The 72,089-nt window shown below is 37.5% G+C and overlaps 1 protein-coding gene and 1 long non-coding RNA gene across 2 annotated transcripts; one reads left to right on the top strand and one right to left on the bottom strand.

The window, feature by feature from the left end:
- Positions 1-13,963: 13,963 nt before the first annotated feature.
- Positions 13,964-37,973, top strand: LOC141279853 (C-type lectin domain family 10 member A-like). The gene is made up of 4 exons (XM_073811384.1): positions 13,964-14,000; positions 29,074-29,415; positions 35,076-35,161; positions 37,445-37,973. The coding sequence occupies exons 1-4, from the start codon at positions 13,964-13,966 to the stop codon at positions 37,580-37,582; spliced, it is 603 nt and encodes a 200-aa protein (XP_073667485.1). The 3' UTR covers positions 37,583-37,973.
- Positions 37,974-58,385: 20,412 nt separating this feature from the next.
- On the bottom strand, positions 58,386-59,611 carry LOC135779331 (uncharacterized). Its single transcript, XR_010544760.2, has 3 exons — positions 59,190-59,611; positions 58,917-59,076; positions 58,386-58,522 (listed from the first exon to the last, which is right to left on the bottom strand). It is a non-coding gene; the product is annotated as an uncharacterized lncRNA (long non-coding RNA).
- Between the last annotated feature and the right edge of the window lie 12,478 nt (positions 59,612-72,089).

The following is a 72,089-nucleotide window of genomic DNA, read 5'->3' on the forward strand; positions in this document are numbered from 1 at the left end:
AATGGTAGTGCTGCTAGCCTGGAGAATGTAGTGCACAGTGTGATTTTATAAAAGCTTAGCTTAAATGCGTGAAATCAATAAACTACTTTGTTGTAAATGTCTGTTTAGATTTCACTCAAAATAAGTTTTTTACATTTTCTAGGTTGATAGAAGCACGGGGGACCCAATTATAGCACTTATACATGGAAAAAGTCAGATTTTCATGATATGTCCCCTTTAAGATTTTAATATTGATCAAATCTTTTGCCTACTCAACACAAGCTGTGAACTGTGACTTTAAAAATAGAGTGCATGCATCTCACCTTCACAAAGGTATTCATAAAAAGAACCAATCTTCTGAAGGTAGTCCTGGGCATAGGCGATAATCTCTCACACTTAATATTTTGCTTCTTGGTCTCCTTTTTACGAAGAAGAACTGGCTTGTATCCAGTAGCATGGAGTTTTTCAAGCTGCAATGACAACATTGTGTATTTACTGAATGGAATATTGGTTAATGTCATTCAGGATATTTTTTACTTCATGGTGAGTTTAGCTTTTGCATAACCAAGTATGTGAAAACAGGAAAGAGTCATACATTAAAAGAAAACAGCAAAAACATAAATGACATCATAAGGTTATAATAGAACTTTCTGTAACATTAGTAGGTTTGGCTGGTACTATGGTAACTATTGTGCAATTGGACAGTGACAATCTACTGTATAGATTTATTCAAAATAAAGGCCAAACGTTAATCATTAAAGGCTCTCTAAGCGAATCGCTGTGTTGATTTTTGAAATGTGTTTTCAAACAAACTGAGCGTAGTTAACTCCTCCCCCTTCCCCTCCCTTCTGTGCTTTCATGAACGCGCCCAAACTCAACCCCCAAATCCTTCTTGGTGTTTATTGGCTGGAACACTTTTTGTTTTGTGGTGCAGGTTTGGCCACTGTGCTTACATTGAAGTTTGTAGAGGGGCTGTCTACAGAGATCGCTTTTTTACAGTTTGATCAGCGGACAGGCAGCAAGCAGATAGTGAGGAGATGTTTGCTATATGTAACAAAAAATGTTTTATGGTCTAAAACGCGTGAATTCGCTTAGAGAGCCTTTAAATGGGTTGCTTTGGATGAACTACAGAATCTACAATAGTAGTATGAATGCAGTCTATTTGTTAATTGTCATTCACAGAATTCCCGAGTGTCACTTATATTTTGTTGTGGTAGATAATTTAGGACTGTGATGTGTTAAAGTGAAAATGTGGTTACTGAAGAGAATTGCCACTAAAAAAAAAACAATATATTAAAAGAGATATATAAGAATATGTAAGAAATTCTACTTACTAGGGCTGCACGATAAATCACATGTGATTTTCATGCGCATCTCGTCAGTAAAGCCGGTTCTTTGATTAGTAGTACACCAACATCACCTGCTTTCAGATGGATCAGCATTTACTACACAAAGCCAAAGTTCACTGACAACCAGGGCAATTTCGCATTAATTATCGCCTGCGATATGGCCCAGCTTGTCAGTGAACTATGGCTTTGTGTAGTAAGTAAATGATAGCTCTTAAAAGTGCCTTTGGGTTTATAAAATAAGCAACGTTAAATCTAAGTTGTAACAGGTGATTCGAATGACAGGATCTGCAGGGAGAACAGAAAATGTTTATTATGTAGTGTAAATTAGCTCTAATATAAGGCTTAAATAGTGTACCCCAATAGTGGGGTACAAATATTATAAGACAAATATTTAAACTTTAGACTATATTAAGCTCACACAATAAAGCAATGATCACTTTAAGTTACCCTAAAGGTTGATAACTTAAACTAGGTTAACGTTAGCCTATTAATGGGACTTTAATTAGACTTCCCTTGCAAAAATTAACCATTGTTTTACTACAGTTAAGAAAGAACCATGAATTTGAAAAAAAAAAGTTAAACCATGTTTGGTTTACTAAAACCATTTTGCAAATAATCGATACACAAACCGTAGTTACTACACTTTTACCACGAAAACATGGTTCATTTTCGTACGGGTATGGCAATGTCAGCCTAATGCCAAAAGAAAGGCGTGAATTATAACATTTAAACAAATAGTGAACTTTAAACGAAAGCATCGTGACTCACCTGGCAGTGATTTTCGCGTAATGAGAGAATCCCTGTCACGAGTACCGAAGAAGAAATCACCCAATAGCAAAGAGGACTGGCTCAGATTCCATAGCAACGGAGGCAGAGAGGATTCTGGGAAATGCAGGCGTCCGAAACTGACTTATTTTTTTTTACAATCAAAGTAGAAACAATCAAAATTGATGGCCATAACATCGTATTGTTGAATTATCAAGCACACGTTAGTGTTCATGTGTTGAGAAAATATTGTGATCTGCAGCGGGCCCACATGTAGTTTTAGCTGGTGCCTTCACCATAGTAGATGTCGATAAGGCTCATGGGTACTGTAGTATTTACTCTTGTATTTGACACACGAAACCGATCGAAAAATCAATATTTCTCAGAAAAAACGGCAACATTTGTAAACGATGGCAGTAGAAAAACTCTGCATTCTCGTAAATTAACAATTTTGTACCGCTGACGATGGTTTACAATGGTTTACAACAATCATGCAGAATATTAAACAAATAAAAAAGGATAAACATCTCCTGATTAAATGTTGAGTAAAGTAGCGCTTAAAGTGTAATCAATTAATGACAAATAAAGTAAAACAACACAGCTCCCTGGTATATACTATTGCAATACATTAGATTAAATTCGTGCTTATAAACACGAAAAAAATAATAGGAAAAAAAACGTGATGCAGGCACGAAAAATACTTCCTATTGAAATACATTAGATTGAAAGTCGTTCTGACTGGCACGAAAAAAGGGGAAAATCGTGTCCATGGACACGAATCAATAGATTAAATTACACGAACTGCCTTGAGACTGGGTCCTATCTTAATTAAACATACAGCAAATATACAGTCATTTTAATGTAGAGCATATAACTTAAAGAGAGAGAAAGTCGTGATACCGCTTTAGACAAGGGATTCTGCCCCACGAAAATGTAGTCACCGCACCAATGAATGTAACAGCCGCACGCTACTGCAAAACACACATTTGAACCATAAAATCAATCGCCTAAAACATACTTTGCAGCGCAGGCATGAATACCCCCATTTCGCCAAAATCCAAAGATGAGGGATTTGGATTCAAATATCGCGGACGACCCTTCTACGTTGTCATGCGACGAATTGGGGGGTACCCTCAACGTCAGCTTATGGACGTGAGGGGGAATGACCAACTGTGCGTGATCGAAAATAATAAAATATCCTACGTTAATTAAGGCATGTTTTAAACACACAGCAAATACAGCCCTGTAAATATGTCATTTTATTGTATACCAAATATATCTATATAAAAAAGAGAGAGAGAAAAGTCGTGATACACCGATTCAGACAAGGGTTTCCGCTCCACGAAAATGTTTGGTCACCGCATCAATAGTAACCGTTTATGCGCCGCACGCTTGTGCAAAATGCACATTTGCAGCATAAAATCAATCGTCTAAAACCATATTGCGCAGGCAAACCGATAAACCCATTTCGTCAAAATTCAAAGATGAGGGGTTTGCATTCAAATCTATAGGACGACCCTCTACGTTTTCAAGCGACGAATAGGGGGTACCCTCAACGTCGGCTATGAACGTGAGGGGGTCATGACCAAACGGCAGTATGTGACGAATAGGGTGTGAGACTGTGTTGCTGTGTACGCATGCTTGACTGTAGTTGAGTCAGAAACCCTCATCATGACTATGTCTGTGAATGAAAATAAATAACTAGTTGTAATGCTTTTTCTATATTTGCTTTTTTATTATATTGTGTTCCTGTAGCTTAATTGTTAGAGCATTTGCCTTTAGAAAACAGATGATTTTATTATCGTAAAACCATGGTTCGTTTTCTTAAGGGATACTTGTGACATTCAAGAGAACATAAAAATATAACAGCATATAAAACTAAACTAAACAACCGTCTCTTATTTATTTATGAATTAAACATTTTGTTTTTATGAATATGTATTAGGGGTCAATCAATCCCCAGAGGGATCATGAAGCCTACAAAACTGTAGGAAAGTTATTTTGCACACAGATAGTGGACAGCCTGAAATATTATTATACTAAATTGGAATTTCACACTTAAACTTTTTTTGCACAATGACCAATTTAAATGTTTACTCTTGTTAGTGCTCAAAATTTTGATGTTTTTTATGATTTTCCCTCTGAATCCTTGGCTCATCATGAGCAGTATTGAATGTACTATATGATGTCATTTTCTTGTCATGAAACTTTATCTGCCATTTTTAAATCTGTCAAACAACAATTTCCGAACTACTACTACTACTACAGCGTTTGTCGATTTGCAAAAAAAAAAAAAAATGGTATGTAGCATCTAAAGATCAAGCTTTTCAACAAATCCGTTCTCTTATACTACATCAATTAATTTGGCATCAAATTGGATGACCTAAGGATAAATGAACGGCTTCATAATAAATTATCCCTAGAATATCAAAAGTGTCTAAAGGTGGTAGATCCTTTTCCTACTTAGCCCCTAAGCTCTGGAATGATTTACCAAATAATGTTCAAACCTAAACTTAAGACAACATTTTTAAGTCACTGATATAAGTCCACAAAATTTTTTCCAAAGACTTTTTAAAACAGGATCTAGTAGTCTAGAGTTTTTTTCTTCAAAATGATGTGAAAATCATTCGGCCTACTCATTCAAATAAAACAATATATTGATTTACAATTTCTGAGTCACTTTTTCCTGGGAAAGGCTGTATGCGAAGAGGCGTGAAAGCTTCTGAATAATCTGTGATTGACAGCTGAGGAAACAAAAGACTTGCATAATGAGCCACATAATGAGCCTTGTAGGAATGAAACAGGAATGTAACTTTCTCTGTAGTAAAACCATGATGAACAATTCTTAAAATGTTCGGTTTCAGTGCCTTGATACTGAGTTTTCATGTGGACGAACGGCCGAAACATGTAAAAAAGGTTAAAAAATAACCCGTGTCTGTGTGGACAAGGCCTTAGTTTCTAGTTTAGTTTTCAAAAATTCTGTAAAATTGCACTTTGTCATTAAAAACAACAACTGCTTGTCATATTTATTTATTATGTTTATTTATTAGATTTAATAAATATATGTATTATATTTTAATAAAAGGTATCATAATTGTTTTTGTTTGTTTAATTTTAAAAAGTAGGAAATAACTGAGAACAATAACTAACAAAAATGTATATACATTAATTTGTGGTGTTTACTGTTAGTAGCTGACTCCAGTTACACATTCGTCTCCCATTGTATTATGGGAAATAGTGAGTAAGCGACTGTATCAAATGTACCCTCAAAGACAGAGTGCATTGTGGGTAAAACATAGTGAACAAATGTAAGGAATGAAGTTGTTCACTCAAGTTTCAGACACCACTACAAAATGGCGAACGGCAAATATAGTGCACTTTATAGGATATAGGAAGTGGTTTCGGACAAAGCAAAAGTGAAGGTGTGTTCCTATTGGAATTAAGAGAGAGTGCCATCCAAAAGACTGCATATCAAAGTGTTATCATTAATATGAGATTATCTTTAACAAAACTACACATTCGACTTGTTTGGACTTTAATTCTTGGCTTAAAACCCATAGGAAACATGATTTCTTCACAGAAGGTCTGCATTTGTTATAAATGAGCTAGGACCTAAACTATAACAAATCTGAAATTGTAGAAGAACATGTTGACTTAGATCAACACGTTTGAAAAGAAGAATTTGTATGAATAATGACAGAAGAACATACTGGTTTACCTGCATCAACAGTCAGGACTGAAGCTCACAAGATCAAAGTCTACATTTTGGTTTTAATTTCCTACACAAATCATGATGAATAAGCTTTTATGTAAAATCTGTCACTTCATGTTGGAGATGCCATTCAAATCAGATCAACAAGCTTCAGCTAGTTCAAAACGCTTCTGCAAGGGTACTTACTCGATCTAAGAAGTATGACCACATAAGCCCAATTCTGGCATCTTTACACTGGCTACCAGTTAAATATCGCATCCAATTTAAAATATCACTAATCACCTACAAAGCTTTAAATGGCTTAGCACCCTCATATCTTAGAGAATTACTATCAGAATACAATCCATCACGCACACTACGGTCGCAAAATTCTGGCCTCTTGATTATCCCTAGACTATCAAAAGTGTCTAAAAGTGGAAGATCCTTTTCCTACTTAGCCCCTAAGCTCTGGAATGATTTACCAACCGATGTCCGAGAATCAGACACAGTCGATCATTTTAAATCTAGACTTAAAACTTTTCTCTTCAACAAAGCATTCGCATAATTTGTCTAGTAAAGGTTCTTAACTCGCAATAGTTATTTTCACGGAACAAAGCACTCACGGTCATAACACAGACCAACCAAATAAATAAATAAAAACCTTTTCTGCATGAACACTTAAAATGAATTGCATTAAATAGTTTGCCACCGTTTGCCACTGAACCTGCATTAACGACGACAGTGGGGCTTCCGGCCTTAGTCAAACGGTTTGGCACGTATGGTCGGGTTGCGATTTTGGTGCTTTCGTGTGTCTTGTGAATAGTATGCCATACAGACCCGTTTGCCACTGAACCTGCATTAACGACGACAGTGGGGCCTCCAGCCTTAGTCAAACGGGTTGGCACGTATGGTCGGGTTGCGATTTTGGCGCTATCGTAAGTCTTATGAATAGTATGCCATACAGACCCGTTTGCCACTGAACCTGCATTAACGACGACAGTGGGGCCTCCAGCCTTAGTCAAACGGGTTGGTATGTATGGTCGGGTTGCGTTTTTTTTCGCGCTTTCGTGTGTCTTGTGAATAGTATGCCATACAGACCCGTTTGCCACTGAACCTGCATTAACGACGACAGTGGGGCCTCTCAGCCTTAGTCAAACGGGTTGGCACGTATGGTCGGGTTGCGATTTTGGCGCTATCGTAAGTCTTATGAATAGTATGCCATACAGACCCATTTGCCACTGAACCTGCATTAACGACGACAGTGGGGCTTCCGGCCTTAGTCAAACGGGTTAACACGTATGGTCGGGTTGCGATGTTTTTGGCGTTTTCTCCTGGTCCTGTAAATGGTATACAATATAGACCCGTTTGCCACTGAACCTGTATTAACGACGACAGTGGGGCTTTAGGCCTTAGTCAAACGGGTCGTCAGGATTCATTTTCTCTTAAAGATCGGAAGGTGACCCTTATTTACCATATATACCCTCGCATTGGGCCCCCAATTTGCTAAATCCTCAACTGTGGATAACATAATTATGCCGCAATATTTAGTCTGTCTGGAACTAAGCTGAGTTAAACCACATCACTGTGTGACACTTCAATACATATGAACGGCCGCTACGCTAATACGATTTTGTTTTTCTCTCCCTGTCTCGTCCTCGACCCGAGGACGAGACAAACAGACCCAGTCCCGGTAGATGTGAAAGTCGGCACACCTCTGATCTACTGGCTGTCCTTCAACGTTATGCCCAGCTGATACCTGACCAACGATCACCGGCAGAACCGCTTAATCTCCGCTAAATCTCCATTTTCGTTCTCCCAAGGGTTTTTCCCTCCTAGGACTTATTTTTCCTCGGATAAAAGCACAGGTTTTTTTTTTCTCCTAGGGGGTTTTTCACCCCGGGGAGGCAGCCTTTTTGGGCTTTACCTAGCTTCCTCTTCTATACGTTGCTTTAGTAATACGTGCAATTATAATATTGAGTCATAGCCGCAGCAAATTTAACTGCTCATGCTTTCATGTATTTTGTTGTGCTATCTGTCGTTTTCTGTGCTTTTCACTGCTTCTATTTATGTAAAGCTGCTTTGAAACAATTGACTTTTGTGAAAAGCGCTATATAAATAAAATTGAATTGAATTGAATTGAATTGATACTGGGACTGATTTCCATTTAGATTTTGTTTACAACCTGAGCCGTCTTTTTTCCCTAGAAAACACACAAACAATTCCATCTCAAATGTACATGATAGTAAGTAACTATACATGACTTCCTATCTTTAGCTAAACACAAAGATTTTTCAAAAAAAAAAAATGCCATCACTATATGACCATATGATGTTGAAGCTCTTAAAACCATATACTGGACATACATTTTTAGTGAACAGCGTACAACAAAAGCATTCCAGACCCCTCCCCAACTGCAACATTGGGACTGGATTTTTGGTGGGTTAACACAAACAGATGTCCAGTTCGATCAGATACTGTAAGGCAACAGACTGACATCTTTTATGGCAGACTTCAGTGTCAAAGCTGAGAGAAAGAGGATGTCTTGATTGGTCCACAGCATTTCTCTTTATCATCTGTTCGAACCCCTTCACCCCATCCAATGCCGGGGTGATTGTAAATATTCCTCAAGGAAACAGCTTGGCTTCGCAAAGTATTGGCTTACCAAAGAACAAATCTTTACATTCTTCCATTAACAAAATTAACATCAAATCATCACATACAGACTCGTTTAGAGACTCTAGCATTCTGAATTACATCTTTGTGTTATGAAACTGTTCAATTGCTGTTCAATTTAGTTTTTACATTCAGGATAATCTCAGTGGTAATTTGGAAGTGGTTTGGTAAGTGGAAAATGCATAGGTGAAATTCTAAAGACAAAGTTAAACTCTATACATTACGCTATGCAAATTAATTCCTCACAGAGAAAAAGTGGGCAACATAGAGACAGAGCACAACGCATCATAACCTGAAAACCACGCCCGCCAGGGGGAACAATCCATCCGTCTCCATTGACTTTGAATTGCAAGAGGCTGCCTCCTTGTAATTTCTGGCTTATAACAAAAAACTGAAAAATGCCTAAAAGCTGCTGTGTGACACGGTGTACAGCTAACAAGCCAAAAAAAACAGGAATACGTTTTTATAAGCTGTCAACCCAAAAAAGGAGCGTTTAAAGACACAAAAGTGGAAACTGGAAACCTTTCATAGTAGAACTGCGCTCACTAGAGGGAAAAGGAATCGACGATCCATTTTTTTTCTTCTAAAAAGCTGGGTTTTATGGCTCGACAGCTTATAAAAACGTATTCCTGGGTATATATATATATATATATATATATATATATATATATCCACCAACTTTTCTCCACTCACTCTGGGGTGCGTTACCAAAAGCATCCTTAGCCAACTACTGTCGTAAGTTAGGTCGTTACTGACGAAGGTCAAGGATTTGGTGTTTTCCGAAACCATAGTTCAAACAAACATTCGCAAAGCTGCATTGCAAACTTGTGTGGTTTGAACAACAGCTCTTCACCTGTCGTTAGAAACACTGTTCCTTGTTTTTATAATATGTAGACTTAACGTTGATCATGCTTTTGAACAAAATAAGCAAAAAACATGTAGTACTGTCTATATCCATCATTCCAATTATATAAAAAATTAATTTGACATCTTTAAGTTTGTAAACAGAATTTAAGCACTGCATTTGAAAACTGTGCATGTGCGCAGTCCTACAAGCATTAAGACCCTGGGGAATCCCTGGGAGGAGTGACGTAAGAGGGAACTTGTGCATGAATTAAAAATCTTGAAAATAAACAACAGATAACTAAATCACGGTAACAAAATCAGTCTTTCATTGCAATATATGTTATTTACAGCAGTAATCTGACCATGGGCGTCGGAACCATTATACGTGGGTGGGACAGGACCCACCCACTTTTTAAGACCAATGATAATGGACCCACCCACTTTTTCTCTAATTTAGCGCATTTGTCTGTTCACTTATCAAAGCGCTGTTAGTCCAAATCCATTCCACTAGAGCAGGGATCACCTAACCTTTGCTTTTTTACACCGCGGACCCGTTTCAGCTTTTAAACATAATTCGCGGGGGTGAGTGGACGCTGAGTTGCTGTTCGAACAAAGTGCTGAGAAACCTCCTTTGCCAAATGTTTTAAACAGAAGTAAATGTCAAACAACCATGCATTAGGAAAATTAATAACTGCTTTATTTATAGTATATTTTCTATAGACGTGTAAAACCATATTATAGCGGATTATTTTACTTTCATTGTTTCACGAGTTTGCCTGCCCATTGTCTTAATAATTAACGGTAAACGAACTTAGCTTGGTGTTCTTAAAGGCAGCTCGAACCTTAGGTCGGACTCGAGCCCCAAGTTCAAGACACAGAAGAAAAAAAGAGGAGATGATGAGGAGAGATGCTAGAATTGCGTCTGTCGCGGAGGCACAGAGATCCCGTTTTGCTTTTAATGATAATTAACACAGCACTAAATGTGGTTCCTTTCAAACGTTAAAAGTGTAGGCTACTTGTTAAAATATTATTACTGCTGTAAAATAGTTTATTTTGATTATGGTCCCACGATCGCTGGATAATTTTCAAGTTTTTTTTACAGGGTTGTGTGGGGACCCACCCACTTTTCATTTGCTTCCGACGCCCATGAATCTGACATTAAATCGATTTGCACAGATTAATTAGTACTTCACCTCCCACATGACATCATCAACTATGTTGTTAAACCAACATGGTTCAAACGACGAATGTGCAACAAAGTTACTATGCTTTCGGGAAACAGTGGTGACAAGGTAGGTAGTTTCTCCAACTATGCATCGCACTGTGTTGGTTTAGCAGCGAGTTGCGTTGTTGTTCGGGAAACACACTTCTGGCGACTTTGTAAACAAGTAAATTCAGTGATTCTAGCCTCTCTCTTTATAGGGCCAGACTCCTCCCCTAAATTGGGAGCTTAAAAAACTATTTTTAAAAACACTGCACATACATGTTATAAATAAATAAATAAATACATAACAAATGTTTTAAATGGATCATAATAGTGATTTAGATTTATTTCATGTTTCATTTTTTATTTTCAATTTCAATAAAATGGGTAGAAGTTTAAACATGCCTTATAAATGCCATCTAGTCTTACATCTAACATACCGCATTCATTTCTTAAAAAATAAAATAATGGCATCATATTTTATATGTATCATATGTTTATCCAGAATTTGAACCAGATAACCGCAAATGCATCAGCAAAATTGGGTACACCAATTCTACAGAGGCAGCAGGCCAAGCTTAAACCACAGCTTTATCGAAGCTTGACTTTGCCCACTGAAATACACAATAGTAGGAAATCAAACCTAATCCAAAGAAATTGAACTTAAATTAAAAAATATACACATTTGATTACAATTTTCAGCATTTTTATCTTTTGTCCAAAACATAAAGAATACTCAAGTGTTACAATAACTACTAAAAATAAAATATATAACAATATATTCCTGACTTAAAGGTATAGTTCACTTTAAAATGAAAATTCTTTCATAATTTACTCGTCCTCATGTTGTTCTAAACCTGTATGAATTTCTTTTTTCTGATGAACACAAAAGAAGATATTTTGATAAATGATGGTAAACACACAGCATGTAAGAAAAAAACAAACCCCCAGACTATGCTCCAAAGGGAGTACAGTTTGGGAACAGGTAAAAAACACCTCAGCAACTTAGTACATAGTCAGTACACCTTACAACATGAACAACATATGACTTGCACACATTAGGGGGGAGTGGAGGTTGGAGATAGCCCAGCGCAGGCAAGAAGCCACCCGGTCCTGCAGCCATGTCGGCACTGGTCACAGACCTACCTGTCAGGCTGGGGGGTACAAAGTGCCGAAGGCGAGGGATGTGGGTGCTGATTACATAATGTGTGTGTGTGTGTGTGCGCACGTGTGTCTGTGTGTGTGTGTAGGCCTGGAGAGAGTCCCTTCGCCTGGCACCCAAATTTCGGTGCCTCAGTCCGCATGATGTCAAAGTGTTAACACAGCAAGTTGCCATGGAGACAACCTTGATTAGGTCCAAACAGAGTTAACAATCAGCAGGTGTCTGTGGGAGATGGGTAGTGTGAACGCCCAAGAGCTTCACGGAAAGACCCGCCAGACACACCACCTGCCACTTCTCCCACGCGTCCATCTGTTAGGGCAGACGGGTTCCCCCAAACCTGAGCTTCTCGTCGAGAAGATGGTGTCAATTGCATTGAGAGACTAGTTGATCAAATCCATGATTTTTTAGTTTCGAGAGAAGTGCGGAGAGAGTCTCTCAACAGTTAAGACACAAGACTAGACGACGAAGAGGAGCAAAGCAGGGAAGGTAAATGGGAAGAGAGAAAAATGCGACCGCCTTCGCTGAGAGCCAAACGAGATTGTGAAATTCAGATAATTCCAAAAAGGGCTCACCAATCTTTTATAATTTTCATAAGCACAATAGTTAACCAGAATACCTGTTACCACCATTGAGAGGGAGATGGTCCACACTGCAAAACACAACATCCAGGAGTTCGAGGTTGGACCCAGATCCAAACTTCTTCATACTTTACATATTTGCTTCACTAGATGAACCAGCAAATTTGTGATGTTACATCCTGCAATTACAAGTTGCATCCTGTGGTGTATACATTTGATCAAAAACATAGTCAATTAATCATCACAGTTAAGTAAGGGATAATGTACAGTCTGCTGACCCTAAAGCGATTTTTTTTTTGCGACAACAACACGTCTGGGTCTACATTATCCCACATAATTACATGACCAGTGGCTATACGAGTAAATATTAGGGATGCACCGAATATTCGGCCGGCCAAAATTAAAGACTTTATCACCGAAACAATATGGACGAAATGTTATGATGACGCAAACCGGACGTATTTCAGTAGGCTATCCCTGTGTCTCAATTCATTCCCTAGCTCCCGAGGTCATGAATCAGTACGCGATCACACATCGGCTTGCATGCAATTCGCGGATTAACTTTTTCCTCGCCATTGACGAGATATCTCGTCAATTAAGAGAAAACGCTTCCCCGCCAATGACGAGATTTTCCGTCTTTCCGCAATACCGCTATTATCCACCAGGTGGCCCTTCCGCAACTTTTTAAACCCGGAAGTATTGCCCTATGGCAAGCTGCATGTCCCTGTCTGTTTTAAAGATCGCTCTGAATGCGATCTCTATGAAAACTCAGTCACAAAAATGGAATTATTTCTGCTTTTTGCTCAAAATATGGTGTTTTTGCAAAAACCTACCCATATTCAAAAGCTGTTTACAAAAGAACCACTAAAGGTAGGATGAAACGTTTTTTTTTTTGTTTGAAAGCAGAGGGTCTGTTCTTTCATTTGGTATATTGTATGTTTATATATTTAAAGAAGAACATTTTCTGGAAGGCATTAAACTTTGGTGAAAATCATGAAAAACGCTGGCGCTGGCTGGCAACTTTTTTTTAAAACGCTGGCGGTGAAAGAGTTAATACGCAAATTTAAGTAGGGGAAGTTTTTCATTTGCACATGTTTCAAAGGCTTGCAAATGTTAACATTCAAGTGATTTTAAACAATTTAAGCAGCTTTCTGTACACAGAACCACATGCTGCTGAATGTGTCAGGTCCAGCTTCAGTCAGATGTGATCATGCCCTTCAAAGATCAGGGCTGCGTTCCCCGAAACCTTCTTAGCTCTACGTCGATCTTAAGTTGTACCTTAAAGGGAAATTCCGCCTTGAAATGATCCTAGGGTTAATAACAAACGTGTACCGAGTTCGACCGTTCACTGGAGTTTGTTTTCATGTTAGTCTAACGTGACCAGTGTTATTGCTAAACGCAAATTAGCATGTTATGGTAGCCTTCGGGGCATCAGTGCATTAAAAACGAAATCGCTATGTCTATACTACTAATAATGCTCAAAATAACCCCACACTTACACTGTAGCACAATGAGGGTCTCTATATGTAAACCGAAGCATTGAGAACTTTGCAAGTGTACAGGCAGTTTATTAAAAATAAACACTTACCGTTCACGTCTGGATCACATATCCATGCGGGCGCCATCTTGGGAAAACTAAACTCTCGCGTGAAACGTTGTTGCCCGTTGTTGTGGAACAGGTGTTGTGCTTTCACGCGAGAGTTCAGTTTTCCCAAGATGGCGCCCGCATGGATATGTGATCCAGACGTGAACGGTAAGTGTTTGTTTTTAATAAACTGCCTGTACACTTGCAAAGTTCTCAATGCTTCGGTTTACATATAGAGACCCTCATTGTGCTTAGCAATAACACTGGTCACGTTAGACTAACATGAAAACAAACTCCAGTGAACGGTCGAACTCGGTACACGTTTGTTATTAACCCTAGGATCATTTCAAGGCGGAATTTCCCTTTAAGCTGTACCTTATTGTTAATACGTGTTCCCCGAAACGTTCTTAGTTACGTATCCCTTCTGTAAGTCATTCGTTCGGAAGGTTGGTCTGGAGCACTCTTAGCTATACCTTATCCCACTTGACTCCACTAGGGGCCATGACTGTGATAAAAGTTTGTGTAGATTGCAGTCTATATAACTAAATATCTGTAAAAAAAAGTTGAAGTACACTCCGTGTTAAATTATTTTTAAATTTAAAGAATAAAACATTCACATAATAAGACATCATTAAACTGATGGTTGCTAGATTTTTAATTATTTTTTTCCAACTAAACATCAGCTGCGAACTATTATTACAGGCTTAAGAAACTATATATATAAAAAAAAGAATTTGGGTGGAGGAGTTGGTGAAACTATGGCAGGCAGCCACGGGAGCACATTCATCAAGAAATCATAATTGTTGATTTTCCATAATATTATTATTTTTTTAATGTTTTCTAACTTTGAGGCAACTGCATGCCATATTCTTTATAAGAAACTGCTCCACTTGATTAGCTACTGCTTGTATAAGGTCAACAAATTTTCCACATTAAAACTAATCAAAGCTAAAATCTAAAGCAATCATAATATATATTTATATATCTTATAATATATATTTTTGTGTTATATTTAAGGTAAACAGACAGGCGCAGCTCCAGAAATGCGTCCATTAAGCTTTATCCGCATTGTAAACGTGCTGCTTGCACATCCAGTGTCCAAGCACATTAAATGCGTAAACTAATGAACAACAGTTTGTTTTTATATATTTTAAGTGTAATGCACAAACCCAGGTGACTTGCACGACCCACCTTTGCCCTGTGCAACGCATTTATTGGGAACCCCTAATATAAATTATCCTTTAAAGTAAAGGAAAAATGGATGCATTGGAGCAGTTTATGCATGATACTTTTGGACATGAAGTTGCGGGTTTTGCACGCGTTTGATATAAAATATACAAGGTTTATATTTAGTTGTTTGCAGTTTGAAATATTTTTGCAAGATATTCCTAATAAATGTAACTATTTCTGAAATGTTTCTTTAATAAAGAACACCGCTATCTCATAACGCAGCGAAGTCCCTATTACATAAAGTGAATAATTGATTGTCGAGCAATCGATATCAACCTATTCAGCACCATCGCCATGGACAGCACCTGGTAACGTCGTACATAAGAAAGAATCCCGCTAAGGTACAGTTCGGGAAACACGCCTAGAAAAGGTATACCTGTAGTTAAGGTTTAACTTAAGAGTCTTCGTAGCGCGCTAAGAGACAACGTTATCGGGAAACGCAGCCCAGAACTCTTGATGTGTAAACTTTAGAGCGATTGCGCTATTGTGTCTCATACTGTGTCCATTAACATACATTTGGCGAATAGAGCAATGAAAAACAATGTAATGTTTTTATGTGGAGCAACTGTTTGCTGCGCTGTTTGGAATTCGCCATGTGTGTAAAGTATACTTATACCACTAGTGCATGAATATAACACACACATACAAAATTACAAATTAGACACGAAACTGAGAGAAACAGCCAATATAACAGTGTTTCCATTTATAATAGATTTACAACTTGAAATAAAAGATCTAAAAAAAAAAAAAAAAAAAAAAATCTTGAATATTGACACAAATGCTCAAAACAAAGTGAATGCGCTTGCAAGTACAATGAAAAACATAATAAGAAATATATAAAATAATAAGAAGCACTTCAGTTTACCTTTAACGGCAAAAACAACGAGGAGTGAAGATGAAAGAATCTACACCCTACAAAATCTCTACATTCTGGTTTCATTTCCTACACAAATTTTCATGCAAAATCCATAGTTTAGTCTGGATGTGCAGAGAGTGATTTACATTAAAATAATTAAAGCTCAGCAGACCATGGAAATATTCAGCCTATAGGAAACAGGTTTGCATTTCAGATGTCTCGGTTAAAAGGTGCTGATCTTCAAAACACTTTAAGCAAAATATCCAAATTACCCCATGATTTATTCACCCTCAAGCCATCCGAGATACATATGTGTATCATCTTTCAGACAAACACATTTGGGGGCGGTTTCCCGAACAGGGCTAATCCTAGTCCCAGACTAAAATGCATGTTTGAGCTTCCTTAATTTGCACGGACATATCTTGACATATATTAATGAAATTGGTTTGTCTCAATATGCACACCAGTAATGTTTTTTTTGTAAGGTATGTTTGTATAAACTACTTAAATGTCGTAATATAACTGAGGCCTAGTCCTGGATTAATCTAAACCCTGTCTGGGAAACCGCCATTTGGAGTTATTTTAGTAAATGTATTTGCCCTTCCAAGCTTCATAACTACAGAAAACAGGGATAAGGGAACAACTATGGAATAAATTTCCCGCCTAATGTATTGAGGTCACGGATTAAAAAATAATATGCATGAATAAAATAATAATAAGCGCAAATCAGAACTTTAAACAGATTTAAAGTTATATTGCACAAAACTGAAAAACGAATGCAAAGTTATCCAAATTGCATACAAAATGACGTTTTCTTTGATTATATTTTTCATTTTTTTCTTCTCTCTAATATTTTCTGCTCATATTATTTTTTTTTTGTATGCTTGTGCTGTTTTTCCCTTGCTCTTATTTCCACACTCTGCGCTTGCATTTCCAAAAGTTGCAGTTAGAGTTTCATGCAAATCAGGGCAGACTTTAAGTGTCGCCATTGGTCCGCTAGTTTTAGATTGACAGCTCCTCCTCTAGCCAATCAGTCGAAGAGAGGGTGTTGACGTCACTTCGGTGCGACTCAAAGCAGGCGATCATGCAGGTGAAGCTGGATAACCGTCAGATGGGCTTTGATAATTTCAGATAACTTTTTGTATATTCACAGGTAGTACAGTATGCATGTACAGTTTCTTTAAATATAATTATTGGCATTTATAGAGTCCGTTTTGAGAGAAAATTGAATTTTTCTACTGTTATTGAGCTTATTTACACTTAGCGGTTAGCGCTTAGCGTATTTACCTCAAAATTTACTTCAGTAATATTACATTTATTTAAGTAATAATAGTACAGTTTGCATATCAATCCTGCTTCTTTATGTTTATTCATGAATTTATGCTGTTATGTGAAGTCATGAGAGCTATATTTATTGTAATACGAGACATTAAATGACATTATATGAATACTTTTGCTTTTAATGTGCTCATTATACACTCACAGTGGCATTTTTGTGCTGGATTTAAATGCATGTTTATATATTTGTTTTTACGTTTATATTGCAAACTTTTTTTGTTTTTTTTGGCACAATATTACGTGGTCTTATTGCAACAGGTCCTATAAAACTGTACACTGTACACGTGCCTTCCCGTGTACAGTTTGAAACACATGTAGCCTTTCTACAACCCTGTCTGGCGCCTTAATAATCTTAATATATGTGGAGATAAATAAACCTTTGCACTAAATCTGGCTACTTTCATCCATTTCTGTGTTCTGGCTCTGACACACCAAGAGACATGCTGGAGATTTTAAACATCTTTAAACCAATCTCCTTATGTACAATATTTATATATGTCCAATATTTAAAGTATATTATGTGTATCTATTTATTCACACACGTCATATGCAAGAAAGTAATGCAGTGTTTTTAAACTTATTTTCTTTGTATGCTGTCAGAATATGAATATTGGCTCAATAAAGGACTATTAATGGAAATTCACAATTCAGAGATTGTATATATTTAGTTTTATTTTGTGCAGCTTGCTGGATTGGAGCTTAAAGCATCAGTTTATAATTTATGTAAATTTAGCATACATTTATTTTAATTTGTGTCATTTAACTCGGTTATGCAGTTCCTAGCACAGATAATAAACAAAGCCTTTTCTGTATTGTTGAGTTGTATTATTTATTATTTATTTGTATTAATACAAATAATGTAATGCCCGAGTAAACACAATGGGTCTGAAAATAAAACAAAAGCAATTGGTTTGAAAATGCTTTATTTCTTATCAATATTGGGAAATCCCTTACAGTAGTGTTAAACACAAAGCTTCCTTTTATAACATGTTATAACTACTGTACATTTATTCAAAATAAAAACCTGAAGCACCACACTGATATTCAGGCCGTTTGCTATTATGTTTTTTTTTAGTTAAGATCGTTCAGATGTACAACTTGGCTGAAATGGTAATTTCATAAATATATTTGTCCTAAAAAGCAGACAGCCATCTATGAAAGGTCTGAATGCTTATGATATCGTAATATTTTTTGTTTTATACTGTATACGTTTGCACATAACTTAACTATTATCACTTTATCATTATAGTGTACTGAGCATAGAATGTGTAAAGCCAATGTATGTAATTTATTTTAGCCTTAAACTGCAAAGACTCACTCCACTGCCTAAACCTAAACTAGCTAAAAGGATTCGTGTTAACGGACTTTCATTTACTTGGATGACACATTATCTTAAAGAACTGACAAAGAGTACTCACAACAGACATAAGTGTATTTCTGTCAAACACTAACAATATTTTGTTTAATGATATTTAATTGTCTAATATTTGCCAGCTGACGGTTATCCATCCTCTCCTGCACGACTATGTAGCCGGGAGTCGCACTGTCAATCTACAACTAGCGGACCAATCGTGACGCTTTAGTCCGCCCTGATTTGCATGAAACTCTAACGGCAAATTTTGGAAAAGCAAGCGCAGAGTGTGGAAATAAGAGCGAGAATAAAAACAGCACAAGCATACAAAACACATAAATATGAGCAGAAAATATTAGAGAGAAGAAATAAAGGAGTAATATAAACAAAGAAAATGTCATTTTGTATGCAATTTGGATAACTTTGCATTCGTTTTTCAGTTTTGTGCAATTTAATTTTAATTCTGTTTAAAGATCAAATTTGCACTTATTATTTTTTCATTCACGCATATTATTTTTTGAACCGTGACCTCAATACATTAGGCGGGAAATTTATTCCATAAACAACCTCTGACTTTAAAGCCCCCAAAATTGCATTTATCCTTCAGAGGGAGCCATCACCGGAGTTCTGACATGGTGCCGCCCCCTGCTTCTCTCATCATTTCCTGTTTGCTCCTTTCGGTCTCGTGGCCTTAAAGGCGCTCTAAGCGAATCTGTGTGATGTTACTTTTTGTTGATGTTTAAACTGTTTTCAAACAAACGGAGCGTAGCTAATTCCTCCCCCTCCCTTCTGTGCATGAACGCGCCTAACCCCCACCCCCAAATCCTTCTTGTCGTTTATTGTCTGGGACACTTTGTTATCGTTTCTGGTGGTAGGTTTGGCTACTTTGTATTTATTGCAGTTTGTGGAGCCTAGGCTGTCTCCAGAGATTGCGTTTTTTTTACAGTTTGATCAGTGGACAGGCAGCAAGCAGATAGTGAGGAGATGTTTGCTGTATGTAACAAAAAATGTTTTATGGTCTAAAACATCTGGATTCGCTTAGAGCACCTTTAAATTGCGCGTGATCACTTAGTCTACAAGTCTGTAGGGTATCCCATCTGTCATTTTTACGGTTCAAAGTGTGCTCATCAGCTTCCCCTTGCCCCCTTGATGGGGTTTTCGGCGAAGCCCGCACTGCAGCAGGCTTCACGCACTTCACCAACCCAGAAGTCCTTGCGAACAAGCAATCAGACCAATCAGACGATTTAAGGGAGGAGTTCACACTGACGGGCAACTTCTCTTCTTATTTCCGGTGTGACGCTCGAGTCTGTCCCAAAATACGACTCTGATGCACCCACGTGGACTCGCATCAAGGGTCCCTAAAGTCTGAACTACATGATATCATCAAAGTGTGGACAATGAGGAGGAGCACAGGTCCGGAGTGTGCTATTTGGTACAGGGCGTTAATCTTACCTCTGCCGTAGCTTAGACGCGAAGTATTGCCAGAGTGTATTGTCTGCCCAGAATTTTTTTATTTGTTAATCTTTATCACATAACTACTTAAATATTTGTTAATAAAATGTCATATAGGTTCAAGCTCTTATATTATTGATGTTGTTTTGTTGTAAATTATAATTTTGTGAAGTCACCGTTCAGGTGATCAGTGTTTCTTTACATGAACCCTGTTTGGAACATTATATTGTATTTCTCTCCACAGTGCTGACAATGCATTTCAAAACACAATTTGTGTGCATTTCTGTTCAGAATCAAGATTATTCAATGACTGACTTATAGTCAGTCATGAATTTTGTGTTATAATGCCATTTATAACACAAAAATAACTAAGTCCATAGAACTATGTTAAAGAAAAAAAACAAACAGTAAATATGATTTATTTAATATTTTTAGGACAGCAATGCTTCAATAAAATTTACCTAAACGATTAAAATAAATCTAACTTCTAAAAAAAATAATGAAGTAACATTTACTTAATTATTTAACATATGTTTTTCATGCATTATTAAGTAGATTTTATTTGAATTAGTAGGTAAGTTGTACTTAAAAAAGCAGTAAATTTTACTTAAAAAAAGTTTGTGCAAATTGTTATGAGGATTTGTTAGTAAATGTTACAAGTTGTTTTTTTTCAATGTGTTGTGAATATAGATTTTATTTAACATTTAATTTTTTACAAAGAATGGCCAAAGCATCCAAAGCCAAGCTCATTAAATGTCCTTGCATGTTTGCTTTGATTCCTCGATGTGCCGTACGTAACATTGCAAAGTAGTTTTCCGTTTTCTAAAAACAAGACTGGGAACAAATGAAAAGTGTATACAAATGTTTCCAGTAACGAATGAGAGCGACTCCTGCTGATCCGGTAGAAACTGTATCCTTGCGCCTGGGCGGAAATTCTTGTAGTTTTAATGTTTATTAAAGCCCGGTATACACTGTGTGATTTTAAATAGTCCTTTAGGATTATTGCTTGCCACACTGTGTGATCAAAATCGTACAGTCTTTACATGTCACACTGGCTTTTAAAAATTGGACACATGCAAACAAACGCGTCTGTTGTTTTACGCCATTGATCGTGGCAGCTGGGCGAACACACGCTGAAGCAAGGCTAGCAAACCGAAACAACATCTAGCATTCATTTTAATCATGAGTACCTGGCATTTGTATTTCCAGTGCATACTGTAAATACAAATGGTTTTTGGTTTGTTGTTGTCACACTAATTGTGTTATCGGGTTCTATGCTTCTATTGGTTCTTGATCTGCAGGTTGTCATAGGGAGATGTCACACACCAGGATTGCTGTAAGAATTTTGTGGGAGGATAATTTTGATCGCAACGGTCATTAATCGGCTGTCTGTGAAACTAGCGATCAAAAGTTCTATTCGGACAGGATTCGTTTTACAGGGGTAGATGGCGTAAAGTAATTTTACCACAGGACGTCTGTAATATTAATGGTCAATTTGGATGGGATTAGAAATCTCAGTAAAACATTCTCAGCTGTGCAAATTGAATTAAAATGAATATTTGATACATTTATAGGCAGGTGAACATTATATTTAAATTTTAATTAATAAATATAATGTATCAAAATTAAATGTCACAATAAAAAATAATGCATTTTTTAAGTGTTATACTGATCAAATCCTATCTGTGATATTACTTGCTCTTTGCATGTTTTTTTGCCCACATAGGTCATATAAGGGTCCCATATTATCATCCCACCTGGGCATACCTATATGTGACCCACATAATGAAACCCACATATATTGCCCATATTAAGCCCATGCCCACATGGAACTCATGCTGCCTACATAGGACCCACATGGGGCCCACATATCAATGTTGGCTGGGCCGTAAGACCTTTGTTCATTTTCAGAACACAAATGAAAATCTAAGAGCTTTCTGAGACCTCATAGACAGCAATGCAACTCACAACTTTCAAGGAAAGGCATCATTAAAATAGTCAAGGTGACTACAGTGGTTCTACGGAGCCCCTAAGGGGACATGGAGAAAAAATTAAATAAAGTTTAGTTTCATGTGCAACTGCGAAACTGTGAACCCAAACTGTAAAACTGTGAACCCAAACTGACAACATTTAAATTCATAAGCAGATTTCCTGCACCTGCCTTCAACGTCCACAAACCTCCAAAAATCAATGAAAAGCCCTATTAGGACGGGATTAGTTTTACAGGGGAACCTCTGAGAAAATCGTGCTTCTCAGAGGTCCTCTGTGTTTTTAATCCCGTCCGAATCGGCCATGTCTGTGTTTTTCTCTGACGACCTCCGTAAGAATTCCAGAGCAATTTACCTACTGTTTTACGCCGAACTCAGAGGTCCTCTGAGAAATTTAATCCCATCCGGATGCAAATATCTGTGTTTGCCCGCCATATCTTGCGGTTCATTTGGTGTTTTGGCCAACGTGATCTGCCGTAAGGTCTTACTAATGCGCGTATATTGTATTTCCTGTGTCCCATTCATTCAGATATGGATGTTTTTTCGCTTTCGACAAAATAAAATAATTCAATCAAGACGAGCTGAATATCAAACACTGTTAAGACTGGCCACTGTAATATCAGTAACGTTATAATAAACTCCGTTCAATGTTGTTCAACTCCGGAATGGTAATGTGAATTAATAAATATAATAAATTGTTATTAATCATTATTTCTTAATTTCTTTGCGTTTATTATAAGCAGACAGTTATATAAAACACGTAGGCTAACGTTACTTTAGTAGGATTTGTATATTTTATTTTGATTTGTTAAAATTAAATTAATAAATTACATGTTCTCTCATAATTTTACATTTAAAGCAAAATATTAAACATTACAAACACGCGTATCCAGAGCATGTGCTCTTCTGCAACGCCCAAACGCATGAAACAGACACTCCCATCTCTGGATAGCCTGCATCATTTTAATCCCGTCTGTACATAAAATCACAGACGTCCTGGGGGACACGTTGAAACTCTGTTTGGAAAACTAATCCTGTCTGAATAGTGTTTTACATAACTTTAACACACTTCAAAATAACATCAAACATAAATGCTTTCCAGGACAGGGTGTTTCGGAAATTTCTTTGTGCCTCCGGGCTCATGCTTTGTGTTGTCGTTTGAATCAAGAGCCTTATATTGCAGGCAAAATCAGTTTTTCAAAACCAACAAAAACAGATTTCCAACAAATGTTAATGCAAAAATATTTGTGAGTAAAATGTGAGTAAATATACAGTACATCAAAGAACCCAGCAGACACAAACAAAGTCAAAACCTGCCTGTTCCTTTCTATTGCTGCATGTAAATTGTGATGTTTCAACATTGCATTTCAAAAGTTTTTTTTGTATAGACCCTTTTACTGTTTATACCCAATGATGACGTGGCAACGTATGTGCGCACATTTTGGCAACAGAAGTATGGCAAGAATTCTTTATTAACTTTTTTAACACAGCTACCAGATCCGTGTACTATAGTGGAGTGGATTGAAGATGGTCAAATATAAAGTGGCCAGATACATATACTTGTATATTAGGATATTATATTAGTGTATATACCAAACGCAACTACTAGACATTTTGATGCTAGGAAACTTATTGTACTTTTGCAGTTTGTTCACTTCTTTATTAAGTGTTTGCAATTATTGAAGACACAAAGTGTTCAAAAGTAAATACAGATGTTAAAAACATGGTTACCTCTCGGGCTACTAGATTTTATACTCCTACTACAACTTTAGAAACAGCGTGTGTTATGGACGCTTTCATAATTTTCACCGTGCACACAGTGTTTTGATTGGAACACACTGAAATACATCACTTCTAGTCGGCGTGTAACATGCAGTGTAGTCGCACATTTTTTTTTTTTTTTTGAATTCATCCAAAGCTCAAATTGGATCCAATAGTTATGAAGTTTTTGCAGCCCCTTTATGACTCTCCTTCCGGTTTATCGGCAATCATTTGTTGTGTACAGTGGAAAAGCTGCTTTAAAGTAACCATCCTGATTTTAAATCAGACAAAGATAACCGGCGGGTCGGGTAAAGATGATTGGAGGGCCGCATTTGGCCCGCGGGCCCCGAGTTGACTAGCCCTGATCTACAGTCACACAGATGTTATTTACATGTACACAAAAAGCATTTGTTTGTCCAAATAGATAAGGATTAACATGAGTATTTCTAAACAGGACTCTGTCTCTTCACCCATAGCATTTTATGTCAGTATGGGTTTGTTCTGATCCAGCAGAAGATGACCTGGGATGAAGCACAAGCTTACAATCACATTGATCTAGCCATTGTTCAAAGCAATAATGAATATACAAGGAACAGTTCAACCTGCATTGATTTCAGTAGCCTGGATTGGATTGGACTGTACAATGATATTAATAGCTGGCGGTGGTCTTTATCAAAATGAGAACATTACATTAAACTTCTGGTTGGCTGGAGAACCGAACAACTATAATGCAAAGAGGCATGTGCTTTAATGTATGGTGGCAAATAGCAAGATTACCTCTGCACTGATTAGTTTTCTTTCATTTGTTATGATGGTAAGAAACAGGAACAACACCTTGGATCGCACCCTAGCTAGCGCAGTTTATGTTTAAGTTTGGTATCCCAAATACGGCAATAACTTTAACTCAAAGCCGTGGTAAACGTCTTAATTCATACTTGCAGCCCCTCAAAAGAGGCAGAAGGTATGGTAAATAAGTTAATATATGACCATTATGTGTGCGTTTTGCACAAATGTAAGACGGCAGATTGTGTCCCACTGTCCCACGTTTATTCATTTCATCATGTATGTTGGATAACATCAAGATGATTTTGATCAACCTAGGTAGGTGCAAAGCATTCCAAACACAGATTTGTCTCTCAAAAAGGATTTCCAGTATGCATTCACTGATCTTTGCCCTGGAGGCTTTTATTCAATGTGTTCAGAGAAGTAGTCAAATCATCTAAAGAAGCAAAGTCATGGCCACTGAGTTCAAGTGTCAGATGTTTTTCATCTGTATTATAAATTAAAAAAAATCTCAAAAGATCCCTACACATTATTGTACTCTTAATGCCCCTCATGTCAAGGTGTTTTTCTGACATGCAACACAATAAATGACTGTAAACACTACAAATTAACAACATTGCCTGTGGGATTAGCATCAGCGTCTCACATCGCACGCAACTGAATAAAATCATGGGTATACTTGTTCTCTTAGTTTTGCAGAAAAGTCTTTAATTCCCCATATGATTGCGTTTCTGAAAAGATCACTTGCAGCGATGGTAAATTCTATCATATATTGTTTTTATTATGGCATAGTGACGAACAAGGAAAAATCCCTTTTTTAGATTTCTATTTCCTGACGTTTTATTTTGCTCTCTGTGTTCGTTACTATGCCTCATACACTAGAAATGCACATTTCCGTGATCATGCATCAGTCATTCAGAAGATTCAGAAGTTATTTTAGTTTGTAAAGTTTTAAATATTGATATTTTTATCTTACAAAATCACATTGATTACCCTCAGAAGGCATTTATTAACCCCCTTAAACCGTGTGGATTACTTCTGTGAATGATGGATGGACTTTTTTGGGGCTTCAAATCAAAAGCATCATTTACTATTATTATAAACCAGGGTTTTTTCCAATATAACTCTGATTGTGTGCATCTGAAAAAAGATAATCATATACATAAAGGACGGCTTGTCAGTATGGGATAATTTTTATTTTTGGTGAACTATTGTCACTTACATTTAGTCATTATTATTATAGAGTAAATAATTCACTTATTTGTTTATTTATTTTAAAATAAATTGAATAGTTAAAGAGTCAACATGAGCCTGTTTTGTATGAATCAAGGATGTAGCATACAGTATAAGAAAAAAAAATGCAGTCCATGTTTGTATTGCTTAAATCAAAGTACATATAAAGTGTCAAGTGTAATATATTTATTATGTTAATATTACATCAATATCTTATGTTATTAGTCATGGGTATTTGGTGAGGTGCTGTTGTGAGGGGCCACCCCTCAGTTCTGTGACCGGGGCCCAACATTTTGTGCTACGCCCACCAACAACAATTTGTTGTTTTAAGCTGCAGATGACTGGTGGAGAGATGAAAGCAAAAGGGTTTCTGTTTAGTTAGTTGTTAGTCATGTTAATGTAGATGAGTATGTCACATGTTGTTTACGAATGTGGTCATTTAAACTCAGAAGAAAATCACCGTTCTCTCTCTGAGACACTTTAAAATCATGATGCAGTTTTTTATCAGACCTGCGTGCGCTTCCTTAAGATATTTTTTTCATGTTCTCTGATATTACTTGAATCAAGAGCGTTGTATTGAGAAATCAGTTTTTGCATAAATGGTAATGTAAAAAGATTTGCGTAAGAGATAAAAGAATGGACAGTACAATAAAAACCCAGACAAGACAAGTTATCTATTGTTGTAGTACGTGTCAAATGTTTTATTGTTGTAAGTGAATAATTTTTTGTACTTGTCTATCCGTTTGTTTATTTAATTGCGTGTGTGCGATTATTCAAGATATTATTCTGTTTCCACATGCATGAAGATTACATCAATAATGGAGAAGACATTTTATTTGTTTTTCTTCTCAGGTCAGTGTATCTTTTGTGTGTGTGTGTGTGTGTAATATATAATACAGTTTTGGGGCATGTGGAACACAGAATTTAGGATATGTCATTTTATATATATATAAAAAACATTCAATAGGTATATTCTCCATTTTTTACATTGGAATTCGTGTACAGGAATCACTTCATTGTTCATTGTTCTCCAACAAAGTAGGCATGCATCACTGTGCTACTGTGGTAAAACTGTGTAAAATCTTATCCAAGTTTTACAGTGTGTGTGAAATGTGTATAAAAATGTGTAAACATTATTTTTGTGGCACTACAGTTTGCAGGTATTCATGAATGTCAATAAAAGATGAAAAAAGTTTATTGTTTGGGGCAGATTGATGTCTAAATGGTTTCTGTATTGCCCATACAGTTACACTAATGCATGACTGTAAAGGTCTCCCATCAGTCTTCAGCATGAATGATTTTTATTATCATTTCACACTGACTTTGTAATAGCAATTGTTGTTTGTTTTTTCATTCCTAAAATGTTATGGCAGCGACTGCACTGACATGAAAATCATAATGAACATGATGAACATATGTACACATGACGCACTAAACACATATTTTGACATGAAGAGCCACACATCATATCATATTATATATTTGGAATTCTTTTAACTAGTGTACTGGTGGTAATGTTATTTAGCACAAAAATAATGTATTAAAAGTATTTTACTTGCATTTGCCACTTGGGAGAGATTATAAAATTAACAATAATAATAATATGATATTATCAACACGTTATCCAACACATTATCCAACAGATTACCGAAACAAATAAATAAAACTTCAGAAAAATGAATTTGAAAGTTTATTAGAACTATTAAGATTTTCGGGCAGCTAAGATGACATACAGGGTGGCTGAAGCCCCCCTAAAACCCCCCCCTGGGTACCACTTGATCCTGCCACATGAACTATGAATTAGCACTAATGATTTCATACTGTACTGATTTCATAAGCATTTACATTAAGCTTGTAGGCTTTAATGTAATAACGTGTCTGTCTGTACACTTTCACCTTTACAGGACTCTGTCTCTTCACCCAGAGCATCTCATGTCAGTCTATTCTCATCCAGCAGATGAAGACCTGGAAAGAGGCACAAGCTTACTGCAGACAAAATCACTTTGACCTGTTAATCGCTCAGAGCCCTGAAGATTGGACGTACATACAAGGAGTCGTTCGACCTTTATTGACTTCAGTGGCCTGGATTGGACTCTACAATGACATTTATAGCTGGCGGTGGTCTTATCGAAATGAGAGCGTTATATTTCAGCTTTGGGAAAATTTTGAGCCAAGCAACAAAAATGGAAACGAGGCATGTTGTTTAATGACCCGTGACACATGGAATGATTACACCTGCACTAATCAGTATCCCTATATTTGTTACAATGGTAAGAAATAACATCAAGGTTTTATGTAGGATGATTTCTCTAACAACCCTACACACATCACATTATGTTTTCATCATCTAACAGGTTATAACGTTTATTGTAGTTACAGTATGTAGATACTCAGTTTTTACATAATACAAAAGATGCATGTGATATGGATATAAGAGCAGATAAAACAAGAAGTTATGTTAGCCTGATCTCACAAAATATGTGAAATAGTCACGCATTATTTTGCTCAGTTTTGCGTGACATTGTCACGTATATCCACCATTTTACGTGCCCCTGCCATGACTTTCTTTTCAGTGACAGTTTTACGTATTGGTTACTCAACTGTTTTTTCCTATTTTCTTACAATTGTCGCTTTGGTTTGGGGTTAGAACAACTTTCTGTTACATAAAATGACATCCTTACCCAAACCCAACTCTAACCCTAACTTCAGGCGACAATGGTTTAAAAAACATACGAAAAATAGTATACCAATACTTTAAGTGACAATGTAACGCAAAAAGCAAATCTAACCCCAAACCGAAGCGACATTTGTTTAAAAAAGGAAAAACCAAGTTGAGTAACCAATACGTGAAACTGTCACGAAAAAGTAAGTCATGGCAGGGGCACGTAAAATGGTGGAAATACGTGACAATGTCACACAAAACTGAGCAAAATAATGCATGACTATTTCACGGTAATTTGTGAGATCAGGTTGAGTTATGTGCAAGAACAGATCTATGAGAAAGTATACTAGCACAGATACAAATGACTGAGATGGGGTGGTAATGCGACAATTATTTTCAAATAATTCAAAGGCCCGGAGTTAATTATTTATCTTATACCACGGTTACCACAAACATTGACATTTGATAGGTCAGGTGTGTGTTTATCAAGAAATAATGCATACCTGTTAAACATTTCTCAACCAATCAGAATAAAGCATTTAACAGCACTGTATTATGTTCTAAATGAATCAACTTTCTTATTACAGAGAATGCAACAAACAAGTTAGTTTACATCTCTTCATGGGTTTCATGGTATGATGCTCAGAGATACTGCAGACAACATTACACAGATCTGGCCAGCATTCAAAGTCAAAATGAGGCTGACCAGGTGAAGCTGATCAGAGGTTATTCTTATACGTGGATTGGTGCCTTCAGGGACACGTGGAAGTGGTCAGATGGGACAAATGCAAATACTTCATTAATTCCTTGGATGAGTGGACAACCTGATATAAGTGGGAAAGGGAATCAACCTTGTGGATCTATAGGTCCTGATGGTATGATAGTGGATCAACTCTGCTCAGACGCCCTTCCTTTCATCTGTCGGTCCTGTAAGTTTTATTTTAGCTATCCAGTACATTTTCCTCTTGGTGACTTGCTATAATCTTACAATATTTTCTACAGAGCGTGAAAACTGACAAAGAGAACATATTTACATCGTAAAAAGTTGGATCAACTTAAAAAATCACTTTAGGTGAAAAATGTGAATCAAATTGTCTATATCATGGACATTATTTGACAATATCGACTAATGGTATTGCAGTCTGGCAAGTGTAATATTGTAACAGTTATGTCACGAGTCACATTAATAAATGAAGAGGAATTAATCACCACTTAGTACAACACTTTATTTCCCTTGTTGTGAAAATATACAGTTTTACAGAGCAGCACACATGTCTTGAAAATAGTACAATAAAGCAGAATTATTAACCTTTTCACCATTGAAAGCAAGTAGGGGTGCATAGAGCTAAAATACTAACGCGGGGTTTGTTGTAACACAGGTGGTTTACATTGTTGCACAGGGTTGAGCGATTTGTTTTTCTAGTATTGTTTGTACGCTGCCAAAAGACGGTCTCCCGCAAATTTATGGAAAGGTATCATGTTTTTCTATACAGTTATTGATGACAGAATGTTTTGGTGGCATGTAAGTACATTTTTTTTTGCTTTCTGAGTTGGGTGTGTAAGATAGCAAAACCAATGTTATGTTGGTTCAATAAAACAGTGTCTTGTTAAATAAAACATAGCATCGTTTTGAAATATGTCGGCAGATCTTAGCAACTTTTTTGGTACACTTGAAAATATTTTCACTGAGCGGGAGTAATTGTAATGCTGTGTTACAACTAACCCCTTAGCACTAAACATATGAAAACAGCTAATCTTAGCGTAAATCTTGCCGTTGTTTAAAATAACGCCAGCCTATACACTGATGATGGCTGGCTGCCAACAAAAATAAATGTATATATATATATATATATATACATAATTGAAATATTTGCCTGCAAACTTATTTTTTAGCAAATGTTATAACTGTGATATAAACAGGTTACTGTTATATACGAAATGTGTATTTTGTCCACTAGATGGCAATAGAGTTTGGAGTATGTGGGCATGTGTCAGTACTGAAGAAGAGTTGTTGTTGGCTTATGCAAGCCTGAGCTGTGAAAGTAGGCACTGGATGTTCCTGTACGTTTCATAATATAAGATGTTAATAAAGTAGAAAGATTAAGACACTTTTGGAGCTTTATTAAAACATTACATGGTGTCAGAAGTGGAGCGCTATTGACGCGATGGCAAAGTTTCAACCCCCGGATAATTTTGACTTCAGCCACCCCGAAAGATTGTCAGAATGGAGTCAAAGGTTTCACTGCTACAGGATAGCCACTAAACTGGATAAGGAAGAGGCTGAAGTACAGGTCTGTACGTTGCTTTTTTCGATGGGAAAAGAAGTGGAACAAGTGTATCAGACATTTACGTTCGGAGAGGGTGGGAGAGAAAGAGAGAATTATGATTACGTGATCAGGAAGCTTGATGACTACTTTGTGCCAAAAGTTAATGTTATTCATGAGTGTGCACAATTTCATATGAGAGTTCAGAGGCCAGGGGAAATGGCCGAAGAATATATTCGCAGCCTGCATGAGCTAGCCGGTACATGTCACTTTGGGGCAGCAAAGAATTAAAAAATTCGCAATCGGCTTGTGATTGGGATTTTAGACAGAAAACTGTCGGAAAGCTTCAATTAATGCCTGATTTGACGCTCAAACACGCCATAGAGCTCATGAGACAGTCTGAACAGGTACGAGGACACGTAAATGAGCAAGCTGCATGTGTTACTCAAATCAGCAAAGTGACTGGTGCCTGAGGAAAACCACATTACAATGAAAGAGGTATACAACAAATTGGCTCAAAACGAAATCAGACAGAGCAGGCAACAGAACGGAGATGTAAAAGATGTGGAAGAAATCATGGAAAAGGGGACATATGCCCAGCAAGAAGTGCTGAATATCGCAAATGCAGAAAAAAGGGTCACTTTGCTGCAGTTTGTAGATCCCGAGCAGTCCATGAAGTCACCAAACCACCAGAGGGCAGCAACGTCACACACTTCCTTGGTGAGTTGACACAAGTTAATGATGTAAATGGAGCATGGATGGTCACACTTCCAATTCAAGGCACAGACATAGACTTTAAAATCGACACAGGTGCAGACATAAGTGTAATTTCTGAGAAAACATTCTCTGTCCTACAGTACAATCTACAACTCAAGAAAGCAAAAGTGAAACTTGAGAGCCCTGGGGGTACTTGCACTGCAAAGGACAGTTTAAAGCCGTCACAGCCTACAAAGATAAGCAGTAAAGTTTTGATGCATTTGTCGTGGCTGGCCCCCACATAAACAATCTTCTTGGGCGAGATGCAGCCAGTGCTATGGGCTTAGTAAAAAGGTTGGAAGAGCTTCAGCCCATTTCCTCACCTGAACTTGGTTTAGTAAAGATCAAATCTATCAAAATCTGCTTAAAAGAGAATGCAGTACCCTACAGTGTGCACCCTGCACGTCGAGTGTCCATACCTTTACTTTCAAAAGTCAAGGCAGAGCTTGAGAGAATGGTTAAATGTGGTGTTATTCAAGAAATCACTGAACCTACTGAATGGTGCGCCCCATGGTAGCCGTTCCAAAGAAGACGGGGCAAATCAGAATCTGCGTCGATCTAAAGCAACTGAATAAAGCTGTCAAAAGGGAGAAATTTGTGCTGCCAACGATCAACGACATTCTTCCTAAGTTAGCACATGCTCAAGTTTTCTCACTCCTTAATGCTGCTAGTGGTTTCTGGCAACTGCCACTGGATATGGAATGTGCAAAACTAACCACATTTATCACTCCTTTTAGGAGATATTTTTTCAGTAGGCTCCCATTTGGAATAACTAGTGCACCAGAAATCTTTCAACATGAAATGTCAGCAATCCTCAAACGACCAAGAAGGAGTCGCTGTGTTCATCAATGATATTTTAGTTTATGGCAACACTCCTGAGGAACATGAGCAGCGATTGCAGAGGGCTCTGACAGTCATTGACCGGGCAGGTTTGCAGCTGAATAAGGAAAAGTGTCTACTGAGACAGAAACAACTCAAGTATTTAGGACACGTCATAAACAAGGATGGCATACGACCTGATACAGCCAAAGTCGAAGCTATTACAAACCTGGAAAAGCCACAGAACATCTCAGAACTACGGCAAATGCTAGGGATGATTCACTACCTGGGCAGGTATATGTTCCTCATCTCTCAGACATCATTCGACCTCTCAATAAGCTGTTAAAACGTGATGTCATCTGGTACTGGGGTCATGTGCAAGAGGAGGCATTTAATAACGTGAAACAAGTAATCACAGAAGCTCCTGTTCATGTGTTTTATGATGTCACAAAGCCAATAGTTGTCAGCGCAGATGCCAGCAGCTATGGTCTGGGGGGCGTCTCCTTCTTGGTCGTTTGAGGATTGCTGACATTTCATGTTGAAAGATTTCTGGTGCACTAGTTATTCCAAATGGGAGCCTACTGAAAAAATATAAGATGTTAATAAAGTAGAAAGATTAAGACACTTTTGGAGCTTTATTAAAACATTACAACAACTAACCCCCTGCCTGTTACAATTAACCCCACCTGGGTAAGGTTTGCACTTCTGTCATTGTCCAAGAATGGTAAGCAATAGAAACAAACTTCAAATGGTCATTTGTAGTAGAGATGTGTGTGTTGCTTGTGTATAAATATAATTAATCAAACTCACATGTTGCCGGTACTGTGCCTGTCCGAGTCAAAGGGTCAGGAAGTGGACAGTACAGGAAGGGAGAACTAACTGAATTATCGGTTTTATTTGTCTTCTCGACAAATCACGCGAATAAAAGCCGTTTATCGGAAGCTTTCTTTTATAATTTCAATACCCAGTGATCTTCAGAGGGGACCAAAAGGATGTGTGTCAGTCAGAATACCCAGATAAAGTAAACACTGTCCACAGGGCTTGACATCAACACCCGTCAACAAATACTGGTAGATTTCAGTGGTGGCGGGAAAGACAGCTACTCCTCCTAGCCAGTTTGGCAGGTTAAATATAATATGAATTTTACATACTGTTGTATAGTTTAATCTGCATCAATGTGTTATATTTTAAAATAAAAAAATCATATTTATTTTAAAAAGTCCCAGCTGTTTTGTCTCGCTGACAAGCGTAGTGGACAGCGTAAAACAGCAAGTGACACAACTCCCCCTGTAGGCTAGACGTCTCATTTTAGTTCGCTTTGACCTTTAGAGCAGTGGTTCTCAATCCTGGTCCTGGAGGCCCACTGCTCTGCACATTTTGCATGTCTCTCTTATCTGCCGGACTATGAGATCTCTGCTAATGAGCTGATGATTTGAATAAGCTGTGTTAAACAAGGGAGACACACAACATGTGCAGAGCAGTGGGCCTCCAGGACCAGGATTGAGAACCACTGCTTTAGAGGCTGCCGCCTCTAAATATTGAGCCTTGCCTTCAAAGTCTGCAGTCTTAAAATGATCCAGACCCTGAATTGAGATGCACTCAGTATCTGAGAGCGGGCGTCCAGTTTTGTGCAAAGGCAAATTAAACTGTAGAAGGGAGAAAGGTTCCTGCTCATGCATCATCATCATCATCATCATCTGCTTTTGTACTTTTGCGCAACAATAATGTCCTCTCAACAGTTGTCAGTACCTTAAATATAGTTTTAAAATTACAGAAACAATGATCAAGCTTATAACATGTATGAACAAGTTGATAGTAAAATTAATGTCTTGACTGAGCTGTTGTTATTAAATGTAAAGTGTTTGTAGGCTTTTTGTGTTTATCCTTTCTGTTAAGCTTATACACCCCTGCACCACTTTTTTAGATTCTTTAAAAGCTACTCAATTTTTGCCTTACTAAACTGCATGTTGTTTATGCAGCTAAATATGATATGATCTGTAGTGTTATACCAGATATACCAGGTCATATATGTAGTCTTATCTCTATGGGGTGGTTTCCTGGACAGGGTTTAGATTAATCCAAAGTGTGCCTAAGTAGTTTTTACAAACAAACCTTACATTTAGTCTAATATAAGCCATGTCCGGAAACCACCACTATGAGTTTTATTATCTCTAATGTCAATGGTGCACAAGTGAGTACAGTAACTTTTTTCTCCACTTCAAGCACTGCTCCTTCCTTTTACTCTCTAGCCTAGAGAAATTTCCCTTATAATGACCCCCTGTTTTTTTTTAATTCACCCATTCATCATCTGAGGTTGAAGATCTGTTATTATCCAATCATGCATTAAAGTCTATAAAAATAATGAAACTTGATTTTTGTTGTTGTTTGCTGGGGGCACTGATCAAGTTTGTATGGCTCGTGTCAGGTCAACAGTATGAATAGTGTGCACTGGGTTTGATCCCAGAGACTGTGAGCTGATGCACACCCTGTATATTTTCTTTATTTCACATTAACACAAGGTTTTTATAATCTCAGGATGTCTAAATTTGTGTGAGCTGTCTGATGCGTCGTCTGTTGTTCTTTACTTTAAGGGCAGAGCCATAAACTGGGCGTGTTTAAACTAACATAAAGGAGTTTACTTAACACAGTAGCTTTAAAGACATTATTTATAGTCAATTGTTTTAATAATTGTGAACGTATGGTTGTTCTAATAAAAATTTCTAGAATTAATATAATTTCTCTTCTGACAGATTCAGTCAAACAGATTCTTAACATTGGGGTGAAATCCAGTCAGAATCCAAATGATCCTGCGGTGATGGGGATGATCTTACAGAGGGTGAGTATTAAACCATTTATTTATCCTAACTTTAGTAACACATAAAATGTGGGTAACACTTTAGAATACTGTATCTTACTTACTGTATAACTAATAAGGAATTACTGCAGAATTAATTGTTAGTTCTTCATTAACACTCAAGTCACTACTATTAACTACTAAGAAATATGTGTTAACTAATCAGTAGGTCATAGCAGTTTTTAATTATGTTAAGTAACTATTAATTAATCAGTAACTAATCAATTTAGTCATTCCTCCTGAAGAACTACGATTAAGTAACTACTAATTCCGCTTCAGGAGGAATAACTATTAAGTAACTATTAATAAACTGTGATGCTCAGTATCCGGTTATGGCCTGTCTTCTTCTTTACTACTAATGTTAGTTGATTTACTTAGATGTATGCCTACTATACTGATTACATTCAGGTTAAAGTTTGAGCGCACACAGGTAATATCTGTGAGTTTTGTAATATCTCCCACTTTGTAAGAGAGATGGGACTGGGGGTTTCCAACTGTCAGCGGAGAGGTGCATCGCTATCGCATTTTAACAATGCGCTGTCGACCCTTAAACCAAACATTGTAGATACCACATTAATGAACTGTAAAAGTACAAGAAAGTTGCTTTTTTTGGTGGGGGAGGGGTTGTCTAAGGCTTAGTTGTTTAAGATAAAATAAAACTGGAGAACTGTTTCACTTTCTGTAAAATGTAACATCTTCGATTCTCCAATAAAAAAAAGAAAGAAAGAAAGTTGCGTATATTTTTTTTGTGTGTTTTTAATCAAGATATTTCACATCACTATTATAAAGTGATGACAAATGAATTCTGTATTCAAGGCAATGATCAAAGAATTACCACATCATTCTCAAAGAATTACCTTGAACCCATTGATAATTAATAAAGAATTACCACATCATTATCAAGTAATTACTAAGAACCTGGAACAGTATTCTAAAGTGAAAACAATGGGAACTACCACATAATTCTCAAATAATTACTTTATTAATGAACCCATTTGCGCCTGATTCTGCGCGCCGAAACATTACATCTAATGCTGGTGCATGCAGCATCAGGCGCAAATGGGTTAATAGTGGGTTTGAAGTAATTCTTTGAGAATTATGTGGTAATTCTTTATTGTCAATGGGTTCCCATTGTTTTCACTTTAGAATACTGTTCCAGGTTCTTAGTAATTCCTTGATAATGATGTGGTAATTCTACATTAATTATCAATGGGTTCAAAGTAATTATTTGATCGTTGCCTTAAAGAGTAACTAAACCCTAAACCAACTTTTTTTTAGTTAATGATCTGAAAGAATGATGCTTTATTAGTGCTGTTCATTGATTTTAGTAAGTTTTTTTGACATTTGGATATAAAGTGTTTCAATACTACAATATGGTGTAAAAACGTCTGAGTGCTGCCCTCTTCAGGTTGAACGGTGGCTACTGCAGTTGAATTTTTCTATTGGATGTTGGGTCCAAAAAAAAACTCGTGACGTAAGCAGGTTCAAGCTCACCACGCCCTTGTTACGATCTCACCACACACTTGGTACGAGCTTAGTTCATCCCCTCTTTCTCCGTTGGGATCTGCCTACTTTTCTTGCATTTTTCAAATATTGCAATGGGTGGAGTCAGGCTCTGACCGGGGGTTTAGTTACGCTTTAAATACAGAATTCTTTGTCATCACTTTATAATAGTGATGTGAAATATCTTGAGTAAAAACAGACACACAAAATATATATATATATAAGGCCATAAACATACCTGAGGTATTGGCAGGTCATGGCTCCATCTAAGTAAATCAACTAACATTAGTAGTGAAGAAGACAGGCCATAACCGGATACTGAGCATCACAGTTCATTAATAGTTACTTAATAGTTATTCCTCCTGAAGCGAAATTAGTAGTTACTTAATCGTAGTTCTTCAGGAGGCATGACTGAATTTATTAGTTACTGATTACTTAATAGTTACTTAACATAATTAAAAAACCCTATGACATACTGATTAATTAACACATATTCCTTAGTAGTTAATAGTAGTGACTTGAGTGTTAATGAAGAACTAACAATAAATTCTGCAGTAATTCCTTATTAGTTATACAGTAAGTAAGATACAGTATTCTAAAGTGTTACCAAAATGGGTTGTTTTAAAAAATGTTTGAGCTAGTTGAAGTCATGGTACTCATGCATGATGAAAACATTGATGTAGATTTTGATACATTACTGTATGTGCATAAAAAAGAATCTGCATAAACGTGACATAAACAAGAACTGATTTTGTTTCTCAGATCAATCAGAAGCTGAAGGATCGTGGGATAAATGTCATCGGATTAAAATGGAGAGTGCAGTCAGATGGAAATGTTTTCTCACCAAAAGATTCTGCCGAGGAACCTGGGAATAGTTGTTCAGACAGAAGATACAATTAGTAGCACATCTATAAAGTGATTTATTAGATTTTTCAGAGTCAGAATCTGAAAATTATAGCATTTCTTCTTTTACATCAATTATAAAGTGCTCTTAAATGATTTAATTTAAGCATTTTGAACTTTAATTATAAGTCTAATGTATGTTTTCCACTGTACTACAATCAATCCACTTTTAGTGTCTGTACACATATGATGACCTTTATTGCAAATATCACCCTTAACAACCCTGGCCTTTTACTTTTCCACATGAGGACCAGAAGCTGAATTTGCATTACATGTGTTTACCATTTTGTACAAATGTCTGCATGTTATATTTTCCTCATGATATGAAGTAGCACACTTACATTTCCTTAGTGAACGCATACAAATCTATAATATATTTTTTGGTCAATTTATGCAATAAACACCTGTGACTGTACTGTTGCTTACGTGTTGTGTTTTATATGGTTAATTCAATTTAATTTCAATTCAATTTTATTTATATAGCGCTTTTCACAATTGTGAATTGTTGCAAAGCAGCTTTACATGAGTAGATGTAGGGGAGAACACAGAAAATCAATAGATAATATAATAAACCGTACAAGCGAGCGTAGTAATAATGTAACGTATACAGTAAAGTACTAAGTTAAACCAAAGTTGGCTGACTCTCCCGGGGATGAAATAAACCCTAGGAGAAAACCCAGTGGGAAAAACTCCTAGAAGGACAAAAACCCTTGGGAGAAATTAATATATATATTTATATATATAAACACCGTAGGAATTGGAAGCGGGTAAGCGGATTAAACTGGTTCAGCCGGTGGCCGTTGGTCGCGCATCAGCTGGGCATCACGTTGAAGGACAGCCAGTAGATCAGTGGTGCGATGACCTTCACAGCAACAGGAACTGGATCTGTTTGTCTCATTGTCCTCGGGGTCGAGGACGAGACAGGGAGAGAAAAACAGAATTCTATTAGCGTAGGGGCTGTTCGCATGTAATGCAAGTGTCATACATTATAGTGGTTTAATTCAGCTCGGTTCCAGACAGGCCAACTATTGCGGCAATAGTATATTACCCATATGAGGTATGTGAGTGCTTTGTTCTAGACAAAATAACTATTGCGGGAAAAGTACATTTACTGAACATTTTATGTGATGCTTTGTTAAAGAAGAATTTCTTAAGTTTAGCTTTAAATTGATCGGCTGTGTCTGATTCTTGAACATTATTTGGTAAATCATTCCAGAGCTTAGGGGCTAAGTAGGAAAAGGATCTACCACCTTTAGACACTTTTGATATTCTAGGGATAATTAAGTAACCAGAATTTTGTGATCGCAGTTTACGTGGTGGATTGTATTCTGATAGTAGTTCTTTAATATACGAGGGCGCTAGGCCATTTAAGGCTTTGTAGGTGATTAGTAATATTTTAAATTGTTTGTGATATTTAACTGGTAGCCAGTGTAAAGATGCCAGAATTGGACTAATGTGGTCATACTTTTTAGATCGAGTAAGCACTCTTGCGGCTGCGTTTTGAACCAGCTGTAGCTTGTTTACCTGATTTGCGTGACATCCCCCGAGTAACGAGTTACAATAGTCTATTCTAGAGGTCATAAAAGCATGGATAAGCTTTTCTGCATCTGATGCAGACAGCATATGGTGTATTTTTGAGATATTTCTAAGATGGAAGAATGCTGTGCGGCAGACGTTGGAGATATGACTATCGAAAGATAGATTGCTGTCAAACATTACGCCTAAATTCTTAACCGTGGAAGATGGCACCACCGTGCAGCCATCTATGGGCAACTTGTAATCTGACATATTATGTTTGGAGCGATTTGGTTCAATAATAAGTATCTCAGTCTTATTGGAGTTTCGCATAAGAAAGTTATGTGCCAGGGAGTACCAACCCGCTTTCTCTCCCACTTTGTTTACTGTTTTGCGCATGTGCAGTGGCTGGGATGAATGGTTGGAGAAAGCTGACGGTGCATGATGAAAAGGACAAGGCAGCCAGACAACGATTTTTCATTGTTGGTCGACACCAGCCAAAAAGAGGAAATATCCTGACCAAACGGAGGTACCCCTATTGCTAAGTTAACTGTTCAGTTAGCTCAGCGTTTCTCAAAGTTAGTGTGGGGCATAGAGACATGACAAGTGGGGGGCGACAAACAGGTTTTGTGCCCATCTTTTTAATTCCTTTATTTAATGACCATACACTCAAAACAAAACAAAGACCCATTTAAATGTAAGCCTTACTTAACCTTTTCACACGTAAGTCAAAATGTTTTTTTTAAAGTTTTTCAAGGCGACCGTTATTGATCATAGTATCACTTTATGGCATTAATGGAGACGCGTCATTCATTGCTTGTCACACCGCGCTGAATGACTGATGATCTGCTTTTTAAACAGTACTCTCTTTACTTCAATGCAGATTATATAAACAGTCAATCTTTGTTTTTGATTATAATCAGCTTGTTTAAAAGACGACATTTTAGGCTTTCTTTGGATATGTTTATCATGTTTGTGTGACAAGTATTCGCGGAGTTTCAACTGATTTTTGTAACGTGATTTTAGAGACAGCTGGCGGAGACAGAAATGTCTGGATGCACACCCTGTTCATTTTCTTTATTTAACAAAAACACAAAGATCTTTTGTTATTGTGAATGTACACTAATTAAAGAGGACCCTTCACAGTTTCAAATGATGTCAAACACGTAAGTGTATGATTATTAATAATGGAGTATTTTAAGTTGATTCTGTTATGATAAGGAGAAAACATGTCAAAACGCATCCCCGCGTTTTTGGACCCCTGGCAGTTAATGCTCAAAATTATTTTTTTTATGATTTTCCCTCTGAATCCCTGGCTCGTGATGATTTCAATGTACTATATGTTGTCATTTTCTTGTCATGAAACTTTATCGGCAATTTTTAAATCTTTCAAACAACTATTTTCAAACTACTACTACTACTACAGCGTTTGTCGATTTGCACAAAAATTGGTATGTAGCATCTAGAGATCAAGCTTTTCTACCAATCTGTTCTCTTATACTACATCAACTAATTTTGCATCAAATTGGATGACCTAAGGATACATGAACGGTTTCATCATAAATTATCCCTAGAATATCAAAAGTGTCTAAAGGTGGTAAATCCTTTTCCTACTTAGCCCCTAAGCTCTGGAATGATTTACCAAATAATGTTCGAGTATCAGACACAGTCAATCAGTTTAAATCTAAACTTAAGACAAAATTTTTAAGTCGCTGATATAAGTCCACAAACCTTTTTCCCAAGACTTTTCAAAACAGGATCTAGTAGTCTAGAGTTTTTTCTTCAAAATTATATGAAAATCATTTGGCCTACTCATTCACATAAAACAATGTATTGATTTACAATTTCTGAGTCACTTTTTCCTGGGAAAGGCTGTATGCGAATAGGCGTGAAAGCTTCTGAATTATCTGTGATTGACAGCTGAGAAAACAAAAGACTGCATAATGAGCTACATAATGAGCCTTGTAGGAATGTAACAGAAATGTAACTTTCTCTGTGGTAAAACCACGATGAACCATTCTTAAAATGTTCGGTTTCAGTGCCCTGATACTGAGTTTTCATGTGGACGAACAGCCGAACCACGTAGGCACGGTTATAAAAATACCTGTGTCTGTGTGGACAAGGCCTTAGTTTCTAGTTTAGTTTTGTAAAATTCTGTAAAATTTCACTTTGTCATTAAAAACAAATGACAAATGACTGCTTGTCATATTTATTTAATGTTATGTTTATTTATTATATTTAAAAAACATATGTATTATTTTTAATAAAATGTATCAGAATTGTTTTTGTTTGTTTAATTTTAAAAAGTAGGAAATATCTGACAACAATAACTAACAAAAATGTATACAGTAAACATTAATTTGTGGTGTTTACAGTCAATATCTGACTCCAGTTACATATTTGTCTCCCGTTGTATCATGGGAAATAGTGAGTTGGCGAGTGTATCAAATGTACCCTCAAAGTCAGAGTGAAATATAGTGAACAATTAAAACTGCAAGCAGTGATGGAAGGGCCCTCGCACACATGACACCGCCACGCCGTGGCATAAGAATTAAAGGGAACAGTAGTAAATAGGCATTTAAGCATGTAAACATAGGTGAACCATTTAAAAGTGTAGTATAATGTGCCACATTTCCTGTTGCTAATTACAAATGACAGCGAGGTAGCATCGTGTAAGATAGCGAGAGAGAGAGAGAGAGAGAGAGAGAGCGAGTGTGAGTGAGTGAGTGTGAGTGACTACATGTAGATATTGGCACGTAGATGTGTTCAGTCCAGGACTCTTATCAATCATGTGAAGTTTGGGACAAATCCGACATTGCATTATCATTGTAAACATGTTACTTCCTGTTACCAGCTGGTGGCGCTATGACCATAACTGACTATTGGCATCATAAGTGACTATCAGTGATGGGAGTAACGCGTTACAAAGTAACTGTAACTGTAACTCCACTACTTTTAGCAGTAACGAGCATGTAACAAAGTATTTTTTTAATCAAGTAACACAATTACTGAAATTTAAATGAGTTCGTTACTCGCGTTACTCTATTTTGTAAAAAATAGACAAGACATATCTGACGTCGCAGGACCGTAGTTGGCGGCGCAATGATTAATTACAGTTCATCATAGCTGACAGTGCATATAGAATGAACATGAAAAATCTAAACGGGACAACATACCTTTGTTTAAAAATTGTGCGCAAGTCATAATCCATCCGTTCTCATGTTTGTAAATTATCTTCACCAAGCAATCGCAGTATGACATCAACTTGCATTTGTAGACCACAAAGGTAATAAATCTAAGAAATGTTCATATATTCTTAGATGTTTACATCGGCTTCATGGAAGAGAACGATCCGCGATTGTTGTTTCCACTAAAATATTCACACTGCGCTGTACACCCGTGTTAAAACTCCATAGTATGTGTGAGCTCGCTTTTAGTTTTAGTTTCAGTCTCTCCGTATCCGAACAAACAATCCACTCGCTCTGTGTCCGTCTGACAAAACAATCCACTCGCGCCTGTCAGCAGGACACAGCGGAGACGTTTCTAACTTATTAAAATAAATATGAAATCAGAAAAATTATAATTTATTTTAGAAAATATGACATGTTGACACAATTGTCTCCAAGTTTTTAAAGAGACACTACACAATTTTGTGTAACAACTTAATGTGTCTGCGGCCTGAATTCAGCGGAGCTGAACGCGCTTCACGTTACAGAGCAGCAGGTGTCAGATTTCATTTATTTTAATACATTATATATTTTTGTAAACATGCAGAATATTTGTCTAAATGGTCTAAATGATATACATAAATAAATTAAGTTTACATATAAAGATAATTTCTAACAAAAATATTCAAAGGTTGAATCTAAAGCAAAATAGGCTCCTACAGTATGTGATATATTAGAGTCTTACATGTAAAATAGCCCATCCATATCATTTTATTGTTTGACTGTTCAGTACTGTTCATATTTACATTTAAAAAGCAGACATAAAAGTAACTTAAAAGTTACTTTTCTAAGTAACTAATTACTTTTGATATACAGTAACTGGTACAGTAATTCAGTTACTTTTAAAAGAAGTAACTAGTAACTGTAACTAATTACTAATTTTCAGTAACTTGCCCAACACTGGTGACTATTGACATGTAGATGTGTTCAGTCCAGGACTATATTAATCATGTCAAGTTAGGGAAAGATCAGACATTGCATAATCAGTGTAAACATGTCACTTCCTGTTGCCAGCTGGTGGCGCTATAACCATAAGTGACTATTGACATGTAGATGTGTTCAGTCCAGGACTCTTATTAATCATGTGAAGTTTGGGACAGATCAGACATTGCATAATCATTGTAAAGATGTCACTTCCTGTTGCCAGCTGATGGCGCTATAACCATAAGTGAATATTGACATGTAGATGTGTTCAGTCCAGGACTCTTATTAATCATGTGAAGTTAGGGAAAGATCGGACATTGCATAATCAGTGTAAACATGTCACTTCCTGTTGGCAGCTGGTGGCGCTATAACCATTAGTGACTATTGACATGTAGATGTGTTCAGTCCAGGACTCTTATTAATCATGTGAAGTTTGGGACAGATCAGACATTGCATAATCATTGTAAACATCTCACTTCCTGTTGCCAGCTGGTGGCGCTATAAACATAAGTGACTATTGACATGTAGATGTGTTCAGGTCAGGACTCTTATTAATCATGTGAAGTTTGGGAAAGATCGGACATTGCATAATCAGTGTAAACATGTCACTTCCTGTTGCCAGCTGGTGGCGCTATAACCATAAGTGACTATTGACATGTAGATGTGTTCACTCCAGGACTCTTATTAATCATGTGAAGTTTGGGAAAGATCGGACATTGCATAATCAGTGTAAACATGTCACTTCCTGTTGCCAGCTGGTGGCGCTATAAACATAAGTGACTATTGACATGTAGAGGTGTTCAGGTCAGGACTCTTAGCAATCATGTGAAGTTTGGGACAGATCGGACACTGTATGCCTGAGTTCCAGCAACCTGTTTCATAGTGAAAACATCAAAATTTGGCTGGCCGAAACAGACACAAATTTTAACATGGAATCAAATCCTTCGCAATTTAGCATCACAAAGGCCTTAAGATGAGACTCGCCAAATATGATGATGATCCGACGAAAACTGTAGGAGGAGTTAGTTAAAGAATGACTGCTGGAAATGAGAAAAACTGAGCCAAAATCTGAGAAATAATTCAAAATAGCTGACTTCCTGTTTGGTTTAGGGCGTTGCTTCAAGAGACTTTTTTGTAGGGCTTGTAATAATACATGAGCATACCGAAATTCGTACATGTAAGTTAAACACAGTCCAAGGGCTGCTTCATTCAATATTTGAAAGTGGCGCTAAAACATGTTCCTTCAGGTTGCCAGCTGGTGGTGCTATGGCTATAAATGAAAATTGTTATGTAGATGTGTTCAGGTCAGGACTCTTAGCAATCATGTGAAATTTGGGACAGATCGGACATTGTATGCCTGAGTTCCAGCAACCTGTTTCATAGCGAAAACATCAAACTTTGGCTGGCCGAAACAGACACAAATTTTAACATGGAATCAAATCCTTCGCAATTTAGCATCACAAAGGCCTTAAGATGACACTCACCAAATATGAAGATGATCCGACGAAAACTGTAGGAGGAGTTAGTTAAAGTATGACGCCTGGAAATGACAAAACTGCGCCCAAATCACAAAAATAAGTCCGAATAGCTGACTTCCTGTTTGGTTTACGGCTTCGCTCCAAGAGACTTTTTTGTAGGTCTTGTCATGCTACAGAAGCGTACCGAATTTCGTAATTGTACGTCAAACACAGTCCGAGGGCTGCTTCGTTGAAAATTTGTAGGTGGCGCTATAGAGCCATTTTCCCATGCCTAATTCTAAAGCCTACACCACATGTAAATTTTCATCACTCTTGACATCTGTGCAAAATTTCATGAGTTTTAGAGTATGTTTAGGCCCTCTAAAGTCCCGCTGAAGTCGGAGAAGAAAAAGAAAAAGAATAATAATAATAACTCCTTGAAGAACAATAGGGTCCTCACACCCCGGTGTGCTCGGGCCCTAAATATAAGAAATTAAGTTGTTCACTCAAGTTTCAGACACCACTACAAAATGGCGAACGGCAAATATAGTGCATATACTATATATATAGGATATATAGTTTATATAGTATATAGGAAAGTGGTTTCGGATAAAGCAAAAGTGAAGGTGTGTTCCTCTTGGAATTAAGACAGAGTGTCATCCAAAAGACTGCATATCAAAGTGTTAAAAGTAATATGAGATTATCTTCAACAAAACTAAACATTTGACTTGTTTGAAATTTAAGTCTTGGCTTAAAACCCATAGGAAACATGATTTCTTCACAGAAGGTCTGCATTTGTTATAAATGAGCTAGGACCTAAACTATAACAAATCTGAAATTGTAGAAAGAACCTGTTGAATTACGCCCAAACCACACCTATGAATAATGAACCTACTTCAGACCAACCCCTTATTGATTTGTGCCTGGGGCAGTGGCGGTTCTAGACAAATTTCACTAGGGGGGCCAAGGAGGGGCCAGTGTTTTACCAGAGGGGCACATAAAAAATGGCAAGAAATTATATTTAAAGATTATAGGGGTGGTTACAGGAATTAGTTTAAGATAGGACTAGGCCTTAGTTTAATTAGGAAATATAACTAGTTTTAACATACATTATACATTACTTGTGTGCATTTTGAAGCAAAACAAAGCTGTGTTTTAAGATATGGCATTGCAAGTTGTTTTTAGTTTGGACAGCTCTTACATTTATTTTAGTCTAGGACTAGTCCCTTTCCGGGAAACTACCCCGTAAACTTTATTTTACTTTACAATCATATACTTTTTTATTTGATACAAGAGTGATTGCAGGTGCAAAAGGGGAGCTGGGCTCTTTTCTAAAGCCCCCCAACCGATAATCATGCGAGCCTACTCAATAAACTTTATGAAATGCAAACTTTTATAAAGACAAACGTTTGTTTTAGTTTACATATAAACACACATTGCTAGACAGTTAGGGACCACAATCTAATCAACATTTAAAATAATATTTATTATATTAACATTTATATTTATTATATTAACATTTTTATATGTAACATTTAATTATATTCCTCCAATTTTATGCACGTATATGTAAGAGCATAATTACAGCACTTTTTACAATGTGTAAACTTTAAAAAGTTAGCGAGATGTTGGTCTTGCGGGTTGTTGATAAGTAACAGCTGTAAATGATCACAACACGCAGCCACGTCACAGGAGACCAAGTGAACAGTGTCCCAATGTGAAGTGAGCTAGAGTCCTTACCAGTGCCCGAACCTGCATACACATTCTCAACATCAAGAGGTTGGGAACGAATTGAGACACTCGCCGAGCAGCACCCACTACAGTGGTTGGGTGCGCCGCTCTAATTTGCCCTTGTAGAACGTTGCGTCGCATTAGTTCCGCTTTTGGCGCTCGCGTGTAAAATCAAAATAAACTTATACTTTTTTATTTGGTCAGCACGGGGTGGCCACAGGGGTGGCCAGGGACATGTCTACAGAGGCACGGGCCACCCTTGGCCTCCGTGTAGAACCGCCACTGGCCTGGGGCAAGAGTTATTTATCCCGCCGTGAAAATAGCAACAGCGCCCAAGATCCACCCACAAAGTCACTTGCGTTTGGCGCTTCACACTTGCGTTTCAGATCGTTAAAATAGGGCCCTGTGTGTGCCAAATCTATTAGTTTTACCATTGATTTCAGGTATGGATGCAGTGATTTTACCCAAAATAATCTTTCGCTAATAATAAACATAAATTTGCATAAAGCTTTCATATTTGTCTATGCCATGTTGATTAGAGTATTAAAAACTTGAAATTTTAAATTAAAGGTAAATATAGAACAGCGGTGTTCACAAATGTGTGATTTAGTTTCAATTAACCACGAGTTAACACATGACAATCATGTGATTAATCGAAGTTAAATATTTTAATCGATTGACTGCCCTACTACACTAGAACAAGTGTAGTCGAATATGTGTTGCCAAAATCATTAGCCTCTTAATGAGATGTTTTTATACAAACATAGGTGAAAACAAAATTAAAGTTTGTAAATTTTTTTAAAGGAAACAACTTATGATGCTACTATTTTGAGATTTTAGATTACTTATCATTATATTGTAGGTAGAATTATTATATATTATTGTACAGTATATAATTATTACTTAATAATTATGTGTGGCACAGCTTTCTCAGGGCAGTAATATATTTAAGTGTATTTGTACTTATTGAAGAGTTTTTTTTTTCTTTTCTTTTCTTTCGTGTCTTAATAGAAGGGTTGTGAGTAAATATTGTTGATTGTACAGTCACTGGAACAGGATAGCATAAACATGTGACGACTGTCTTATTGGTTTAATAAATGTAATTGCGGCTCAATTGTATAAAAGGGGGTAGGTGTTAATAAGCTTAAGCTTCTACCTACCTCTTTTGAGCATCATTTCTATTTTTTTTTCTCTCCCTTTTCTGTCTATTTTTTTCCTTACTTGTATTGTAATGAAATTTGTTATTATGTTGATTTTTATGTAATTAGATGCTCAAATAAACAAAAACAAAAATGAAAATGAAAAAATGAAAGTGTCAAGTTCTTTTTTGGTCATATGTAGGTATAAAGAAATTCTTGCTTTGTTTTCCCCTCACGAGAAAGACAAATTGCAGGACAGTAATAATAATAATAAAAAAAACAACATATAGAATCAAGAACCCTAAAAAATTGTACAATAAAAAACTAATATAAAATACATTTTTACAATATGAATTAGATAGAGTGATGATCAGGTGGTTTAAGGTGTCTGTGTAGTGTATGTATTTTAAGACACATACAAACTCTGCATGGAGTGTGTAAAGTATACTTATATCACTGGTACATGAATATAACACACGCATACAAAATTACAAGTTAGACACTAACCTGAGAGAAACAGCCAATTAAACAGTGTTTCCATTTATAACAGATTTACAGCTTGAATAAAAGATCTACAAATCTTGAATATTGACACACATGAGAAGAAATAGATAAAATAATAAGAAGCACTTCACTTTACTGCCGGCTCAACCAAATGGTTGAGCACATTTTGAGTCCCTATATTTTATTGAGAGGAGTCCCTTACTTAACTAAAGCTGATTGAGCCATCTCTACTATTTGGTTAAGATATGTTTTTTCAAAACAATCCACTATATGTCAATGTGTCAATCAACAGCAAGGAAACCATATTTTTTGACATATTACACTGTAAGAGCCCTAACTTTACAAAATTATGTTACTTGGTGCCATAAAAAAACTTATGTATGTTTTTAATATTTTTTCAAAAACATGCTCAACAATTTCTTAAGTATGTATTTTTTGCCACTTCTGGATTTTTCTTTTTTTCAAAATAACTATAATGAATTCATATAATTAATGTATGGAAATCATAATTTCTGATTAATTAATCAAAAATTATTTCTTAAATGATGTTTTAAATTATTTGTAACGTTTGCTTACTCTACACAGCATTGCCGGTTTACAAAGAAATGTTAAAGGGGCCATGTCACAAAAAGACTTTTTTAAGATGTCAAATAAATCTTTGGTGTCCCCAGAGCACATATGTGAATGTGTATTGTGTACTATAGCAGGTTAAAATTGCCACTTTGTAGGTGTTTTTTTTTAATAATAAGAGCTCATTTTGACATCACAAGGCGAGCCAAATTTCAATTACCTATTTTTTCACATGCTTGCAGAGAATGGTTTACCAAAACTAAGTTACTGGGTTGATCTTTTCACATTTTCTAGGTTGATAGAAGCACTGGGGACCCAATTACAGCACTTAAATCATAAAAGACTAAAATGCCATTGTAGTACCATCTTTGGCCTTATTTTATTTTAGGTTTTAAATGCAGAAAGTCCTTATTTTTGTTACTTTTAGTCATTTTTTTTGCAAAAAAACATGAAAACATTTAATTTCCTGTGTTAAAATGAAAACCTGAAATATTTGAATATGTTTTACTTCAATGAATAAAGAAATAAAGAAAACTATTTTATTTTGATTATGTTTGTAAAAAAAATTGTCTTATAGTTCATATTTTCTTATTTCCATAGTTTGAATTCCTTTAAGTGACATATCAACCATTTGGTAGAGGCCGATGGGATGTGTTGAAAAAAAATACATTGAGTGTGTTAACTAGCAACAGAAGGAGATAAGTTAAAATGCCTTTTTCTTGGTCTGGCCGTTAAAGGGTTAACGGCAAAAACAACGAGGAGTGAAGATGAAACAATCTACACCCTACAAAATCTCTACATTCTGGTTTCATTTCCTACACAAATTTTCATGCAAAATCCATAGTTTGGCCTGGATGTACAGAAAGTGATTTACATCCAAATAGTCTTTACAATATGAGGCTCTTCATTCTTAAAGCTTGGCAGACCATGGAAATATTCAGCCTATAGGAAACAGGTTTGCATTTCAGATATCTCCGTTAAAAGGTGCTGATCTTCAAAACACTTTAAGCGATACTCCAGCCAAATATCCAAATTATCCCATGGTTTAATACCCTTCAACAGGGCTTATCCTAGTCCCAGACTAAAATGCATGTTTGAGCTGCCTTAATTTAAAAACACCTTGCACTGACATATCTTAACATATATTGGTGAAATTGGTTTGTCTCAAGACGCACACCAGTAATGTTTTTGTAAGGTATGTTTGCTCAGATTGCTTGAGGGTGAGTACATTTTACAGTAATTTTCCTATTTGGGTGGAGGATCGCTTTAAGATTTGTGAATGCATGTCATGGATCAAATTTCTCAAAAGTTTAAATACTTTATATGTTGCCTGCACAATTGTTTAAAGATAGTTTGACCTTTATTTGTGCATTGACAACATCTAATATAAAATTAACTTTTAAACATAATATTTAGGAAACCCTGCAACATCTTTTCTTGATGACTGTGAGTTGTCTGTTGAGTAGCTGTTTAATTTTATTTCATAATGCAGCTGTGTATCTGCACAATTGCATTATTATATTTAGGTTAGAAACATGTTGGTAAGGTTGAATCAATCGTTTGCATTCAAGGTTCTTGGGAGTTTAGGAGTTCTTGGAGGTTCATTTGATTTTAACAAAATCTTCTGCTCTTTTCCATGTATTGCGCATACGCACATTGTGGTTACTGGCTGTTAAGCTCAATTCCAGTTTTGCTTCATTTAGTTCAGTTTGGTTTTTCCAGCTTGGTTCATTTAAGCTGCGTATTATCGCCTGACATCTTTGCATTTTGTAACAATGGTACCCTCACACAATATACACACAAACAATGTGTGTTTGTAACAAATCACACAGCCTTAAAATCAGAAATGTATAAGTATAGTATGGGCATTTCAACAAGAAAAACATTGTCTTGAGAAATCATCTGACATGCAAAGGCTAAAAAAGTAAAGATGTGGCAGATTTGTAGAAAAAGTATTTGATGAACATATAATGCATGCCGTGAGCATTTAGGACCATCATTATTTTATTCTTGATGGAGGTGGCACTTTGTGTCTTTTGCATCAGAGCTCATCAATTGCTTTACCTCTCCTCTCATGGTGTTAAACTAATTATGTCTGAACTGTGATTGGTTGCTTACAGTGTCAATTAGACAGGGTCTTTAGCAGTCCTAGGCCAATGAAAGCAGACCTTCTGCCCTTAGAGGAAGGTTTGGTTACATAAGACCAAAGTACTTCAGAAACAGCGCTGCGAATAACTGTTATAATCTGCACTGTTGAGACTCATAAAAAGGGGATCCTTTATAATCCTGTGCCTCTATATGGCATTTTTTGGCATTTTTCATGTTGGAACAGGAAGGGGTCATCCTCTTACTATTCCCACAACGTTGGGAGCATGAAATTGTCCAAAATGTCTTGGTATGATAAAGCATTAAGACTACCTTTCACTGGAACTAAAGGGCCAAGTCCAACCCCTAAAAAACATCCCAACAACATAATCCCCCCTCCAGCAAACTTTACACTTGGCACAATGCAGTCAGGCAAGTACTGTTCTCTTGGCAACCCAGACTCGTCTATCAGATTGCCAGACAGAGAAGTGAGATTCATTGCTTCAGAGAACACATCTTCAATAATCTAGAGTTCAGTGGCGGTGTGCTTTACACCACTGCATCTGATGCTTGCATTGAACTTGGTGATGAAAGGCTTGGATGCAGCTGCTCGGCCATGGAAACCCATTCCATGAAGCTCTCTACACAAAAAGTGGAGTCCACCTATTTTCAGCAAAGATTATATGAAATATCAGACTGTACTAGTTTAAAGACTTTTAAAATTACACACACGTGAACAAACGCGTCTGTAGTTTTACGTAATCGATGGGCGACGGCTGGGCGAACACACGCTAAAGCAAGGCTAGCAAACCGAAACAACATCTAGCGTTCATTTTAATCATGACTCGAGCATAAAAGAAGAAAAAACAAAGGAGATGATCTGGCATTTGTATTTCCAGCGAGTATGCCCACCTGGTTTTTGGTTTGTTACTTTCATACTAATTGGATCATCGGGTTATATGTTTCTCTTGGTTCTTGATCTGCCGGTTGTCGTAGGGAGATGTCGCACAGAAGGATTGTGTCTCTAAATTTCTGACAGAATTTTGTCGGAGGATAATTTTCATGGCAACGGTCATTAATCGGCCGTCTGTGAACATGTCAAATTAGCGATAAAGGACAGCAGATTTCCTAGGATTCCAGGAATCTTTTAGGATTTCAAAATGTGTCCCAGACAGCTAGAGCATGTGTGCACCGTGCTTAACGCAGTAACAAGCTGATGAACTTTTTGACATTTCTTATTTTCGCTCATTCTCAGCTGTGCAAATTAAAATAAAATTAATATTTGATAAATGTATAGGCAGGTGAACAATATAATTAAATTATCATTAATAAATATAATCAAAATTATCAAAATATAAAAATTAAATGTCACAATAGAAAATAATGCCTTTTTATTAAAGGATCAGATCAGATCACTGGTCAGATCCTATCTATCTGTGATATTATTTGCTCTTTGTATTAAATGACAATTAACCAAAGTAATTATTTCAAGAGTTTAAATGTATAAAAATGTATTTCAAGCACAATTTTTTTTTGCCCACATAGGTCCTATAAGGGTCCCATATTATCATCCCACATGGGCATAGGTATATGTGAACCAAATAAAGAGAACCCACATATATTGCCCATATTAAGCCAATGTCCACATGAAATCAGCATGCTGCCTAGATAGGACCCATGTGGGGTCCACATATCAATGCTGGCTGGGCCGTAAGACCTTTGTTCGTTTTCAGAACACAAATTAAAATCCTAGAGCTTTCTGAGACATCATACTGTCGGCAGCAATGCAACTCACAACTTTCAAGGAAAGGCAGCTAAGACATCATTAAAATAGTCAAAGTGACTACAGTGGTTTAATCCATGAAAACACAATTTGACAACAATTAAAGTCATGCCTGAACGTCCACAAACATCCAAAAATCAATGAAAAGGCCTCTTAACTAACTTTAACACAACATAACATCATACACAAATGCTTTCCAGAGCAGGGTGACTTGGAAATTTCTTTGTGCCCCTGGGCTCATGCCTTGTGCCCAAAGCTCATGCTTTGTGTTGTCATTTGAATCAAGAGCCTTATATTGCAGGCAAAATCAGTTTTTCAAAAGCAACAAAAGCAGATTTCCCACAAATGGTAATGCAAAAATATTTGTGAGTAAAATTTGAGTAAATATACAGTACATCAAATAACCCAGCAGACACAAACAAAGTTAAAACCTGCCTGTTCATTTCTATCGCTGCTATAAAAGTTTTTTGTATTGTATTTTATAAAATATTGTACTTGCAGTTTGTTCACTTCTTTATTAAGTGTTTGCAATTATTGAAGACACAAAGTTTTCAAAAGTAAATACAGATGTTAAAAACATGGTTACCTCTCGGGCTACTAGATTTTATACTCCTACTACAACTTTATTCATAAAAAATGCCATTCTCGGTTTTAAAGTAAATATTGTGTGCATTTTACGTGCTTTTAGTGCAATTTTAGATCCTGTTTGACGGTATAGGTGCAACACTGTTGTTGAAAAGTATTTGGTGCTGGGGGACTTTGACTTGTCATAATCCGTCCCTGATTTGAACATACTGATACAGCCTGATTTTAAATCGGACAAAGATAACCAGCGGGCCGGGTAAAGATGACTGGAGGGCCGCATTAGGCCCGCTGGCCCCCAGTTGTTTAGCTCTGATCTACAGTCACACAGATGTTATTTACATGTATACAAAAAGCATTTGTTTGTGTAAATAGATAAGGAGTTAACATGAGTATTTCTCAACATGACTCTGTCTCTTCACCCAGAGCATTTTATGTCAGTATGGGTTTGTTCTGATCCAGCAGAAGATGACCTGGGATGAAGCACAAGCTTACAATCACATTGATCTAGCCATTGTTCAAAGCAATGAAGACTGGACAAATAAACAAGGAACAGTTCAACCTGCACTGATTTCAGTATCCTGGATTGGATTGGACTGTAACAACAACAACAACAACAACATTTATTTATAGATAGCACATTTAAAACAACACTTGTTGACCAAAGTGCTTTCCAATTCCCTATTTATATAAAACACGAAGGACAAAACACAACACACATTAAAATTCCTAAAACAATATTCTCAAAGGTAGTATAAGCACAAACATTACCACTATGGACAATTATAAGCAGCCGAGTAAAGATACGTTTTAAGTAAGGATTTAAAACACTCCAGCGAGTTGCAGGCTCTAATACCAGACGGTAGATTGTTCCAGAGGCGAGGGGCGGCCACAGAGAAAGCACGATCCCCTTTAGTTTTTAGTCTGGATTTTGGGACACTCAATTTAAAACCAGAGGACGACGACTGTACAATGATATTAATAGCTGGCGATGGTCTTTATCAAAATGAGAACATTACATTAAACTTCTGGTTGGCTGGAGAACCAAACAACTATAATGCAAAGAGGCATGTGCTTTAATGTATGGTGGAAAATGGCAAGATTACCTCTGCATTGATTAGTTTTCTTTCATTTGGTATGATGGTAAGAAACAGGAACAACACCTTGTATCACACCCTGACTAGTGCAGTTTACATGAAGCAGTTCACAGAGATAATAAACTCTTAATAGACTCTTGAGTTCAAACTGCACATTCTTTACTCTTCCACATTAACAAAGAACTGGGATGAGAACTACATGATTCTTGTCTTTAATCAATAGCAGCAAAGAATTGAAAACCTTCGTTAAATGTAATTACAGATCTGAGCACTGTCCAAGGTTTCTTCATTTTATCATGTATGTTGGAATTTGAAAACATCAAGAAGATTTCGAACAACCTAGGTATGTGCAAAGCATTCCAAACACAGATTTGTCTCTCAAAAAGGCCGGGCTTTACAAAAAAAGGATTTCCAGTATGCATTCACTGATCTTTGCCCTGGAGGCTTTTATTCAATGTGTTCAGAGAAGTAGTCAAAACATTGTTGTCCTCTTAATTCCCCTCTTGTCAAGGTGCTTTTCCGACATGCAACACAACAAATTAACAACATTGCCTGTGGGATTAGCATCAGCGTCTCACATCGCACGCAACAGAATAAAATCATATCTGGGCATTTTGCCTGACACTTGTACTCTTAGTTTTGCAGAAAAGTCTTTAATTCCCCATATGACTGCGTTTCTGAAAAGATCACTTGCAGCGATGGTACATTTGATCATATATCTTTTTTTTACTATGGCGTATTGACGCACAAGGAAACATCCCTTTTTCAGATTTCTATTTCCTGACGTTTTGTTTTGCTCTCTGTGTTCGTCACTAGGCTACGCCTCATACTCTACGGCTAGAGACGCACATTCTCATGAACATGCATTAGTCATTCAGAAGATAGCTATTTAATTTGTAAAGTTTTAAATATTGATAATATTTTTTTACAAAATCACATTGATTACCCTCAGAAGGCATTTATTAACCCCCTGAAGCCGTATGGATTACTTCTGTGAATGATGAATGGACTTTTTTGGGCTTCAAATCAGAAGCACCATTTACATTTATCATTATAAACCAGGGCATTTTATAATATAACTCCGATTGTGTTCGTCTGAAAAAAGATAATCATAAAGGACGGCTTGACAGTATTATGGGGTCATTTTCATTTTTAGCTGAACTATTGTCACATTTATAGGGTTAATAATTCACTTATTTATTTATTTGTTTATTTTTATTTTAAAGTAAATTAAATATTTAAAGAGTCAACATGAGCCTGTTTTGTGTGTATCAAAGATGTAGCATATAAGATTAAAAAAAATTTAGCAGTCCATGTTTTGTATCGCTTAAATCAAAGTATATATAAAGGTCAAGTGTAATATGTTTATTATGTTAATATTACATCAATATCTTGTTATGTTAATAGTCTTGGGTTTGGTGAGGTGGTGTTGTGAGGGGCCCAACAATTGGTGCTACGCCCGCATACAACAAATTGTTGTTTTAAACGCAAAGTGCACAATTTCTGAAAAACGCTTTGGAAAAGGGAGTCGGGCCGACCACCAAAACACACTTGTTGCCAATCAGCAGTAAGGGGCGTGTCTACTAACCGACATCATTGCCTGGGTTGCATATGTGTGAGGCGGGTCTATCAAAAAAAGGTCCAGAATCTATTGGGGTAGGGTCTGATTGTTTAGGTGATTTCAAATATCAACACTGGCTTTTTAAACATTGTGAACTCTGATTTTAAGCGGCAGATGACTCTGGTGGAGAGATGAAATCAATGGGGTTTCTGGAGGGGCAACCACTTGAGTCACATCTGTTTAGTTAGTTGTTAGTCATGTTAATGTAGATGAGCATGTCACATGTTGTTTATGAATGTGGTCATTTAAACTCAGAAGATGAAAATCACCGTTCTCTCTCTGATACTCTTTAAAAACATGATGCAGTATTTATCAGACCTGCGTGCGCTTCCTTAACATCCGAGCTTTGGTTTGTCTTTTTTCAGCTATTTTTGGGTTAGTAAGAACCAATAAATATAATAACCAAATATTTTTCTTTGAACATGAAGCAGTGTAATTATCCATGTTTGTGTACAACAGGTTCCAGTAACGCACAATTAAGTATGGTGCAAACAACAAAAAAATTGATGTCCACCTATGTGGACATCCAGGTCTTAGGAGTTAACATAAAAAAAAATCATGTTCTCTAATATTATTTAAATCAAGAGCCTTGTATTGAGAAATCAGTTTTTGCATAAATGGTAATGTAAAAAGATTTGCATAAGAAATAAAAAAGAATGCACAGTACAAAAAACCCAGACAAGACAAGTTGTCTATTGTTGTAGTACGTGTCTGTTTTGTAAGTGAAGAGGTTTCTCCCTTCTTGGTTTATTTTTGTACTTATTTATCCATTTGTTTATTTGATTGCATGTTTTCGATTATTCAAGATATTCTTTTGTTTCCACATGCAGGAAGATTACATCAACAATGGAGAAGACATTTTATTTGTTGTTCTTTTCAGGTCAGTGTATCTTTTGTTTGTTTGTCAGTGTAAATATAATATATAATACAGTTTTGGGGCATGAGGAGCACCAAAAGCATTTAGGATATGTAATTTTATAAAAATTAAAAATAAATCAATAGGTATATTTTCCATTTTTTAACATTGGAATTTGGGTACGAGAATCACTTCATTGTTAATTGTTTTCCAACAAAGTAGGCATGCAGCACTGTGTTACTGTGGTAAAACTGTGTAAAATATTATCCAAGTTTTACAGTGTGCGTGAAATGTGTATAAAAATGTTTTAAAATTATTTATGTGGAGCTACAGTTTGCAGGCATTTATGAATGTCAATAAAAGACGACAAAATCTTATTGTTTGGGGCAGATTGATGTCTAAATGCACTCTTAAAACAAATGTGTTAAAAACAACACAACATGTGTTATTTTTTACACATGTTCTGAGTGTGCGCAGGGACAACACATGTTGAGTTAAATTTAACACAGAATATGTGTTATAAAATGCAACACAAAAATGTGTTGCTTCAGTAAACACATTAATGTGTAACTTTCTATTAATCTAACACAACTGTGTGTTACAGAGTAATTGTTTAGTTTTAATATTAAAGAGAAAAAAACATATGATTTGTAAACTTTAAATTATGAAATCAAGCAGACAACTATTGAATATTGTTCACAAACTATTTATTTGTAAAATAACAAATATTTGACAATTAATGCTTGCATGAAAATATGCTAGTACTTTATGTTGCTAGATGTATGCTAATTTAAATAAATGTAAGTGCAAGTATAATTACTTCAAACATACATTACATTGATACATTTTAAAACACTATTTATAAAATAATTCATTGAATTTAAAAGCAACTGTGTTAAACATGTTGAATAGAACAATGTCTGAAATCGTTTCCAACATGCAAGCTATCAAAAAATTTTAACTTGTCCTGAAACATTAACATGTTATCTTACATTTAGAAAAATACTTAAAATGAACTTGACAAGTGTATTCAAAGAAATTTCCGTCACAAAACATTTAGGGGCGGTTTCCCGGACAGGGGATTAGCTTAATCCAGGACTAGGCCTTAGTTTAATTAGGAAATATAACTGGTTTCAACAAAAAACAATACTGGTGTGCATTTTGAGTCAAAACAAAGGGCACTGATATATTTTAAGATATGTCAGTGCAAGTTGTTTTCAGTACCGCACAGGTCAGATTGTCAACATCAGGTGGAAAGGCAAAAGAATCGTTCATTGCAACAGTTACGTAGTGGCCTCCATGTCCTGAAGAACCGTTGGAAACCAACTGTGGCTGAGGTGATTTCAGACACCCTTTGATCATTTAGTAAGCAAAGACGTCACACTGGTACCAGCCTACACAAATGAAACAATGAACATCATTAGAAAATGTTGTTGCATGAAAATTACTTATTTTATATAAAGTTTAGAGTCACAAAGCATACCGGCATCAAGTCCCACAAGACTGACACAGCAGAATTCACACAGCAGAATTCACACAGTATCCATAACATTGTATAACACAGCTCTCATCTGGGTGTAGTAAACATGCAGGTCACATGCAAAATATAAATTATGAGAAAAAGTTCTTAAAAAAGGATTACTTTTATATCGTTATTTGAATGTTACATTTTAAACATTTGGAACAGAGATAGGAAATCATACCATTATGTTGACTGTCAGCTTTCTTCAATAAATGTCTGATGTCCATTTTCTTCTCTAAAGATGCTTTTCCCTGAGTTTCTCAATAATTGTCACATTCCCATTTCTTCTTTCCCATCGGTAAGTCTGGAAAACTTGATGTCCCCCTTCAGTGAATTTAAAAAGAAATATTAATATTGGAATTATGAAACACTTTGTGTAAAGTTATCTCCAGTTAAAGGCGGAGTGCACAATGTTTGAAAAACGCTTTGGAAAAGGAGACGGGCCAACTAGCAAAACACATTTATAGCCAATCAGCAGTAAGGAGCGTGTCTACTAACCGACATCCTTGCCGGGTTGCGTATGTGTGGGGCGGGTCTTTTAAAAGAAGGTCCAGATTCTATTGGGGTAGGGGTGTGTTTGTTTAGGTGATTTCAAATATCAACATTGGCTTTCAAACATTGTGCACTCCACCTTTAAGTATATTACAAACACTGGCATGTCCAGAAATTGGGGATATTCCTTAAAGATTTCACCAATAATTGGTGATTTTGTCATTACCTGTATCCATCTTCTTTGATGACTGAAGGTTTGGCCAATGGCATTCTTTATTGATGATGTCCTCCCACTTCAACTCTGTTGAAGCTACCGTCTGCTGTTCTGTAATCTCATTTTTATAAATCCACTGTGTGATGGCCCATCAAAAAAAAGAAAAATGCTCCTATCATGATCAATGCAAAAATAGCACTAAGTTAGAGTCAAGTACAGTTTTTATACACATTGTCAAGTAAGTAATTTCATACACATAAATGAAGTATGTAAAAGCATCCTTACGGTACATGTCCCTCTTTTTGACCAAATGAGACCATAAACCAACAACACAATCTCCTTTGAGAGTGCCAGCTTTTCTTTTTCAGATGGATAGCTGAAAAAGATTACAAACAAACATTGACACAAAAATTGTGATTTACATCTAGTTAAGTATTACTGGGCAGTATTTATAACTCAATAGTGCAAAAACACTTAACAGCTAGTAGCACAAAACTACACCCATCTTATTCACGTAGCACTTTAGCCTTACTGCAAGCAGTGAAAGGTTCATGAAGTTCGACTCTTACCATTAGACCCCTACTCTCGCAGTAATTAATTGCGTCTTGTCTAACTTTATATTGAACACGAGCGGCGCGACACGAAAATAAAAAACAGTATTATAAAATGTGGCTGTGCATCATCCAGAATGTACAGCATCACCAATTAATAATGAGATTTACCGTCTTTTGTCTCGTCATGCCGCTCACAAGTGTACAGTACGTTAGGTACAGTGCATACTGTTCCACCATGTGCTTAACCAAACGCGACGAGGCGTTGCGATAATCGAAAGGCATAATTTATAATGACCCGTCCTATAACGTAAGGACATAAACTGAAAAGAAACCCGTTACCGCGTGTCACGTCTATTTAGGACACGGTGTTAACGATTTACGTTACAGTGCTGCAAGCAAGTGTCACACATATTACTAACCCGTAGTCTAATGTGCCTTTCATTAAACAATGACTGTTAACGTGAATCTCCAAACGTAACTTTGCAAAACGAGCGAGCATTTAACGTTACCATAATAAAGTTTAAATTAACAGTCTCCTGCACAATTAATACGAAAGTTTCTTACACTATATGAAAAATAGATATCATATTATAACTGTAATTTTTAATTTAATTTCTTACCTTATGCAGACAGGAACATTCTTGACCTCTTGACTGGAAAGGCGGTTGGAAAAGAACGTCACTGCGCAGGCACAACACAATATGCGTTGTGTGTTTGTTTTTTAAATAAAACAAATTCAAAACAGACTGCCAGCCAAGGCTCAATAATAATGATCATGATTTTCATAATAATGAAATAAAAATAACACACGCAAAAAATACAATTAAAAATACAATAATGTGTAGTTGTCTGTCCATGTGAAACGTCATCAGCAGATTCGTGTGAACTTACGACAGCCACCAAAGGAAGAGAACGCCTGCATAATGTTTGAAATATTACTCTTATTGTGTCACAAAGTGTATGTTCAAAAGCTTTTTAGGCGAGAATGTATGTAAAAAAAGTTGAAATTTGCGGTCGGTTTATAAAGAGAGCGTTTATTAAAAAATCTGCCCCGACTTTTTCGGAGTTCTGATCCAGACAACCAAGGGGTACTTAGCGCTCATGTACCCCGCCCAACGCAGCTTGATCTCGGCAAGTCCTTCTGAAAATCGCCGCTGGCCGCTGGGTGTTATGTGTTAGTAGTGGTTAACAGTGTTATATATATTTTATTTTCGGTACTGTCTTATGGACAATCTTTGGTCTCATAAATATATTATCTGTTCCTGGGCAAATCGTTTTGACTAAGGACAAAGTTGCATTGTAAAACTTTATATTTTTTATTTATCTTTGTGGTGAAGTGCAGACTTATTTGTGCTTTTGACCGAACTTGCTTGTATATTTCCTGTTGCACAAACATCTTATACTTGATAAAGGAATGTGTTATATATGATATTTGGTTTTTATAACAAACAAAAGTACAGGATAATCAGTGACAGTGCACGCCATTAAAACTACAATAATTATGCATTTCATTTTATTGTATATTGGTTAGCGTGTTTTACACATTCATTGTGTAAGCAGTTAAGCATAATATTTACACATTATGTGTCAGTTCCAACACAAAAATGTGTTAGAATCCTTTTACACATATTTTGTGTACATTTTTAACACATCAATTTTAAGAGTGTGGTTTCTGTATTGCCCATACAGTTACACTAATGCATGACTGTAAAGGTTATCACTTCACGCTGATTGATTGTTAAAGGGATAGTTCGGCCAAAAATGATATTAAACCCATGATTTACTCACCCCCAAGCTATCCAAGATGCATATTTCCATCATTTTTCAGACAAACACATTTTCAGATATTTTAGAAAATGTTTTAGATCTTTCAGTTAATTCAATGTGAAGTTACGGGGTCCATGTCCTTCAAGTCCAAAAATGTGCATCTATCCAAACGGCTCCAGGATGATAAACAAAGATCTTCTGAGGGTAATCCATGCGGTGTTGTTGTAGAAATATCCATATTTAAAACTTTATAAACTAAACTACCTTCCGGTAGTTATTTACATGAAGATGACATTTTAAATGCATTTTTGCTTTTTATTATAAGTATAACTTAAAGGTATAGCAGAAGATTTTCCCGAATTATTTAAAAGAACCGCCCCTCGATATTTGTTAAAAAATGCACACGCAACACTCCCGAGAGGGAACACCTGTTAAACGCGTGCACGAGACAGAGAGAGAGCGTGCAGGAGCTCAGTTCTTCTCTTCGCTCTGTTTACAAGTTTCTGTCGGCATGTTTACCGTGTCTGTGCGGTTCGTGACTTTTGCCAAGGCTAGCATCGCTAATCATAGCTTACATCAACTTTTACTAGCAGTGATTTTAAATGGATTTCTCCAAATAGCATGACAAAATGTACCTTTCCAGTAGAAACTTCGCGTGGGGAAGCCCAACCTGTCCTTTTAGCTCACGCCAGCGTGTGAAATAGTCTCCCATAAACATTCTGGTCTTGTTTCTTTCTTTATAGTCCTTTCTCTTCTTGTCATACAATTCGTAGACACTTTTTCTCTTGCGACCCTCAGACATTTTGAAAAAAAGAAACACAGCGAGAACGCAAGCTTCAATGAATGGTTGAAACCGTAGCACAACACACATACACGTGAAAGTGCGCATGTGCAGCAAGCGAACCTAGAGGCGAGCACGTACGACGGTTATACGTCAACATATAATCAGAATGATTGACATCTGGGATGACCAATAGTCTTGATGATCCACCCAGAAAACGCAAATCTTCCGCTATACCTTTAAATAACTGTAAATATCTATTAAAATCTATTCTATTAAAAACAAAAATACAAAGTGTTACTCAAAAAAACAAATAACTTGATTCGTTTTCAAACTTCTCGTTCCCTTTCAATACGGTTCACTTCGCATTGCGTCAGTTAGCTGACGCTATGGGGGAAACTCCTGTTTACTCCGTGACTGAAGCCTATTGGTTAACGTCTGTACAAAATACAGACCAATGACGTTTGAACCCGCGCGCGGGAGGAACGCGTCCCTATATAAGCGCGGTTCAATCGTCAGGAGCTCATTTTTTTCTCCTTCAGCGCGAACCTCTCGCTGCTCCGAAGAAAAGAAGAAGCCTTACCTCGCCGTTGACAAAAGCCCTGCAGCGGAGTCCAGGCCTAGCGTCTTCCCCTGCCGTTTTCCGGCTGAGAACCGAAGATAGCAGAGTCCAGGTCTAGCGTCTTCCCCTGCCGCTTTCCGGCCGAGAACCGAAGATAGCCTTCGCTTGCCGTGGTACGAGCCCTGTGCAGCGGACACGCCTGACGAGGTCTCCCCTGCGGCCACCCGGTAAGATCAATATTTTTAATATAAAGCTATAAGCTAAAAGAGCAGGCGCTGTTGTAATAGCGTCCAGCACAGCGGCTCGGTGAGCCTCTCTGCTATGAATTTCCTCCGAGCGCGTTACCGGTCTGGCACCTCCCACGCCGGGACCGCGCTTATGCTTTGGTTGTCTTATCCATGTTTCGTGCTCCCCCTGCTGTTCCTCTCTCGCCGGGATGAACACACGGCGAGCCATGAGACTAGATGGATGCATAGACAAGCACACACGGACTAACCCCCCCTGTGTTCTGTCACACCGCAACCGTTCATGCTTACAGAGTCCCTTCGCTCCTCTCAAATTCAGTGGCGAGATCTCTGGCACATATATTAATCCCCCGAGTGCATCGGGTGATACCGTCACGACGCATGGCTGTTCTGTCTGTGTTGCTGCTCCCCTCTGCCGTTCCTCTCTTGTTGAGATGAACAAGCGGGGAACCGTAGACCTGGATAGATGCATACGACAAGCAAACACGGGCGGTCTGCCCCTGTCTCTTTCATAGCACAGCCACTCGTGCTCCACGCTCGCGGAGTCCCTCGCTCCTTTCCCCACAGTGGTGAGGTCTCTTAACGGCTTAGCTAGCACGCGGTATTACGGCTCGCTGCCTGTAAATGCAGCTGTCCAGTGTTCAACGATTACAGAGCTTCATGCCCCTCCCCTCTGGAGCGGCGCGATCTCATTCGTCTGCTCGATAGGGCCGATTCGCCGCTATTGGAGCACCAAGAACACTCATTATAAGAGAGCTTCATGCCCCTCCCCTCCTGGAGCGGCACGATCTCATTCGTCTGCTCGATAAGGCGGACACGCCTCTATTGGAGCGCTAAAACACTTATTATAGAGCTTTACTGGCCTGAGCCGATCTCACTTCAGATAGCTCATTTTTCGTCTGCCTGGTAATTTCTCTCTGGTTTAGACGGAATCAGAGGCAGAACGAATTTGTTTATAATATAGCCTACTGAGGCCCGAATACCTCCCTTTATTCAGTCCCGTCCTATATCAGCGCGCTGAATATTGGTACATTCTTATATATATAGGCTACCCGGTTTTTCTGCCCTTTTAATAAACGGCAAAACCGCGGGCCTCACGGCAGACTTCCTCTCTGCGATGGGTTCAGTCTGACATTAAACCACCTAGACATACTGCTCTGCTCCGTGAGCCGTTCGGTCACCGTCACTACTGAGGCTTGTGCACCTGAACGGCTGAGCTCTGGTCTCCGCAGCACAGCTGCATCAACAGAGAACGAAACTGTCTGGGAGAAAAGGGGTTATGTCGCGCCTCGGCTGGACTGCCCTGTAATGTTTTCTGTGTGCTGTTTATCCAAACATACTGTGTAATACTGTCGGCTATGCGACCTCACTATAGTGGCGAACGGTATTTAATTCCTCTAAAAAGAGTAATTTCCGTGCTTACTATACTGTGTATTGACACCCACGGTTGTACGGTGTCTCTAAACACTTTATCGCCTTACTGACAAGCAATCAGTAATACGCACACACGGCCCGCTGTCCATAATTCTATCGACGCTAGCCGAAAAGACCCCGGTTTGGCCATATACTGTGTATTGACACCCCACGACTGTACGGTGTCTCTAACACCTTTCTGCCAAATTCGCTCGCAGCCCACCTCAGTTTCTCCGCTACGATGCTGATGGCGCAAACGAGCACGGTCTTACGGCTGTTATTCTCTCTTCCTAGAGGAAGGACAGCCTCAGACTTTTGCATGGCTCCAAGCGTTTGAATCGCGCCCTCTCCGGACGGCCACTCAAAGGCTTACAGCCAAGCGGTTTATGACGTTTTTCGGCCATATAGCTGATTTATATTAGCGGATCCGAAGACGCTCACACCTCCGCTCCAATACTCGGAGATATTAAGGGTAATATCAACCTCAAGTGAGCTTGCTACCCGCCACAATAAGTTTCAAAGCTTAAAGCGCGCGCACAGTCAGACGCGCGCGGCATCTCGTTTAAGACGGGCACACGTACCCCTCTAACGAGCATCAGAAAGCTGAATATCGTGGCATTCTGTTCATAAGTCCACTTCAGTTTGACTAAGCAAAGGTCCCGCCCCGAGCTGACGGCCGGGAAGCTTGCTTAAGTTACACACGGCTGCATGAAGTGCTGTCATTACGAGCTAGCCCAGCATTTGCTGTGGGTTGAACACGCTTTACGACGGCAATCAGCCTTCGGCGCGTGGAACGCCGTTTGTCTCATATAAATCACCTTGTACTGTGAATACGGTACATTATGAGGATGATTTAGCACTGCAGCACTCTAGACCGTGTTATTGTGATAATGCGGTCGGGCAATCTACGGTGGTTTCATTATTTACCGAACCAGACTGAGATCTCGCCCCCTGAACAAGCTGACGAGTCATCTCCTTTATAAACTCATTGCATCGCTTTATAAGCTATGTTCAATCAGAGTGATACGCATCTCATGCTTAAACTACCAATATTAACCCATTACGATGGGCGTGCGGAGATGGCATCCGTGGGACACGACCTACATTACGTGCCTTATGACACATTGACACAAGCTGCTAGGACCCCTTTCACGAGGCGTCCTTATGCAAAGTCTGATCCATTTTGTCTAGTGACATTTGAAAGTCAAAACCCCCCGCGAATCGCCGGTGGAACACTTTTCTCCTCACTACAGAGGCACGGCGGCTCTCTCCCCTACCTATATCTATGTGGCCGTGATAACAGCGAACCACGCTTTTACGACCGACCATTCATTTAATTCACAAGCCTGTCATCTCTCAGATGCGGACGGCGGCGGTAACAGCGAACCATGCTTTTACGGCTGGCCATTCACTTTATTCATAAGCCTGTCATTTCTCAGATGCGGACGGTGCCCGAGGCACAGCGCTCTGGAACTGTCCAAGGTCCTGTATGACACATACGTCTGACGTACATCAGACGATCAGCTGTTCATCTGCGTCACAGATCACTCACTAGAGCACCTGTCAATACAGGCTATTTATGGATCGTTGACGTTATCACCTCCCGTGACAATTATGCTCACTTGTCTTAGAGCATGGGCATGGTCTTAGAGGTTTCTCATTTGACAATTGTGACACGGCCGGCTGGTCCCCGCCGTCCACGTTGTCAGTTTACAGCTTCGACATCCCTGCTTCGCGCACTACTGAGGTTTGTTGCATTAAAGGTGCGCCCATTCGCTCACCTGTATGCACGATATGGTTTTTAATTATATGCGTCCACCGTGCGCTTAGAGAAGCTCACATGTACACGCTATAACATTTTGGTATACAATAAGATGCGCTTGGGAAAGCTCACCTGTATACACAGCTGTGTTATGCTTTGTGACACATACATTGTTGTTCATCTGTGTACGTTCACGGTGCGTTGGGTGCCCACCGTTACGTTCATCAATCATATCTGTACACATTCACGGCGCGTTGTGTGCACTGATTTATCTATACGCATTCACGGTGCACTGAAGAGTTCACCCGTGTGCGCACAATTTATTATCAGAACACATGACGGCGCGCTCGAGAATCTTGCCGGCCTGTGCATTATAACACTCTGATTCATCTATATGCATTCACGATGTATTCAAGTGTTCACATGTGCCCGTGCAATTTATAGTCAATACACATTTACGGCGCGCTTGGAAAGCTCACCGATCTGTGCACTATAATACTACCTATATGCATCCCGATGCGCTCGAGGGTGCACCGGGGTTCACACTATTGTGGTATCTGTATAATCCCACGCTACGAACCGTTCTGCCGCATATTATAGTCAGATCGGCCGTTCGTGAGCTTCGCAGATCACTCACTACGTATGTCTGTTGCTAACAGTGGTTATTTAGATGGATCGTTGAAACCATCGCACTGGCTCACGCCCCTCTATGAGCTATGTTCTATATAGAGCCCACTCTGTGCGAGTTTGGCTTCTTCATGAACTTGGTCTACAGGGGTATCTATATCTATATTTAATATCTGCTACGCGGCCGGCTGGTCTTCGCCGTCTACGTTGTCAGATTGTACAGCTTAGACGTCCCTGCCCTACGAGCGCAGGTTCTCTCGGCTCAATCATGCACGCTCATGCGTTTTATGTGTAGCCTACACCACGGTGCGCTCAGCGAGCTCACCAACGTGACTCTGAATTTGCTTATCTCGCACAGCCGCGGCGCGTACCTCGCCGTCTTGTGCTATGTTATGTGCCCCCGGTGCGTTTAAAACCCCACCGTGTGCGCGTCAACAATTTATATGGTGCTTACACATTTGCTTTTAAAGCTGTGAATATGCCGGGTAAAGGGCCACACGCAGTGTCTCTCCGGTAAGGCACTTCAGTACGTTGTGTATGCACGGCGTGATGGGATTACGTTCCCCCATAGCGTCAGCTAACTGACGCAATGCGAAGTGAACCGTATTGAAAGGGAACGCTTAGGTTACTCACGTAACCCCGGTTCCCTGAAATAACGGGAACGAAGCATTGCGTCTCTTGCCGTGCTACAAACGTCTACGCAGCGAGTGTTATTCGGCTGCGCGCTTCAGTCGAATAATAATGAGCTCCTGACGATTGAACCGCGCTTATATAGGGACGCGTTCCTCCCGCGCGCGGGTTCAAACGTCATTGGTCTGTATTTTGTACAGACGTTAACCAATAGGCTTCAGTCACGGAGTAAACAGGAGTTTCCCCCATAGCGTCAGCTAACTGACGCAATGCTTCGTTCCCGTTATTTCAGGGAACCGGGGTTACGTGAGTAACCTAAGCGTTTTCAAAGCCCCATACAGCTTGTGCCTTTGTGCTATGTATCACTGTATTGTAGCGTTAAAATAACAAACTTGAGAGGGCGGACAATACTGTTCATCACCTTTAAGTGATTATTGTGTCTGTCAGCACAGTTCCTTATGTGACCCATGCTGTCTAAATGAGTGGGAGGTTTTCATAAAAAATAAGTAGCCTACATTGTCTAGCGATCCCAAAACTCCAGTAATTAAACATCTAAAATGATCTTTATTTGTACGTTTTCCGAGAGGTGCACCGTCCTAAATGATTAACCTAATACCACAAAGATGTGTGTCCATCCACATCCGAGTCTGAAATGTTGGGTTCGGTTTAAAAACATGAAGGAATTTGAAAATAAAATGCAGGATTTGCTTGATGTTAAAAGAGTTATTAACGGAGATAAAGTTCCAGAACTGATTTAAGTTAAAAGTACACATAGAATAGTTCAAAAACATCTGTTTTGACAAGAATTCATGACAAGTTTCCAACAAAATTGCTGAGCTCATTATTATTTATGTCCACACAGCGTTTGCGCGAACATATTCAAATTTCAAAAATCAGTTCTGACCATTAGTTCACAAAAAGCAACAAGATTTTAAACAATGAGGTTTTAAAAACATATTTAATTCAAAAGTATTTATTTACTTAATTTTTATGCAATACATGCAATTGCAATTCATGTCATAGTAATCTTCTGTTTAAATTTTGCTTTAAAAAGCATGTTACATTTTCATATTTTTATCTATTTACTTATTTATTTTATATGCACATGGATTTACAATAAATCTTGCTTCAACTTGAAGTAATTAAAAGATCATCTGTGACCGGAGTCTGTAATTATTAACAAATATTTTATTATAAGAGTGCAGCATTTAATCACTGGTCTTGTGTAATTAAATAAAACTAAATAAAACAAAAAGGGTAATTTTTACAGCTGGGTTAAAAGACGTTTGATATTAGCTGTGTTTTCAAGATTTTTTTATTAATTCCAAAAAAACTTTGTCATTTCATAGATTGCACTCATTCACTTCACATGCATTCGTGCTTTAAATTAGGGCTGTTCCAGCAAAACAGGATTGTGCCTGGCCGAATTTTTTTTTGTTATTTGGATGAATTCGTTATTCGTTTTGAAGCCATTTTCCGTGCCCTTCCGAATAACGTATTCTGCTTCGGGCACATCCCTAGGCTATATAGCTTCCCAGGTTGTAAATTTTAACACAGTTTGCATTTAAATGTATAATAAAGTGAACTATCCTTTTGTATTTGTGGTAGACAGACAGCCGCAAGAAATGCGGGCACTATCAACACCTGCTTCGTGAAATTACCCAATTGGAAAAAGTGCAGTAAAACGCCCTTTAAATACACTTACTAAACATACTTTTTTCATGCACTAAATTTGTATTTAATGCACACAAAAAAACTTTTAAGATAAACTTGAGACCATCTAAGGAACTGTGCTATTTTAAGATTCCATTGAATAACAATAACAAATATAGCTGCAAGCAGCAATTAACGGGGTCATGCCAAAAAAGGCACAGAAGAAAGTAAATTTGAGTTTGAATGAGCAGTTTAAAGAACCTAGGAAAATCTCTTGATTTCAGACAAAACAATATAACAGTTATCAGGAAAAAGGCTGTGTTCTCATTCAGTGAAATCTCTCCCTCTCTTTCGACGAGCATTGATAACTAGAACACTGAAGGAAATGTGAGTGCTTGCAGTGGCAATACTCAGCTCACAAAATGTAACAGTGGTGTAAATGAGTCAAAAGAGCCCACCCACATGTATCTACGATGTTCTGATGCAGAGATATAGCTCTTGCAAAAACGGTTGATAAGGTATTCTCATTGGTTGCTAGGGAGTGAATTGGCAACCACCAATGATTATACTCCAAGCCATGAAAGGAATATTCCATGATGACTCAAGGTTTTAGATGTACTGTTGCAGTAGTTTTAGGCAAAAATTACCATTTCTATTTCAAAACCACTAGGTGGCGCAATGACAAAATTGTGCATCCAACCTCAGGTCATTACTGTGTTACATCTAGCTAGTTTCATGATTATACACTTTAGTTTGGTGAAGAAACAGTTGTATGACCATAGGGTTGCTTGATTTCAAAAGTTTTGTTCAATTATAAGGCCAACTAGTGGTGCAACCATACAATTTTTTTGTGTAGCGTCAGACTGTGGTCGTACATCAGCGTATCAAATCTGGGAAAAAAAACTCATTTCGTTGCGAAGGTAAAACCATTTATGTGTAAAAACACAAAATGTAAAGGTAATTTTTCATTTTTTTTTGCAATTTTCGGCCATTTCTGATAAAAATTTTAATATAACGCCAATATAACTTTTTGTTCAGAAGGTAATGCAATGTTCTTCCTATGGTGTTTGCGGAGATATTCGCGCTTGTTTTTAAGTGCTGTTTTGCTGCGCAGGGCTAACCGTAAGGTGAAATCTGGTATGTTTGGTATCGTTGGACTCGACATCTATTCAGGACTTCAAGGAAACAAGTCCCGTCGAAATACGTTGATCGCAGCCAAAGTTATAGATGTATAAAACATTCGTCTGACCACTAGGTGGCGATGTGACGAAACTCTTCATGCCCCCTCAGATCCGGACTGGCATCACAACTACCAAGTGTCGTGTCAATAGGCTTAAGTTTGGCGAAGATACAGCCTCAAATCCGTTTTTTTTTTGTGCTCTAGATAAAATTTGTTGACATGCTACATGACAACGGATTGGTTTATCGAAATTCTTTTAATAACTTTTTTGCCTTGAGTGTCTCTAGATGCTACATATCGATTTTCGTAGCAATCGGGCAAAAGCTCTAGGACGAGTTTGCAAAAGTAGGTTTTACGAATAAATGATGCGTGATGCACATAGGTACACATGATGCATGAACACATATTTTTAAATGAAGAGCCACACATTGTATTATATATTTTTGAATTATTTTAATGGTGTTCTGGTGGTAATGTATAACATTTATATGTTATTTAGCACAAAAAAAACAATGTATTAAAAATTTACTTGCTATTTAAGTACATTTTTACCTGGGTAGAGCTCTGCTTAGAATTGACAAAAATTGATAAAAATTACCAGCCAACTGGCGATTTACACCATTTATATACTTGATAATTTTTACTCGCATTTGCCACTTGGAGAGATTATAAAATTAACAATAATAATAATAATATGATATACTTGCCCTACAAAGCCAAAGCGCAGTAACTACGGATTTGTTCAAAATTGAGTTAGTCTCCTGGTTCACTTTTGTCCCATTTCAGAGAAACATGTGTGCCAAAACTTCAGTAACATGTTTGACTGCCTGGTGTTAAGACTTTAAGGGCATTTTTCTCGGTTTCAGTGTTTGCGTAGTTACAGCACTTAGCCTTTGGAAGGCAGCATATTATCAACACGTTATCCAAGTTATCATTACCAAACAAAATAGATAAAACTTCAGAAAATATATTTGATAGTTTGGTAGAAATATTAAGACTAATTTTGGGGGGGCTAAAATGACATACAGGATGGCTGAAGCCCCCCCTAAAAAGGGTCTAGACCAGGGTTCCCCAAATCTTACCCTGGAGGGCCGGAACACTGCAGAGTTTAGCTCCAACCCTGATCAAAAGACACCTGAGCAAGCTGATCAAGGTCTTCATGATCACTAGAAAATCACAGGTGGGGAAGTTTAGTTAGGGTTGGACCTAAACTCTGTAGTGCTCCGGCCCTCTAGGGTAAGATTTGGGGAACCCTGGTCTAGAACCACCCCTGGGTACCGCTTGATCCTGCCACATGGTCTATGAATTACCGTGACAGGCTGGCAAGATCATGAAAGTCAACTTCCATACTGATTTCATAAACGTTTACAATAAGTTTGTAGGCTTTAATGTAATAACGTGAGTCTGTCTGTACACTTTCATCTTTACAGGACTCTGTCTCTTCACCCAGAGCATCTCATGTCAGTCTATTCTCATCCAGCAGATGAAGACCTGGAAAGAGGCACAAGCTTACTGCAGACAAAATCACATAGACCTGTTAATCGCTCAAAGCACTGAAGACTGGACTTATATTCAAGGAGCCGTTCGACCTTTATTGACTTCTGAGGCTTGGATTGGACTCTACAATGACATTTATAGCTGGCGGTGGTCTTATCGGAATGAGAGCGTTATATTTCAGCTTTGGAAAGCTGGAGAGCCAAACAACTACATAGCAATTGAGGCATGCGGTTTAATGATGTATGACATATGGGGTGATTACCCCTGCACTGATCAGAATCCCTATATTTGTTACAATGGTAAGAAATAACATCAAGGTTTTAATGTAGGTTAATATCCTTAACAACCCTACACACATCACATCACATTATGTTTTCATCATCTAACAGGTTAGATGATTAGTTTATATAATTGTATAAGTTTATTGTAGTTACAGTATGTAGGTACTCAGTTTTTACATAATACACAAGATGTATAGGATATGGATATAAGAGCAGATAAAACAAGTAGTTAT

The sequence above is a fragment of the Paramisgurnus dabryanus genome, chromosome 1, assembly GCF_030506205.2.
Source record: "Paramisgurnus dabryanus chromosome 1, PD_genome_1.1, whole genome shotgun sequence".
In the NCBI taxonomy this organism is placed as follows: Eukaryota; Metazoa; Chordata; class Actinopteri; order Cypriniformes; family Cobitidae; genus Paramisgurnus; species Paramisgurnus dabryanus.

Bases quoted from the DNA above. Each gene is read 5' to 3' on its own strand.
- LOC141279853 (XM_073811384.1), top strand. From the start codon at position 13,964: ATGGCGCCCGCATGGATATGTGATCCAGACGTGAACG. The intron at 14,001-29,073 runs GTAAGTGTTTGT...TTCTTATTACAG, and splicing joins ATGTGATCCAGACGTGAACG to AGAATGCAACAAACAAGTTA. The intron at 35,162-37,444 runs GTGAGTATTAAA...TTTGTTTCTCAG, and splicing joins TGGGGATGATCTTACAGAGG to ATCAATCAGAAGCTGAAGGA.